Source organism: Crinia signifera, chromosome 6 (assembly GCF_055691185.1).
Source record: "Crinia signifera chromosome 6, ASM5569118v1, whole genome shotgun sequence".
NCBI lineage: Eukaryota > Metazoa > Chordata > Amphibia > Anura > Myobatrachidae > Crinia > Crinia signifera.
The window spans coordinates 44,565,460-44,637,548 of record NC_139222.1 but is presented as its reverse complement, the minus strand read 5'-3'; the positions used below and the strand labels follow the sequence as shown (position 1 = coordinate 44,637,548).

The window sequence follows — 72,089 nt, the reverse complement described above, 5'->3', positions numbered from 1 at the left end:
TGTCGCCTTCACACTTAACTCACAAATTCATATTATGTTACAATGCAACAAACATTTGTGTATATGATATATTAAATATAATTTTTTTTTTCACTTCACCACAGACACAGAACAGCACCAGGATGATGTTGGGCAAATTCTGCGGGAAATCTTCCTGACATTATTTTATTTAAACATTCTTTTTGGCCGACTGGAGGCCCTCCTTTAATTTTTTTTGTCCCCCCTTACTCTGTTTTGTTCAAATAAAAGTTTTTGTAAAGTTAGAAGTTGCCTGTGTTTTTAATCATAAATATGTGAGAGGGTTTGTAAGGGCAGGTACATACAGATGTGTAATGTAAGTTATATTGGTAATTTGAGGTGAGGGGTAACGAATGATGTGTGAATGTGTTTGTTTTTGGGTGAAATAACACAGTGAAAAGGCATGATTTTTTATTGTTGTTAGATTAAAACATCACACATAACATCAGGGTAGGTATACATGTTAAAAAATCAGATCAAACTAATTATTGACATAATTTAGTACATACACAGAAACCCCACCATGACTTTATTTAAAAGTAAAAGCAATGTGGGGACACATAGATAGTGATTAAAATGCAACATTAGAACATAATAAATATACATGTAAGGATGGGTAAAATGTATTTTTATTAGGCTGTTCATTAAGGTAGACAATTGAGGTAATCTAAAACAATAATTGAATAACAATTAGAATTTCATTTAATTGGCTTAATCATAGTTGAAAGGCTAGATTAGCAGGTCTATATATGTGAAGGGTATGCCAGCGTGCACGCACGTACGCTCACTCTTACGATCGGTGACATACGCTGAGTTTTCCATTGAAAACAATCGAGACCCGTCCGTGCACGGTGGCGTACGCTCAGATAGCCGCAAGATGTCGGTGGGTAAACGGACGAGAGACGTCCGTAAATGGTGGCGTACGCTCTGTTGTACGCCAGTTGTCGGAGTCTAAGCGCTGATCGTCCGTGTACGGTGGCGTACGCTCAAGTGTACGCCACTCCCTTTTGTCGGTCTTTGTGGCCATCCGTATGCGGATGTTTTGTGGATGGACTTTCGCTCAACGTCCGCGTACGGTAAACGTACACTGATACGGAACGTACGTACGTTTGGCCGCCGCAACCAGAATAAGGCCCAAAGTCCATTGGTAGCACTGCCATTAAAGTCCAGTGATAGTGCTGTATAATTCCAGTCCAGTAATTGTGCTGAATAATTCCAGTCCTGTGGGAGAGGGGTGCTGCTGTAAATTTTAAATTGTGTTACTGATGAGTGATGACACAGTGGGGCAGATGTATTAAGCCTGGAGAAGAGATAAACTGGAGATAAAGTGGAGATAACTTGGAAGAGTTAACGCACCAGCCAATCAGCTGTGTTTGAAATATGACAGTTGGGATCTGATTGGCTGGTGCGTTATCTCCTTCCACTTTATCTCCAGTTTATCTCTTCACCAGGCTTAATACATCTGCCCCAATGAGAGTTATCCAGGCATGTGGGAGAGGGTGGTGCTGTATTAGATATTAAATTGCATTGAAGAATAGGCACACTGGAGTAAAACAAAGGTAATTTGTGCAAGGCCCAAATTAAATATTGCATCTTTCTCCTACCAATATATTACATGATTTTAAGCTTGCAAGCAGGGCCCTCCTACCTCTATATCGGTCTGTTTCTAGTACTACCCCATTTGTTTTATCACTGTTGCTCCAATTGTAATGCGCAATAGAATATGCTGCAATATATAAGAAAACTGTAAATTATAATAAATGGACTGTCTGACATGCCTACTTGGATACTGTCACTGAAGAAATAAATCTATTCCTCCACCATTCTTTCAATGGAGACAGCATCATGTGTAGTGACAGTAAACATGACAGCATTGTAGTGGTGGTATAGTTTTCTCTGGCAGTTGCCAGAGAAATGAAAGAAGATTTTGCAATGTCACGTTCTGCTTGATCTGACCATTTTCTCATCAACAGCTCTTTGTGCCTCTGCAGGTCATTAGGTCGATACAAGTATTAGGTCGACATGGGCTAAGTCGACAGTCAAAATGTCGACATGGGTTTTTTAGCCGTTTTTTTACCCAAATGTCGACACAGTCAACATGGACACAGTTTAAAGTGCACCACATCCCCTCGCGTCACTCGCTGCGCTCGCAAGGCTTTGGGCACGGTGCCTCGATGCGCTCGGCACACTATTTTATTCTCACACCACACCCTAGTGGATGGTAGGACATGAAATACCACCTGTCGACACATGTCGGCTCAAAAAACAGTGAAAACCCCACCTAATGCTTGTGTCGACCTAGAACCATGTCGACCTAGAACCATTTCGACCTATCTCCATGTCGACCTAATGGTGTCGACCCAATGCTTGTCGACCATCATGCTGTAGACCAAATGACCGTATCCTGGATTAAGGACAGTGGCCAAAATACAGTGATCTGATTTCAACAGGCTGAACACCCTTTTTGGGCCACCGACAGCATCTCCTGCTTGCCCCTGTCTTTTTATGGAATAAAAGTAGCATCCGCTATCAAATAATGGGACTTTTTGTAATTTGCCGTTATTTGTATCACCACATACCTTATCCCTGCATTGAATGTGTTTGCATACAATAATACATGTGGTAAGGTAAAACGGATCATAAGCTGCGCTTTGGGGGGTTTTCTGGTTCATTCGCTGCTTGCGAGTAACCCAGATCCCGCCTTGCGATTGGTGGTACGCCAGCCCAAGATTTGAAAGTCACGTACATTCGCTCTGGCTGTGAATGGATGCATATACGCCAACTGTCAACTGTTCGCAAGCAGGATGTTTAGCACCCACTTTGGTCACCGTGGACGCAGGCACCAAATGCATGCACATGCCCAGAAATGCGCATGTGCAATGCAAAAACATAGAAACATAGAATTTGACGGCAGATAAGAACCACTTGGCCCATCTAGTCTGCCCCTTTTTTTAAACATATTACCTCAAACCATATTTGATCCTTATTTTTTTGTAAGGATATCAATATGCTTATCCCAAGCATGTTTAAATTGTACTACTGTATTTGCGTCTACCACCTCTGTTGGGAGGCTATTCCACTTATCTACTACTCTTTCTGTGAAAAAATTCTTCCTCACATTTCCCCTGAATCTTCCTCCCTTCCCCTGAATCTTCCTCCCTGTATGAATGCACTAGGGCTTGCGAACAGAGCAGAATAAGGCCCTTTGTCCTGTCCACATATGTCCAATGTAACGTATGTAATGCCCCCCCCCCCCCCTTCATCCCTGCTGATGCTGCACTGTAATCCGCAAAAAATTCCTACTGTGCGCAAGCACACATGGCCAATAAAGTTGATTCTATTCTATTCTATTCTATATGGGTGGTTAAGAGGACAGTGGGTGCAACAGCATTTCTGAGTGAGGACACTGATGACACTTTTTTAAAATTTCCCTTGTACAGTCTGGGAATTGCTTGTCTAGTGAAGTGGACACACAGTGGCTGACATTAGGGGGGAAATTTACTAAAGGAAAGTTGTAAAAAAATTGGTGTATTTGTATTTAGAAATACACTTATTTTCAGTGTTGCAAGTAAGGGGGTACGGCGTGGTACGGAGTACCTGTAAGAAATTTGTTGCAGGTACGCAGTACCACTTACCCCCACTGTCAATTCTATTTTTATTTTAAGTCTAAATATAATGCATCCGCAGCCCACCCACCCAGCATTATGATTGGTGCTGTATGCAGCTACCGGCTACTGCTGATTTAGCCTGTCACACTGACAGGCATCAGCGGAGCCAATGGCATGAAGAGCAGGCTCCACAATTGTAAGCACAAGCTGCCCGGCTCTCCCCCAAGCAAGAACCAACCCACCCCCACTCATTCCCTGTTTCTCATTCCCTGTCTCCTGATGCCATTTAGTCACTCTTCTAGCTTTGTGTGACCACGCCCCCTCATGACACATAGCCACGCCCATTTTTGGTGGAGGCTATCAGTACCACCAAGAAAAAAATTCTACTTGCAGCACTGCTTATTTTAGACATTTACTATCCCGAAAATACGGCAATTCGTATTCGTATTGATGTGCTGTCAATACGAATACGAATTGCCGTATTTTCAGGATAGTAAATGTCAAAAATAAGTGTATTTCTAAATACAAATACACCTATTTTTTACAAATTTCCTTTAGTAAATTTCCCCCTAAATGAGATGCGAAAATGTAATTTGTGCGATTTTTTGTAAAAAAACGGCCAAAATCGCACTCTTTCCTGAATTCGCATATTTAATGAGATGCAAAAAACACGTTTTTTTTTGCTGCGGAATCGCACATTCTGAAGGTGTGATTTTTACTAATGTCAGAACTCGCATCCAGATGTTTTCCCATTGAAAAGTATACAAATTGCATATTTAATGTGATGCAAATTTGGGAAAATGTGTCTAAAAATTGCCACACATGCAGACCTGGTTCTCACAGGTGAATTGGCCGGAACCCTGCACAGATCATTGAGATCTGTGCATGGTCCTGTCATAAAAAATGTGTAAAGGTTTTTTTTTAAATGGCGTGGGGATCCCCCTCTTGAGCATAACCAGCCCCGGGCTCATTGAGCTGGACCTGTTACCAAAAATACGGGGGACAAAAAGCGTAGGGTCCCCCCCGTATTTCTAAAACCAACGCCGGACTCTTGGACCGGTCTCCCCCGCATGCTGGGACTTGGCATGCAGGGCATTAATGGGCCTGCTGGGACTTGTAGTCCACCTGTAAAAAGCATACCACATCATGCAATGTAAGGGACAGAGCAGAGCTGCTTCACATGCCTAGTGTACCAGCTTATTCTACCACATTTACTGTACGTGTGGATCTGAGCCCTCAAACATCGCAATGGACCAAAGAGTAGCTGCCAGGAGGAAGAGACAGCAGCTTTACTGTGAAGTGGGACATTGGGAGCTTAGAAAGTGCAGTACTGGTTCTATTATGTTTGTGTATTTATATATTATATGTTTAACCTTTTACTGACCACTTATATTCAAATGTTTGAAACAGCCTATACCAGTGGTTCCCAAACTGTGTGCCGTGGCACCCTGGGGTGCCTTGGAACCCTTGCAGGGGTGCTTCCGGTTGGTGAGCAAAGACCATTTAAAATTAAGTCTGGTAAATATAATAGGCAAAACCAGTACTTAATAATAATCAGAAGCTAATCTTGTCCCGCACTACATAATTAAACCTAAAGATGACTTTTATACACAATTTATTTTAATAATACATTTAAATTTATTTTCTTAATACTGCAATAAAAAACTTTTGGTCTAGGGGTGCCGTGGATAAAATTCTGATATTATAGGGTGCCGTGATTAAACAGGTTTTGGGAACCTCTGGCCTATACTATAGACCATCTGTACTGTTAAATATTAATACTGTATTACATACATTATCCAATGTATAAACAGACCAATTTTCAGGGCTGTTACTGCTCCCCCAGACTTCCGCACTTACTCCAATGCGCTGCAGAGTAGGAGATTTTTGGTTACATTTGAAAACCCCCCTCTAAAAAATCCTGCGTTTGCTACAGGGGTGGGCAGGAGGACCCAAGGCCAATTCCATTGTGCACCTATTTTCTTCGCATTATGGCCCTTATTCTGATCGGTGCGGATATTCCCGCATTCTTACGGTGCGGTCCGCACGCCACGGTGTTTTGCCGCGTGCGGCCATCGTCCGTAGAAACGCCCACGTGTCCTCCGCATTCGGACGGACTCACTCTTTAAGAACAGGGCGTGTTTACGGACGACATACAAACCATGCGTGTGCGGGAGAAACACTCCGATTCTGCACGGTATTACTGAGTATTACAGAGTATGCTCGGAAATACCGCATCCGAACGGGAGCCAAGCGGTGCTACCGCCCGTAAGCGGAGTATTTACGCCAAACAACCCACTATTATGTCAATTCTGCAATACATCACATGACCCACTTATTCAATTACCTATCCTCATAAAAAACAGCTTATTTGGAATTGGAATCAATTAGATGCCAATATATCCTTACAAGCATGCCTAACACATCCATTGCACACATTAACCCTTACAGCAATGTAAGTGCAATGGTTTGTATTACACCCTGTGTAAAAGATTATAAACAATCTACACATATACTGTTTCAAGTGCAAATAAAACCAACAACTGTGAACTTGCATAAAGAATTTATTTTAAATCAACATTAACATAAAAAATAAAATATAAAATATAATAAATCAAAGCAGCAGATCGCGGATGTCCTGCAGGTCTGCTAGAAGGAGCCTTAAATGTTGCTCCGCTCGCAGGACGGCCCCACGCACCCCCTCATCTGCCGGTGTGGTGTCATCTGTGGGCATGTCAAAGGGGCAAAAATTAGTCATGTTATTCATGCATACATTTCACATACTGCGACATAAATTGCACAAATGCTAGGTGACATGTGTGTATATATATATATATATCTATCTATGTAGAGAGATAGAGACACACATAGATAAATAGATATGACACATACATATATACATACATGCTAACTTATTTACTACATACTGTCTTTTTTGGCCTCTACCCTTTACTCTGCAGAAGACATAACAGTCATATTGTTTCTTCTCAGTCACAACCCACCCATGACTAACCAATGACAAGCATGTCATGGCCTCCGTCAATAAGAACTTGTCACAATCTGCTCAGTCTAAGTTCAGTGATGGTTCGTGGCATGGGAGTTATGCAAATGTCAGGAATGCACAGTACACATCCTCAAAATCATAATTCTGTCTAAACCAACCTACAATTCTGTGAGGGCAAAAAAACAATCTGAACTACAGGGGGTGTTTAGGTAGAGGAGGCTCCTGGGACACTGGCAACTTCTGACTCCATTCCAAGGTAGGCCGGCCCATACTCCATTTATAGCATACATCCTATAGTTTAGAAATAACATTCACCAACAATATAGATTCCACTATTTGATGGGTCATAATCAACACTTGCAGCAGGTGAATTTCATCCACAAATGATCCACTCATCCCTTTACTCCAGGATCCTGTTTAACTACTACGGTTATGTGGCAGTCAAAATGGAGCTCCAACCCATCCCACAAACCTGTGTAATTCAGAGGTGTCCTGGATGAAAGGGATGCCTTGGACACCCCATCTAACCCGTACCTGTATCTGTAGCTACCCACTTTGGGGTCTATATGAATAGTATGGGCCAAAAATTTGTTAGCACCAGTGCTACATAACAAATACCAGTACAACTACTTCATTAATGATGCATTATGTTAACATACCGATCTGATGGTACTCCGGGGCCTGGCACGCCTCCTCCCCCTCATCATCAGACTCCTCCGGGGCAACCGTGGCCTCCTCAGCCCCCTCCTCCGCCAGCTCCTCTGCCACAATATCCTCCTCCTCCAACTCCTCCTCCACCTCCTCCTCCTCCACCTCCTCCTCCTCCTCCTCCTCCTCCTCCTCCTCCACCACCACCACCTCCTCCTCCGCCACCAACACCTCCTCCTCCGCAACCAACTCCGCTTCCACATCCTCCTCCACCACCTCCTCACGCACCTCCTCCTCCTCCACCACCATCTCCTCCTCCTCCACTTCCTCCTCACGCACCTCCTCCTCCTCCACCACCATCTCCTCCTCCTCCACTTCCTCCTCCTCCACCCTTGCCGCCACCTCCTCCTCCGGGTCTTGGGCCTCCTCCTGGCCCAGGGCTGCCTCCGCCTCTTCACGGGCCTGTCGGGCTTGGGCTCGTGCTGTGTGGTAGAAAAAAAAATCATGGTCAATGTCGGGTCATTGGGGCACATGTATTAATCCATAACAAGACATACATGGAAGGGTGATAATGATGGCAAACGATGCAGGAAAGTAGCTCCTTACTGTTCATGGATTCCAAATTGTGACATGTAAATTATTATGTGATTGTTAGTAATTTGTTCACACATTACAACCCAGGCATTTATCAATGTGTAACACATATTAGATCTGGCACATTGTATGCATCAGAATCCTCAATGCTATGGCATTACATATAAAAGCCACATGACTGCATGTTAACCAGGAAGAAGCACACATAACAGTCTATGGACTTTTAAACCCATGGACACCCAGTTATCATGAGACACATTTTATTGTTTATATATGCTATGTTGTAAGTGCGAAATTTCATAGCTAAAATACTCACAATCAGCAATTTCGCTCCTGAGTTGCTGGAGCAGCTGGGGCTGGCGCCTGCGGAGGTCCGACCACCGCCTCTCAAGCTGCCCGAGGGACCTCCGCACCCGAGTGCGGGCGTAAATTCGGCGCCCTGCCGCAGCATAGGCCCTCCGCTTATGGCGGTTTGTGATAAACGGCCCCGCACGGCCCAGCCTTGTCTCCATGACGGAGACAAGAACCCTCAGCTCCGCATGTGTGAAGGGTTCTGCCCTTCGTGTCTCCGCCATGTTGACAATGGCATCTATCAACCAATCAGGTGGTGGCATTGGTTGATCACAGTTATTTGTGTTAATAACTTTATTGTTCATCTTTACATGAACAGCGTGTCTGCGCCAACACAAATGGTGACAAATTCGCATGCCTTCAAAACAGTAGTGTTGATGTATGGCAATGAACAAATCTGATATATATAAAACACAGTGTGTATGCACTTAGCAAATCCAATGACGCCTCGCTCCGCCAAGCAACGCGTGCTATAGCTTAGCAACGCCTAGCTGTACTTAGCATTATTTACTCTATGCATCTATGTGTATGCGTACATTTATGTGTAAAAGACACATACACACACTTGCAGGTATCCTGAGACCAGCATTATACACCAGCCCTGCCTGCCTGCCTGCCTGCCTGCCTGCCTGGCTGCCTGCCTGCCTGCCTGCCTGGCTGCCTGCTCCTTGAAATGTTGAAACATGTGAATAAATTCTAATAGCATATATATATATATATATATATATATATATATATATCTGCAAACAAATCAGACATCAACACATGAAAAAATCCCAAACACATTACAGAATAAATCAATGTACTCACCAGTCATCAGGGATAGTATCAACTACAATAATGAAGATATAACAAACACATAAGATCCCTTGAACAAGGTATAATAATTAGCACCTATATTTAACTTCCCCCAAAACTAAGCACATATGATAAATATCTCCTATTTCTTTGCCATTAGGAGGGCAGGCTGGCTAATTTTCGTGTTGTAACACTGACAACTAACACACTGTACTTATTTGAAGGGGTGATTTTTACAATAATTGGTGTGTTCTGTCAACTCAATAACATGTACCTGAAGTATCTTTGCGCCACAGAGTCCCGCAGCTGGTATCCCCTCCGGCATTCAGGGGCGCGGGATGGGCGCATGGGCGGATCTTGCGGCTCAGATGGTACCTCCCACTCATCAAAGGGTATCTCACGCCGCACAGCAATGTTGTGGAAAAATATACACAGGCCCACGATCCTCGACACCATTTCAGGCGCATATTGTAAGTCACCACCAGTGCGGTGGAGCACTCTAAATCGACCTTTTAAAAGGCCAATTGAGCGCTCCACCACTTGCCTGGTGGCAACATGCGCCCGATTGAATGCCTCCTGTGGGCCCGGTGCTGGGTAGCTGTACGGCGTAAGTAGCCAGGGCGTACATGGGTAACCGGAGTCACCCAGAACCCACGCATCACGGCCTTCCAGCTCTTGGAGTCTTTGCCATATCCCGGTTTGTCGGATGACATTAGAGTCATGGGCACTTCCGGGAAACTTCGAGTTGAAGGCGAGAATCTCCATGGATGGGCCACATACCACCATCACGTTCAGTGAGTGGAACAATTTGCGGTTCCTATATATCTTCTCACTTCGAGATGGAGGCACAAATGGTACATGGGTGCCATCCACAGCCCCTATCACATTAGGGAAGCCAGCAATTTGATGGAAGGCCTGCTGGCTTCTGCGCAGGGTCTCGGTGGCAAATGTCATGGCCATGAAGTGCCCCTTGCGCCTGAACATGGCCGACGTCACACGCCTCAGGATTCGGCAGAAGGCCGGCTGAGATATTCCAGCAAGTACTGCCACTACTTGTTGGAATGATCCTGAGGCGCAGAAATGCAACACCGCCAGCAGCTGTGTGTGAGGCGGAATTGCTGTCGTGATCCCGTGTAGAGGTTCCAGATCGCTCTGAATTAAGGTGAGCAGATCCAGAATTACATGTGGCGGTAACCGGTACCTAGTAAGTACCTCATCATCGGGCATAGCAAACAGAGTCACCCGTGTGCGATAGATTCTAGCACGTCCTGGCCTCCTTGGCCGACGAGTGGGGAGAGCCGCAAGTGCCCTTAGCCTCCTCTCCATGTAGCGCATAATAGCTTCAGCAACCTATAAAGAAATGAACATAAATACTGATGCACCTATGCACATAATGGCCATATCCCACTACAAATAGATTTGTAGCCTTCAATACGTACAATAGATGGCCGCCCCGTGAAATCCCGCAGATCCATTTGACTCTCTAATGATGACACAATAATATGAACTCAATACACACCGTCCAAAACACACAGATAAAGGTGTCAGCATTTTTTGCCGACATCATGTACTATGACACATTTCATCTATTGCTGGGACATGTTGTCCTGCAATAGATGAACCCACACAGGTTGAAGACCTGTGAGTGAAATAGTGAACATGTGACATGTTGCAATAATGATACACCACTTTGCTGGCCCAACAATCTGTAGTCAGTGAGGCAATGGTGCATACATTCATACACTTACATTGTTAATGGATATCATATCTACAAGGAGCATGGAAGAGCTTACCTTAGACCCTGACAAGTCCAGATCTGGAGACAAATGATTCTAGCAGGAAGTCACTATTTATAGGGCTCTCACATGTGTGGTCTATAACAGTAGAGATGAGTATTGCATGACTTGTGGGCTGGATTCTCTAAGGGATTGGGCTACTTTTAGCTTGCACTAAAACGCCACAATACCACAGTAGTCATGAATGAAATGTCATGTCATGCTAGCAAATAGCATGTGTATTGTGCAATAGTCACAGGTGTATCAGAAGATTCTATGCAATGTTAGCATTGGTGACCAGTATTTCATGTAGAACTTTCGCCAGGTTTTACACAATGGAATTTCCGCCACCGTATGCGGCGCGAAAAAACAGCGACGTACGCTCACGCACGGAACGCAGCTGCCGCTGATGTCCGCCAAACAGATTACACAAACAGTATATAAAGGTGTATTAGAAGGTGACAATGTTGTTGCTAACATGTCTGGATCCCAACCAGAGGTGGACCCAGTGCTGCAGCAACTATTTGACCAGATGGACTCCAGCACCACCTATGTGCCACTGCACATGCGGCCAGTGGGTAATGAGGAGGCTGCTGCCCCTTCTACAGCAGGGGAACCTGCACCTGACCATTCTACAGCAGGGCAACCTACACCTGGCCCTTCTGCAGCAGGCCAACCTGCAGCTGGCTCATATCCACCATCAGCAGAATTGTTTGGAACACAACAGGGGACTTCACAAGGTAGTACCATGGCCAGCACTTCAAGTGCAGCGACTGGTGCCAGGGGGCGTGGCCAGGGACGTGGCAAGGGGCGAGCCAGTGCAACAGCGGAACCACCCAAAAAAAATTAGGCATATGAAGCACAGGAGCTGGCCATCCTGGTTCCCCGAGCACGTGATTGGATAGAGTGTCCATCCGAGAAGCTGACACACACACGCAGATGGAAGATTTGGGAACAGATAACGGCAGAGATTAATGAAGTAGCGCCACAAGTTCGTGAGACGGACCATGTGAAGAAGAGGCAAGTTGTTTTGTGATACATGTGGCCAGTAATAGCCAAGTAATGATTGAATTGATGCTTAGATGCATTTAGCAAATGGGCCGTGAGGTTGTTACGATACACATACATTATTGCCATGTTATTTCGTTGAGAGTTAGAGTAGGGTGATTGTGAATGTGTATTGTAACGGTTGATATCATAGTTGCATGTAATATTATATATGGGACATTAATCACATGTTGTAATATGTAGCACAGAGCAATGGCTGCAACAGCTAACATTGGGAGTGACATGTATTAATATGTCAACTTACATTGCAGGTGGCAGGACTTCAAAACCAACCTGAAGAGGAAGATGACCAAGCGGTGGGAACACAGCCAGACATCTGGGGCCGGCCCCATGCCATCAGGGCTAGAGCTCACCCCCCTGGAGGTAATGGCCGAGAGCTGTATATCAGTTGAGGAGATCAGGGGGGTGAGCACGATGGATAGCGAGGCCCCAGCTGAAGTGTTTGCGTCTTTTCTGGAAGGTAAATATTGGTCATGCCATAAACTTGTGCAAGTAATTATCGTAGAATGTCTCCTAATTGTGTTTATCTTTTCCCACAGACACCCCACCGCTTGGTGACGACTCTGTTCAGGAGGTGGAGGAGTCCGTGCCACCTGGCCCCAGAGGTAGGCCTGTGCAGCAGCAGGCATCGGGCCAAGCCGATTTGGCCGCCTTGGCCGAGGTGCTTGGGGACATCAACCAGCAGGGAGACTTGGCATCAGAACGGGTGCGTAGGACCGAGGAGATCCTGGCGAGCTTGGTCAGCACCCAGCAGTCCATGGCTGCGAGCATGCAGGCCATGGCTGCAAGTGCTCAGGTGCTGGCCGAGCAAGCCACCCGCCAAAATGATCTCCTCCTCCACCATAATGAGCTTATGGTGGAGCTGGTTACCAGCAACAGGGTCCTAATGGCATCCGTTTCTGGTGCATTACCACCGGCAACACTCCCTGCTGGCAGGAGGGGTAGACCAGCCAACCCCTCCACATCATCTGCTCCACCTGCCCCAGCATCTGGCCGTCCCCGAAGAGCTGCTGCACAGGCCAAGGAGCCTACCAAGGCCAAACGTGGTCGGAAATGAACTTGTGGCTGCATTAATCTCCGCCGTTATGTGTTCCCAAATCTTCCATTGTGCTGTGTGTGTCAGCTTCTTGTGTCCAATCACGTGCTGATGGTAACCAGCTGAGCCCTTGCTTCATATGTCCTTTGTGGTTCCCCTGTTGCCCTCTTTTGCCTGCCATTACTGTCAGCTGTACTTGAAGTGATGGCCATGGTACTATCTTGTGAAGTCCCCGGTTGTGTTCCAAATGATTCTGCTGATGGTGCATATGAGCCAGCTGCAGGTTGGCCTGCTGCAGAAGGGCCAGGTGTAGGGTGCCCTGCTGTTGAATGGTCAGGTGCAGCTTGCCCTGCTGTAGAAGGGCCAGCAGCCTCCTCATTTCCCACTGGCTGCATGTGCAGTGGCACATAGGAGGTGCTGGAGTCCATCTGTGTGCAATTATATTTGTTTTGTATTATTATTTATTTTGCTGCATTCCTGCCATGTTGTTTATTGTTTGTATGTATTATTTTATGGTCATTGCATCACACTGGCATTGACTGTGACATGAATATAAATAAATGTGTTTACTTTACCCAAAATGTGTGGTTTCATGAGTACATGTCAAATACACATGTGTATTGCTAGTATTAATATTCTGTCATGTCCATTGTTAGCAGTTTGAAAGTGTCTGACAAGTACAGCATATGTGGGGGACTAGTAAGGTTTCCTTGAAGCAGCAATGGTTTCAATTAAAGCACTGACAAGCGGCCTATTAGTGAGTAATGAGTAAAGGAGTAGATTCTATTGGGTTCAGGTGTTAATGGTTGTAGTCATTAGGCGTACGTTCGCCTACCGCATGAACGAGTGGTGTCCGCAAAGCAATAGTACACTTGTGGACACCGCACATTTCTGCCCTTTTTGATCGCGTGCATTCGGAGTGGTTTCCGAATGTACGCCCCCCAACATAAGTGTACTCCCCCGTGTCCGCCCATGTTTCCGCCCCGTTTTGCCCACTTTGAAACTACGCCCATGTGTCATTCCGCATGACGCCCATAATACGCCCCTATTTCCCGAATGATAGCGGTGAACAGTTCTGGACGGGATCTGGCCGAACTGGTACCGAGTCAAGGCGTGGCACATGCGCGTTGCGTTCTCCACGCATGCGCAGACGCCGTAAAGACGCGATCCGAAAGTATGCGGTAAAGTCCGCGTCAATCAGAATAAGGGCCTATGTGCTCTTTGGGGCCTAGTTTTTCAGACTGCCATCCTGTCTGCTGCTGCTGCATTGCCACTCCTAGATGGGCCACGTTTTTGTGCCACCCACTTTTGTCACTTAGCATAGTCATCCAGCTACCGCGGGGCAACCTTTTGGCCTAAAAACAACATTGTGAGGTGTGAGGTGTTCAGGATAGACTGGAAATGAGTGGAAATTAATGTTACTGAGGTCAGCTTAGGAGCAAAAAACCCCAAATTCAGCGATATTAGCTGTTTTTATTTTTAAACCCAGATCCAAAATACAAAACATGGCCGGAGAATCAGACCCAAAGCACAAAACACGAAACAATGAAAAGTGGCCGGTGCACACCCCTAGTTGTGTGTATAACACATACACTCTTCTGTTGAAGTACGGTAAGATTCAGGTTGAGCATTGTCCCTGTAGAAGTATCACGAAGAAGAGCCTGTGCCTTACTCAACTGTGCTGTCAGAGAACATCTCTACCATAGCAGCACATTGGCCCCTTGGTGGGATTTTACAGGGGATTGAAGGGTTGGAGATCTAGCATCAGCAAGATTCAGCACTCCTGGGGAGTATCAGAGGCTTGCAGAAATCAAAAGGCTGCCAGCATATCCACTGAGAGCTCCCGGCCTGTGAACACAAGGAAGATTAATCACCAGCTCACCTACTCAGACTAATGACTTCACTTCTGCTCCACACATTGGTAGAGAATTTAACCATTTTACACTGTCCACCTCTCCAGCATGGCACTCAGTGCTGAAGATTAAGTCTATAGACAAATCTTTATTATACTTTGATTTTAAATTTTATTTTAGGAATTAGGTTTTTTAATTGCTTTAATGATATTTAAGGTCCTATGTTAAAATCAATAAAAGTTCTGTTGCATGTAGGTTTTCAGGGGCAAATGCAGGATTTCTAGAGTGGGGTTTATAATGTGTAATTATGGCACAACTATGCACAATTTGCAGTCTGACCCCTCATTATGGGCCTAATTCAGACCTGTTCACTAGGCTGCATTCAATCACCGACCATCAACTGATTTCTCTCCTCTTTGTAGATAAAAGTCAGAACTGACTTTATTTCAGCCATAGATGGATGAAAAGGGAGCTGGCTCAGATGTCATGTGATGTGACCTGCATGCCCCAAGCAGTCATCACTTGTGTTCCCAGGTGAATGCCCAGCATTTTCATACGGATGCCCCAAAAAAACTCCTCCAGCCTGGTGTCTGCCCCCTGCCCACACCCTCTGAAGCAAATGACTCGGCGAGTGTGAAATTCGCTAAAGCCGTTCGCTCCTGGTGTCTGCACATGAGCAAATATGTGCATACCTAGACCCCCCCCATCATCGGAACGGGTCCAAATTTGGCCCCATCTGATAAAATCTGAATCTCCCTCTATATATGACCATTTGGTAGGATCCCCAGACCATCACCCTCTTGGATATTATTTTTCCATGTTTCTCATCAAATTTGTATTTTTTCAATTTTTTTCTCATGGGGCGTGACTCAAATTGTACTGTGGTTATGACAGACAGCTTGATTGCCAATAAAATATTAACAAAATCAGTACGTCACAAGATTGCTATTAATGTTTTCCTACTATCGGCTCTAGTTTTACTCTGACCATTAGACTGAGTAGCTAAAGGGAAATGTTTTGCTATATGATGTCCTGTGGCGGCAGCTGCCCACCGCTGGCACCATCTGTGTTTTCACATAAAAACGGACAGCATATACAAGGGGATGCCTATAAAATGCTGGGTGTTCCCTTGGGGGGCCTCTGTTCCAGCCACCATCCGCCCCATGCCCTCCCCACAATGAATGACTTTGTTATTCACAGGAGCTGTTCATTGCTGGGTTCTGCACATACGCAAATACGTGCTTGCACATGCACAGACCCCTCATCATCAGAATGGTGTCAGCAGCGCTACTGCTGCCGTGCCGTCGCAGCGAAGTGCCGGCGCCCAGAGTCGGGCTGCCCGGACACTTCCACCAGGCGATGCCGGGTCCTGGCACATCACATCTGCCTAGCTGGGGCGCGTCATTTCCACCTGGCCGGGGGATGGTGAATGTATACAGGACACCTCCCAGCATCGCATGACGGTTGCATAGCAACAGGGGGATGCCGTGCGGCGCGCGCTCGGCCACCTGAGACTAATTAGTTCAAAGAGGGCCTGATCTAACGGCGGAGGCTGATTGGCCAAGGCATCCCTTTTAAGGGATCTGGCCTAGCTCAGCCCCACTGGTGATATTGCTTCAGCAAGTCATCCTGGCGTTTCAGTCGCAGTCCTGGTCTGAGCTCCGGTCTGTTTCCAGTCTCATCTGTCGCAGTTTTGGTCTGAGTTCCAGTCTGGTTTCCAGTCTTGTCAGCCGTCTCCAGCCTGCTTCTTCCCATCTTGAGCAGCTGGTTGTCCTGGTGTTCTGCTGTGTCCATAGCAGGTCATGTAAGTGCTCCAGTGGAGCCAGGTGCTATTATTTTCTATTTCAATTCAATACGGGCAAGCTGCCCTATTTCCTTAATTGTGTTATATTCTCTGTAGTTCCTTTGGTCCTGTGCTCCCAGGTGTGGTGACCCTCTTTATTTAATACACTCCCATTTTAGGGTACCGTTATTACTGTGTATTCTCAGTTTAAGTTTACATTGCTTAATTGGAGGCACCCCGGTCCATCTGTATCTTGTGTTTGCGACTGGTTCGAACTCCACGTCCTTGGCCTGGTGCCGCAAGGCAGGGTCTTCCTCTCTGGTAGCGCTGGTTAGTCAGATCTCATCTTGACACTACCTCTGACGTAGCCTTGGCTCTACGTAAGACCTGGTTGCATCAATGTTGGAACGGACTTAACTCGCTCCTTCAAATGAAGTGACTAAAGAAGCCTAGCTACCTGCAGATTACGATTATCTGTCAGAGGAGGTCAATAAAGTTAGTGTATGGTGCCCCATGGCCATCCTAAACAGTGGTCCCAGCAGAGGGCTCTGCCCACCACAACACTCCCGTTGTCTGTTAACATTACAAATACCATTGTCATCTCATCTGCACCCAGGTCATTAGGTTGTCTTCTAGGTCCCCAGAACTGTATGAGTGAAGGCATTCTCTGCAGCAATACAAATTAGCATATTGTAAACTTTAGAGCTACAATGTGGCATATCAACTGGGAGCACTGTGTGGTATAATGTGAAGTAGGGCACTAAACGAAATAACATTAGCTAGGCCACCACTATAATTCATAAAATGAACTAGGACACTACAATGGGGCGTGAAATAAACTGTTGACTAGAGAAGTGTCTCTCTTGGAAAAGGAAAGGGCCCCTTCAAAATGGTGTTAAAGAGACCTCAAAGTTCTGGCTACCCTTGTCCCCTCCTGTTTTTGACTTTAGGCTTTAACATAATAAACACTTTTCCTGTATCATATTGGAAAGTTATTGTAGCTCTGCATTCCATTATTAACCTACAATTAAGTAATTCCAGTGGTATAAGCTTTGATAATTGACTATTTTTTATTTTATTATACAATGGCATGTATTTCCCCTTTACTAAACCAAATGTAGTTCTCATTCAATTTTAGACACTGGGGGAAATGTACGAAGATGGGTATTCTACTTCACATGTGATGTTGCTACGGGCAACCAATCAGCTGTACCCTTTATGACCCTTGTTGATGAAGGGCTTCACACAACATGTGCAGTTGATCCCTGATCAAATTGACTTTACACTCACACCCTGAGTTCAGCCAGGATGGCCATGGAGAATGCATTTGGACCCTTTAAATTACATTGGCGCTCTTTAATGAAGCACAATAATGTGGACATACCGATAATGCCAGATGTTGTAGTGCGTGTTGTATACTGTACAGCATATGTGAGATTCATAATGAGCAATTTCTGCGAGTGGGCTGTACAGGACTCTCCTTTTGAGTACTCTTCATTTGAATCTGCAGACTATGGGGACCATAGTTCTAGTGCAGAACCGATCCAGTCTGCTCTATTGGCCAACTTTTCCTCACTACTGACATAAACAAATGAAAATGTGTTGTTTATGAAAATAAAATATTTGGGTTCAAGCAGTGTACCTGTTGTGACAGAGTCATTGGTATAGTAAAGGAAAGCAGGTATATTTCCCCCAGGTTCATGTCATATGTGTTTTAAAACCCCAGGAGATTTGCTGGGTCTGCTGTGAGCAATTTGGCTTTTTATAAGAACTGGTATTGGGTCCTGGGGTTGGTTGGTTGAAGAGAGGGAAGGTTCACCATCCATTAGGGCCAGTTTGGGTCTTTGGGCTGTTAGCCTCACAGAAAGCTAATCAGTGCCTCCACCTTTGGGAGTTTTGTGAAAAGGGACCTAAACTAAAGATGAGTACACACAGGCATTTATCACTGGCAATATGGTCTCCCACCCAAGTACTAACAAGGCCCAACACTGCTTAGCTGCCAAGATCAGACAAGATTGTGCCTATCCAATGTGGTATGGCTGCAGGTGAGTTTGTCCTCTTATACTTCTATCTACAGGTAAGCTAATAAAAAAGTTTCCAAACTATATTGGTGTAGTGAAAAAAATCACATGTTGGTAATGTAAAAAGACCTACACTACCTGAGATTAGCAGGTGGTCTCAAATTAACCAACTAAAGAGGCAGAACACTGTTTAGCTGACAAAATCAGTTGGAATTGGGCCTAAACAGTGTGGTAAGTCTTTAGGTGATGGCTATTGTGTCTGTTTGACATTTTCCAATTGTCTCTTCTGGTAATTGTTACATGCAGGGGGCGTGTTTCAGCGGGTCCGGGACGGCAGCAACTCCCGGCAGCTCACTCCTCCTGCTCCGGCGTCTCCTGGGCTGGTTGCTCAGCAACCAGGGACGCCAGGGAACATAGCAGCCGGGTGCCGCTTCCGCTGGCTATGGCCATGGTTACTCTGCAACAGGTGACGCCGGGCTTCGTCACTTACCCAGCTCTGCGGTTGCCAGGGCGACGCAGGCACGCTGACCTGCGTGCCCATCCACAGCTGGGGGAGATTATATGGGAGGCTGGGTCGGCACCGGTGATTGGACAGGGTAACCCTCTTAAGGGAGCCTGTTCTTCACTTCCACACCGGTGATTGCTTCTACCTAGTACTATCCCTGCCTGCCCTCTGCTGAGGTTCCTTCTCCTGTCTGCTCCTGGGGACGTTCAATTCAGTGGATCCTTCCTGCTTCCGGCCTGGTCCCTGTGGGGACCCGGTCCTTTCTTTATTGCTTGCTGCCCTCCTGGGTATTGTGTTTGGTTTATCTTCTCTCTTGGGTTACCAGAGGAAATCTATACCGTTTGCTGGTTCCTAAGTTGTTGCCATTTTGGAGTGTTGACCCATCACAGTATTTTTGTGTTATCCGTAGTGTTTGTGCTGTTCGTTGTGTGCTTTTGTGTGGTGTATTAATTCTTGTGTATCTTAGCCACATTAGCTCGTTAACGGCAAGTTGCCTTTTTTTCTTTAACTCTCAGTTAGGCTTTTGTAGTGAGATTACCCTTTTAGCTGTACCCTGATGGGGTCCCCGGTTCCTTGTCCTCCCATAACTCCTGGCTGCACCGGAGCTAGGGTGGGCTTAACTCGCCCTCCCAAACGTGGCTGCTACAGGCGAAGCCTAGTACCTGCAGGAACCGATCACCTTACTTGGGGGTCAACAGAGCTAGTATAGGGTTGGCCGTGGCAGTCCTAAACAGTGGTCCCGGCAGTCTGTTGCACCCAAAATCCATAACATTATCACCGGCAAAAAAAAAAACGTACAGGATTTAGAATTGGGGGATTATTTTTTTTTTTCCTCCCCCCCCCCCCCCCCTGTTTACCTGTGGATTGTTTCCAGTCAGCTGGATTTTGGGTACTTCAGTTGTTGAATCATGAATCCTGCTCCTACCAATCCAGTTCAGGCATTCGCTAACCAGCTCCAGAATCTCACTCAAATGGTTCAGGAGTTATCCCTGCGGGTTAAGTCTCAGGAAGATTCTTCCCGTGGAGCTTCTGTTATGGTTCCCGAACCTAAAATTAATCTTCCTGACTGGTTTTCCGGTAAACGCAAATATTTCTTTAATATCAGGGAGAGTTGTAAATTTATATTTTCGTTTAAGGCCCGGATCTTCAGGGTCAGAAGCCCAACAAGTGGGTTTAATAATCTCCTTACTTCAGGGAGATCCCCAAACATGGGCGTTCAGTTTGAAACCAGATGATTCCGCACTTCGTACTGTTGATGACTTTTTTAAATCATTAGGGTTGTTATATGACGATCCAGACAGAGAAGCATCTGCGGAGAGTCATTTGCGTGCGTTAAAACAAGGAAGAGATCCAGTCGAGGTATACTGCACGGAGTTTCGCCGATGGTCCAATGACTGTGGGTGGAATGATCCGGCCTTACGCAGTCAATTCCGACTGGGGTTGTCAGAGGCCATTACGGATAGTCTTATTCAATATCCGGTGCCTGAAACCCTTGATAAATTGATGGAGTTAGCCATTTCGATTGACCGCTGCCTCCAGGAACGGAGGTCGGAGAGAGTTTCTTCCTTTAGACCTACCACTTGTGTTTACACTCCCCCTGAGGAGGATGATGAACCCATGCAAGTAGGAGTGTTTCGGATCTCTCCCGAGGGCCCGCCGAATTGGTGGGGTTCTCTGCCTCTACTGCAGTGGTAAAGCCCATGTCTTACGCAAGTGTCCTAATCGGTTGGGAAATGCTCGGACCAAGTGAATGATGGGGAGGTTCATTTTGGTCTGCAGCTGATCTCCTCACAGAATGCTTTATTGGTGCCTACTAGAATGCATTATAATGGTACGAAGACTTCAGTTTCAGCTTTTATTGATATCGGGGCTGCAGGGAATTATTTGGACATGTCCTTTGCTAAGGGAATCAGAATTCCCCAAATCTCTCTTGACAAAGTTATAGCATTGCGAGGTCTGGATGGTGGTCCTCTTTCAAGTGGATTGGTAACTCATTGGACCCCACCATTACGTGTACAAATAGGAATTTTTCATTCCGAGGACATCACCTTTTTCCTTACTTGCTGCCCAGCCATTCCCGTAGTTTTGGGGCACCCCTGGCTACTTAACCATAACCCTCTTATTGACTGGCGGTCTGGTGAAATTACTCGCTGGGGTACTCTATGCTCCGGGCGTTGTATAATCCACCCTGTAATTTTAGCAGCCGTTTCTATGGAGGGCATACCATCCATCTATTCAGATTATGCTGATGTGTTTTCTTAAGGCAAGGCCGAAGTATTGCCACCCCATCGTCCTTACAACTGCGCTGTTGAATTAGTTCTGGGTGCGCATCTCCCTAAGGCTAGACTCTACTCCCTCTCTGGTCCTGAGACGAAGGCCATGAATGAGTATGTGGAAGAAAGTCTGACAAAAGGGTTTATTCGACCATCCAAGTCGCCTCTGAGAGCTGTTTTTTTTTTCTTTGTTTCGAAAAAGGATGGGTCACTCAGACCTTGCATTGATTACCGGGCTCTCAACAAGATTACTATAACAAATACCTATCCATTACCACTGATTTCAGTGCTGTTTGATCAGCTCCATTCTGCCAAAATCTTGATCTCAGAGGAGCCTATAACCTAATCCGTATAAGATCTGGAGATGAGTGGAAAACAGCCTTTAGCACTCAAATGGTGCATTATGAATACCTTGTGATGCTGTTTGGTCTGTCTAATGCTCCGGCGGTTTTTCAGGACTTAATTAACGATGTCTTGAGAGATTTCCTTGGGAAATTTGCAGTTGTCTATTTAGATGACATTTTGTTTTTTTTCTGAAAATTTGGAAGACCATCGCATTCAGGTACATCAGATTCTCCAAAAACTCAGCGAAAACCATCTTTTCGCCAAACCTGAGAAATGCGAGTTTGAGGTTTCTAAAGTGTCCTTTTTAGGTTACATAATTTCACCAGAGGGGTTTGGTATGGAACCCAAGAAACTTCAGGGAGTCCTGGATTGGGTGTGCAAGAAAAAGAGAACCAGTAGGTGCCTCCTGTATGCCAATATACAATTTATTACACAAATATTAAATAATACATAACAACAAACATGAAATAATGAATAAAAAGTATTGAATAAATTGCATGCATGCACTATTAAATTAAAAGGCCATATCAATGCGTTAGCATGAAGATAAAAAGTGTAACAAATAGTTACCAAGTCCTAGATTGGATAAATTGGGCAGATGTAGCAGTCACATGAGTATTCCCAAGGTACAGTTTGTGGTAGTCTATATTTTGTAATCCTCCCGGGGAGGGTGAATGATGGAAAAGTGGGATTAATTCCCCTCAGAGATGCAGGTGACTGTTGATATTAAATGGTGCCTTGGTCGCTTCACCAGAAGTTTAACACCGTCTCTCACAGGTCTACAGTGTGTATTGCAGGGTGGATGTACACACTTGGCCGATTGCCTTGCCTTGGTGCGCAATCTCCAGCTACTGCAACGGCCAGCGAGCCGACTGCAGGCTGAAGTGCTCTATCTCCGGCGGGCGCAGGCTCCGAGTAGACTCGCACTGCTGTTTGAAGCAGGCTGGCTGATCACGGTCCTCCGTGTATCAGCGGCGGCAGAGGGAGCACTCTGTGCTGCTTGTAAGTGTCAGTGGTATGGACCAGAGTGTGCTGGGGGGATTTTACCGGGGATATATGCTCCCAGTCTGCCCCTTGTGTCCTCAACTGCCGTACTTGAAGATACTCCTCTCGAAAGACGCATTTCGCCTCGCTCAGGCGGCTTTATCAATTTAGGAATGGGGAGCTTGGTGCTGTGGGTTGGTCTTATACCAATCCAGTAATTTGTCCACAGGTGTATGTTTACTTTGTTAGGCCGATCGTTACCACCATAATGGCTACAGGTGTATATATATATACAACAATGCTTTCTCACTAGTGAGTGAGAAAGAAAGCACTCTCCACAAAAATTATTCAGTTTTCAAGTGAGAAAAAATATAAATGCATAGAAAAAACCTGTTGCTGGTTCAAATATCCTCCTCCAGCGTTTCGGTCACCACTGTGACCTTTGTCAAGGAGTGTGGTAAAGCCAAGTATACAACGTCAACAGAGTTACATCAGTCAGCGGGACAAGATCCACAGAGGGAGAGCCACAACCAGCTTCCCCCCAGTCCCGGCTATTTATACCTCTCAACTGTTTAAAATTCAGCGCCAGAATGCGCTCTGCGTCCAGGACCATGGAACGCATGCTTACGCGGCTTCCGGTCTTTGGAACACACGTGTGACAACTTCCGGTATTTCCGGGAGTTGTGCATCACGTTCTAAGGCAACCAACTAGTTACGTGTGAGGCTAATAGGGCTGGGGGACGGCGCCTGTCATTGGGACCGCCCTCACTGTTGCCGGGGACATCTGTAATGTGAAGGTATCTCGCCGGGACTGGAGACACACCGCTGTGTCACCCGCCAGTACCGTATCACACTCCACTCACTCCCAAAGTTCAAATACACAATGTGAAACAAATAATGTGAAACAAAAAATGTGGAACATACTGAACACAAAACAAGACGCCGCTGTTCCCTTCACAATAGAGGCAGTAACATTCCAGCATTAACACCATGAAGAAGGACATTGCTCTCCAGTGGACTCATATAGTCATAAGAGATCAGTGCCTGTTAATGGAGACATACGTATAGCCGTCACATTAGATTAATTAATGGTTTTCTTATCTTATTATAAAGACCCTGCAGATATCAATGTATATTGCTGCGTGTTTTTTATTTACAAAGCATCTGATTAAGTGTATGAGTTATAGAAAAACATTTGGTTTCTATATTAATGTGGTATATTTATTTGGTTTTTATTTTTATTATTCATTTTTATATATATATATTTTTTTTTACTTTTTTTTTTTTTTTGTTTATGTTCTGTGTTTCTATGTACACGTTTCGTGATAAAGCCACATGACCATGTTCACAAATGACCTCTGTCAAACGGAGATCCATGGGCCCTTAGTGTCAGGGCACACGGCGGGCGCCGCTGCAGAGGCCAGGCGACTCCGAGCGCATCGCCACTAGCAGGCAGCGCCGGAGCCGCTGGACACAGCGGGCGCCGCCATCTTCCGGAAGGGAAGCGTCGGGCGTTGCCTAGCAACGTTCCGAGCTTCCTCCCCTGTGCGGCTCAGCGTCGGGCGTTGCCTAGCAACGTCCCGCGCCTCCTCCCTCGTGCGGCCCGGCGTCAGGAGGTTGCTAGGCAACCTCCCTGAACAGCCGGAAACGTGCGGCGTCAGTGCAGCTGACGTCAGCACAAACAAGGCGGCACTTTTGAATAAATAGCCGGCGTCTGCTGGGAACAGACGCCGGTTATAGCTTTGGATTTCCTCTTTTGAGCGCCTTAGTGTTCCTGGTCCCCAGACGTCACAAGCTGTGCCCTGTGTCGTGATCCTTGTCCTGCTGCAGATAAGTCTCTGCCAGAGCATTTGCCTTTGCTTGTATTATCTTTATATTCCATCTTTAGTGCATTGTTGCCTGTTTTCTATTGTTACCATATTCCACCTTTTGGGCATTGTTGCCATCCTCTTTTTGATAGCTTACCATCTCCTTAGCATTGTTGCTACCATTATTATATATATATATATATTCATACCACCTTCTCGTATTGTTACGTTTAGTTAGATTCCGCTGGATCTATCACGTATTATTGTATTGTTCCTCCGTGGGGATTCCTCACTGGGTATCCGGGGCCTCCTTGCCTTCTGTGGGTTTAGCTAGTTACACCCTTGCTCTCTGCTAGCCTTGGCGGCCGTGTTGTCCTCTCATAAGACCAGGTGGCATCGGGGTCGGAGCCGGAGTAACTGGCTCCTTCGGACGCGGCTATTATTGGTGAAGCCTAGCTCTCTGCACACGCCCGCCAATCCCGGTACGAGGCAACGGAGGTAGGGGTGGCAAGGGGGTCCCCGGACCCTAACATTATAACCGGCCGAAAGTAACACATCCATTTCACATCTAAGGTGGTTGTGTGTTTCTTGTAGCATGGATCCCAATGCGGGGGTTCCGGCTCAGGTTTTTGCTGATCAGATCCACCACCTCACTCAGCAGTTGCAGGATCTCACCATCAGGGTAGAGTCTCAGGAGGAGGTTCGCAGAGCAGTTCCTGCCATGGCTGTGTCTGTGAAGGAACCTAAGATGAATCTTCCCGACCGGTTCTCTGGGGACCGACATCAGTTCTTTAATTTTAGAGAGAGCTGCAAACTATATTTTCGGTTACGGCCCCTCTCCTCCGGGTCTGAACTACAGAGAGTGGGGTTGGTAATTTCACTACTCCAGGGGGACCCACAGACTTGGGCCTTTGGTCTGAAGGCAGACAGTCCGGCTCTTGCCTCTGTGGATGCCTTCTTCCAGGCTATGGGGATTTTGTATGATGACCCAGATAAGGCAGCCGCAGCAGAGGCTCATCTCCGGTCCCTTAGACAGGGTCGCCAGGTGGCAGAGGCATATTGCTCTGAATTCCGGCGATACGCTAATGATTCTGGATGGAATGACCCGGCCTTACGCTCCCAATTTAGGGTTGGGCTGTCCGACCAGATAAAGGATTCCTTGGTCCAGTACCCAGCACCGACTTCCTTGGACGATCTCATGCAGCTGGTTATCAGGGTGGATCGCCGGCTCCGTGAGAGGCGTTCAGAACGAGGTGCAGGTTTGGTGCCATTACCCAGTGTTCCCGAGGATTCCCCAGTCGATCTTGGGGAACCCATGCAGCTGGGCGCAACTCGCTTATCTCCACAGGAGAGGGCAAGACGGCGATCCCAGGGCCTCTGCTTGTACTGCGGGGTTCGGGGACACTTGGTAAACTCCTGTCCTGAGCGTCCGGGAAATGCCAAGGCCTGAGAATGCAGGGAGACATTTTGTCAGGCCTATCTCTTGTATCTCCCGGTAATTCTCTCCTAGTTCCCATAGGTATCTCTTCTAAGGTTCATAGGTGGGAGGGCCAAGCATTTATTGATAGTGGGGCTGCGGGTAATTTTCTTGATTCCCAATTAGCTCAGGAACAGGGGATTTCTCTCATACCCGTGTCACCTGAGATTTCTGTCTATGGCCTAGATGGCAATCGCCTGCCCAGCGGAGTCATCACCCATCGCACCGTCCCTCTACAGGTCCAGGTTGGGGTCACCCATTCCGAGCTCTTATCTTTTTTTATTTTTCGTAGTCCTGTTACACCTGTAGTGCTGGGATTGCCCTGGCTCAGGTTGCACAATCCACGTTTTGATTGGCAATCAGGGGAGCTCTTAAGTTGGGGTGAGCAGTGTACTTATAATTGTCTGGCTCTTCCGGTCCGCATGGTGACTCCCTCAGTTCCTGGGGTACCGGAACCATATACTTCTTTCTCTGATGTGTTTTCCAAGAAAGAGGCAGACGTCTTGCCTCCTCATAGACCTTATGATTGCGCCATTAATCTGATTCCTGAGGCCAAACTTCCCAAAGGGCGACTATACTCCTTGTCTCTTCCAGAGGAGAAGGCGATGGAGGAGTACATTGAGGAGAACCTCAAAAAAGGGTTCATTAGGCCCTCTAAGTCACCCGTCGGAGCCGGGTTCTTTTTCGTGGGAAAGAAAGACGGCTCCTTACGCCCTTGTATTGATTTTAGACAGCTCAATGCCATTACGGTTAAAAATTCGTATCCTCTTCCTCTTATCTCAGTTCTCTTTGATCAGTTACGTAAGGCATCCATTTTTTCTAAGATCGATTTGAGGGGGGCGTACAATTTAATTCGCATAAAAGCAGGTGACGAATGGAAGACGGCGTTCAATACGCATACTGGACATTATGAGTATCTAGTAATGCCGTTCGGCCTCGCCAATGCACCGGCTGTCTTCCAGGATTTTATTAACGACGTCTTAAGGGAGTTTTTGGGAGTTTTTGTCGTAGTGTATTTGGATGATATCCTGATCTTCTCTCCATCTCTGGAGCAACACCGCTTGCATGTGTGCGCAGTTCTCAAAAAGTTGAGGGAGAACAATTTATATGCTAAATTAGAGAAGTGCGAGTTTGAGGTGGAGAGTATTTCTTTTCTGGGGTACATTATTTCTCCCCGGGGTTTTCAAATGGACCCAATAAAACTTCAGGCCATCAAGGATTGGGTACAACCATCAAACCTCAAGTCCACTCAGAGGTTTTTAGGATTTGCTAACTATTATAGGAGATTCATTCCATTTTTTTCCGATATTGTGGCTCCCATAGTTGCATTAACCAAGAAAGGCGCCAATCCTTCGGTCTGGTCCGATGCCGCTGTTAATGCTTTCAAGAGGTTGAAGGCAGCCTTTCTCTCTGCCGGGGTCTTGCGGCATCCCAATCCTGAATTGCCCTTTGTCGTGGAGGTGGACTTTATTCTTTGCCCGATTTAATTTTATTATTACTTACAGGCCAGGGTCAAAAAATGTCGTTGCCGATGCTCTTTCGAGAAGTTTCTCTGCAGTCCAAGACCCTCATTTACAGCTAGAACCTATTATCCCTGCCTCTTGTATCATTGCCGGTTTTACTCACAGCCTTCTGGATCAAGTCATTTTGGCACAAGCTTCCGCTCCCAAGGCTGTTCCAGAGGGTAGACTCTTTGTTCCTTTAGAGCTCCGCAAAAAGATTTGGTACTCTTTACCTAGAACGGCGCCCACGATTGAAATCGCGGGATCGCGGGTAAAATCGCGGCAATCGCGGTAATCGCGGGTAAATCGCGGGTACATCAAAATCGGGTACCCGCGATTACCGCGATTTTCCCATAGGGAACAATGTTAAAAAGTCAGATTGACCGCGATTTTAGCGTTAAATGCCTCAATGCCCGCGATTTTTACATAGGAAACAATGTTAAATGGGCCACAGAGCCCTAATAGTCCCCCTGAATTGTTAAATGGCCCCCACAATTTTTAACGCCACCCCACGATCAACGTGAACCCGAAGCGTGGCGAGCGCAGCGAGCCCGCGAGGGGCGGCGGTACGCGTCCTACGACCTTTTCATGCCCTACTATCCACGTCGGCGTGGAGTTGAGAATAGAATAGTGTGGCGAGCGCAGCGAGCCACCGAGCCCGAAGCGTGGCGAGCGCAGCGAGCCCCGCGAGGGGACGCGGATACCTTCACAGGTAAACGCGTCCCTTCGCGGGCTTCACAGGTGTCCGCGTCGCCACGGACACCTGTGAAGCCCGCGAGGGGACGCGTTTACCTGTGAAGGTATCCGCGTCCCCTCGCGGGGCTCGCTGCGCTCGCCACGCTTCGGGCTCGGTGGCTCGCTGCGCTCGCCACACTATTCTATTCTCAACTCCACGCCGACGTGGATAGTAGGGCATGAAAAGGTCGTAGGACGCGTACCGCCGCCCCTCGCGGGGCTCGCTGCGCTCGCCACGCTTCGGGTTCACGTTGATCGTGGGGTGGCGTTAAAAATTTTGGGGGCCATTTAAGACTTCAGGGGGACTATTTGGGCTCTGTGGCCCATTTAACATTGTTTCCTATGTCAAAATCGCGGTCATTGAGGCATTTAACGGTAAAATCGCGGTCAATCTGCCTTTTAACATTGTTCCCTATGGGAAATCGCGGGCATCGCGTCGCGGGCATCGCGGGTACATTTATGGCCGGCCGCGACGCGACCGACGCGATTTTTCAGGTTTAACATGGTTTTCAATGGGAAAATCGCGGGCATCGCGTCGGTCGCGTCGCGGGTAGCCATAAATGTACCCGCGATGCCCGCGACGGGCGCCGTTCTAGGTAAAGAGTACCAAAGATTTTTTCTGAGTTTCACCATTGTAAATCTGCAGGACATCCTGGCATTGATAAAACTTTATCTTTGTTATCAAGGGCTGTCTGGTGGGCCACCATGAGGAGAGATGTCAAGGAATGGGTGTCTGCTTGCGACGCCTGTGCCAGAAATAAATCTCCCCGTTGTCCTCCTATAGGTCAGTTGATTCCCTTGTCGATACCCAGGAGGCCATGGTCACATATCTCCATGGATTTTATAACCGATCTGCCACAGTCTTTGGGTTTTGACTCCATCTGGGTGGTGGTAGATAGATTCAGTAAAATGGCACATTTTGTTCCCCTGAACGGGTTACCTTCCGCGGAAAGGTTGGCCTCCTTATTTGTGTGCCACATTTTTCGATTGCATGGCCTTCCTTCAGATATTGTTTCAGACAGGGGTGTCCAATTTGTTGCCAAGTTTTGGAAGTCAGTCTGCTCCGCATTACAAATTAAGCTTAGCCCTTCCTCCGCTTATCACCCACAATCCAACGGGCAGACGGAACGGGTTAATCAAACACTCGAGCAGTTCCTGCGATGCTATGTCTCCAAATCCCAACAGAATTGGGTGGAGAACCTACCCTTTGCAGAATTCGCCTATAATAATGGCCGACATTCTGCCACCAAGATGTCTCCCTTCTGGTGTAATTATGGTTTCCATCCTCGGGCAAATTCATTCGATCCTGTTCCCGCCAGAACAGGTAATCCCAGGTGGGTGACCAGTAGGAGAGGTACCTGGGCTATGGTCCGTAGGGCTCTCCTCTCTGCGACCATGGCCGCAAGGCGCTTTTCCGACCGTCACAGGAGACCTTGCTCTTTCAAGGTTGGAGACTGGGTATGGTTATCCTCCCGAAATATCAACATCCATCAAGCTTCGAAGAAATTGGGTCCTCGGTTCATTGGTCCCTATAAGATTGTAAGGAGACTCAATCCTGTGGCCTTCCGTCTCCTGCTTCCACGTTCTTTAAAGGTCAATCCCACATTTCATGCTTCCTTACTCAAACCTGCCTTTCGGCCTTGCGCTTACAGGCCGGCACCGGTCATTCGTCAGGGCCGCAGGGAATTTGTAGTGGATAGTGTTCTTGATTCTAAGATTACCCGAGGTCGTTTGTCCTTTCTTGTTCACTGGAGAGGTTACGGCCCTGAAGAAAGGTCCTGGGTTTTGGATAAGGATCTTCATGCCCCGTCCTTGAAAGAGTTATTTTTCAGGCAAAACCCATTGAAGCCAGGGGCTGGAGGTCGGTTGACCTCTCCTCAAGGGGGGGGTACTGTCAGGGCACACGGCGGGCGCCGCTGCAGAGGCCAGGCGACTCCGAGCGCATCGCCACTAGCAGGCAGCGCCGGAGCCGCTGGACACAGCGGGCGCCGCCATCTTCCGGAAGGGAAGCGTCGGGCGTTGCCTAGCAACGTTCCGAGCTTCCTCCCCTGTGCGGCTCAGCGTCGGGCGTTGCCTAGCAACGTCCCGCGCCTCCTCCCTCGTGCGGCCCGGCGTCAGGAGGTTGCTAGGCAACCTCCCTGAACAGCCGGAAACGTGCGGCGTCAGTGCAGCTGACGTCAGCACAAACAAGGCGGCACTTTTGAATAAATAGCCGGCGTCTGCTGGGAACAGACGCCGGTTATAGCTTTGGATTTCCTCTTTTGAGCGCCTTAGTGTTCCTGGTCCCCAGACGTCACAAGCTGTGCCCTGTGTCGTGATCCTTGTCCTGCTGCAGATAAGTCTCTGCCAGAGCATTTGCCTTTGCTTGTATTATCTTTATATTCCATCTTTAGTGCATTGTTGCCTGTTTTCTATTGTTACCATATTCCACCTTTTGGGCATTGTTGCCATCCTCTTTTTGATAGCTTACCATCTCCTTAGCATTGTTGCTACCATTATTATATATATATATATATTCATACCACCTTCTCGTATTGTTACGTTTAGTTAGATTCCGCTGGATCTATCACGTATTATTGTATTGTTCCTCCGTGGGGATTCCTCACTGGGTATCCGGGGCCTCCTTGCCTTCTGTGGGTTTAGCTAGTTACACCCTTGCTCTCTGCTAGCCTTGGCGGCCGTGTTGTCCTCTCATAAGACCAGGTGGCATCGGGGTCGGAGCCGGAGTAACTGGCTCCTTCGGACGCGGCTATTATTGGTGAAGCCTAGCTCTCTGCACACGCCCGCCAATCCCGGTACGAGGCAACGGAGGTAGGGGTGGCAAGGGGGTCCCCGGACCCTAACATTTAGATAGGACCATTGATCACACAGAGCTGAATCGCCCCGCTTGTTTAGAAAGCATAACCACCAGGTGATCATGCACCACCAGATTCAGAGCGCAGTGTTCCTCTGATCATCAGGTCAGAGATCTTGTTGACAAATCAAGTTCAATTTGCTCATAACTGAGACATACATATGAAACATGCACAATATGAAGGATGTGACATATATAACAACTGTGACATAGAAACATAGAATTTGACGGCAGATAAGAACCACTTGGACCATCTAGTCTGCCCCTTTTTTTAAACATGTTACCTCAAACCATATTTGATCCTTATTTTTTGTAAGGATATCAATATGCTTATCCCAAGCATGTTTAAATTGTACTACTGTATTTGCGTCTACCACCTCTGTTGGGAGGCTATTCCACTTATCTACTATTCTTTCTGTGAAAAAATTCTTCCTCACATTTCCCCTGAATCTTCCTCCCTCTAGTTTCAGTGTTCTGTTGCTCCTCTTCCTGTGAAGAATGTCTCCCACCTGTACCTTGTTAAAGCCCTTAATATATTTGAAAGTTTCTATCATGTCCCCCCTTTCCCTTCTCTGCTCTAAAGTATACATATTAAGATCTTTTAGTCTTTCCTGGTACGTTTTGTGATGTAGGCCATGCACCATTTTAGTTGCTCTTCTTTGTACAGTCTCTAATGTATTTATATCCTTCTGGAGATATGGCCTCCAGAACTGAACACAATACTCTAGGTGAGGTCGTACCAATGACCTATACAGTGGCATTATTACTTCTTTCTTTCTACTGCTGATACCTCTCCCGATGCAACCAAGCATCTGACTTGCCTTCTTCATTGCTTTGTTACATTGCCTACCTGCTTTTAAGTCCCCTGAAATAGTGACACCTAGATCCCTCTCTTCCTCAGTAGTTTCCATTATAGTGCCATTTATACTATATTGAGTCTTTGGATTTATGAGACCCAAGTGCATGATTTTGCATTTTTTGGCATTAAACTGTAGTTGCCATTCTGCCATTGACCATTTCTCTAATCTGCCTAGATCCTCAATCATTTGTTTTACCCCTCCTGGTGTGTCTACCCTGTTGCATACCTTTGTGTCATCTGCAAAAAGGCACATTTTACCCTCAATTCCATTTGCAATATCACCAATAAAGATATTAAAAAGCACCGGTCCAAGTACAGATCCCTGGGGTACTCCACTTGTAACCTTTCCCTCCTTTGACTGTACTCTGTTTACTACAACTCTCTGTTTTCTGTCCTGCAACCACGCTCTTATCCATTCAACTATCTTAGAATCCAATCCCAAGCTTTCAAGTTTATTTAACAGTCTGCAATCTGGGACAGTGTCAAAAGCTTTACTAAAGTCTAGATAAGCTACATCTACAGCCCCACCTTGATCTATTACTTTAGTCACCCAGTCAAAAAAGTCAATAAGATTTGTTTGACATGATCTTCTCTCAGTAAACCCATGCTGTTTTGGATCCTGTAAATTGCTGGTTTTGAGATATTCTACAACTCTTTGTTTTAAGAGTGTTTCCATCAATTTCCCTACTACTGATGTAAGGCTCACTGGTCGATAGTTGCTTACCTCTTGCTTGCTTCACTTTTGTGCAGTGGGACTACATTCGCTGTTTTCCAGTCCTCTGGGATTACTCCAGTAGCTAGTGACTGGTTGAATAATTCTGTTATTGGTTTTAACAGCTCCCCTTTAAGCTCTTTTAGTATCCTTGGATGTATCCCATCTGGCCCCATTGATTTATCCACTTTCAGTTTTGAGAGTTCTGTGAGGACTTTCTCCTCTGTAAATGTACTTGTCTCTCCCTCAGTTTTCTGACTATACTTGCAACTTAACTGTGGCCCCTTCCCCTCTTTTTCAGCAGTGAATACTAAGCAGAAATAATTATTAATATTACATAATATTACATATTAATATTACATACCCCCATCGGTCAACATTGGGTGACCCCCAAACAACGGGGAATGTTCCCTGCAACCTTTCTGAGACCTGTCCCGGGACATGGGCTAAACCACAAGAAAAAAAGAAAGAAAAAGAAAAACAAGAGAGAAAAAAATGAGAAAAACCAGCCAGTGTGTGCTGCTTGTGGTGCTGGTTGATGGTTTTAAACTGTTAGGTTGGTTGTAGTCAATGCAAAAATAGCGAGAAAGAGTTAGTTTCGTTGAGACCTAGGGGTGCTACGGTGCCCAAATTGTAAATCCATCGAGCTTCTACTTTTTTTCAGGAGCAGGCCTCTGTCTCCACCCCGCTTGGGAGGTGGGACCCAGTCAATCAGTCGGCATCTTAGGGAGGGTATCTGATGTCCATGTTGGAGGGAATGACGAGGGACTGGTTGGTCTGCTTTGCCATTGTCGAGGGCAACTCTGATGCTTCTTCTGTGGTAGCCATCCTTTCACGGAAACATTTGCTGGTCAATCCGATGTAGGCCAATCCACAGGGACAAGTTAGCATGTAGATCACATGGTCCATGCGACAGTGGAGGTGATACTTGATGGTGACCTGCTTGCCAGTCTGGAGGTGTGGGAAAGAAGGACCCGTGAGCATCGCGCTGCAGGTTGTACATCCACTGCAACGGTAGCAACCTGGTTTTTGGCTATGTAGCCATGTGGTCGAGATCTTAGGTTCAGGGCTTACTGTTGGGCGCATGAGCATTTGTTTTAAATTAGGGCCTCGTCTGAAGGCCATCATGGGAGGACCATAATTTTGTAATTTAAGTGCTCTGTCGGTCGCCACTATAGGCCAATGGTGTCTGAGACTCTTTTGGATATTCTGGGATTTGTGGTCATAGGTGTTAGTGAATATCATCCGCTTGTGTTCTTTGGTGCGGATATGGTGGATTGGGCCACATTGCGTTTGGCTTTTGCTAGACAACCATCGACGATTGATTTTGAGTATCCTCTTTCGATGAATTTCATCAAAATTTCGGTTAGTTGGACCTGTAGAGTGATGTCATCAGTATTGTTCCTCATGACCCACATGAATTGTGACACAGGTAAGTTGTTTTTAAGCACAGGTGGGTGCTGACTGGTGGCTGCCAAAAGTGTGTTCCGGTCAGTTTCTTTCCTGAACAGACACGTGTGCAGGTGGCCATTAATGAACGAAATCTTGATGTCCAAAAAATTTATGGATTCCGGTTCAAGCTGGTACGTGAATTGTAGTGTGGGGTTTTAAATAAAGGCTCCCTTGACCTCATGTTGTTGGTGGTCGAAAAAGTGCGAACCGATATTGACAACTTCGGGACAGCACACCTAGTAACACTGAAAAGTGACAGATCTAATAATTTCGTTGATAAACTGGTCACACAAGTTGATTCCTACAGATGTGATTTAATCACATTCAAGCGAAGCAAACTGGCCACGGTCACAGCAGATTATCAGAATCACACGGTCTATCGGTGGCTTACCGGAGACTCAGGTACTAACAGATCTGCTAGAGCCAATAGAACTAGGTGGCAACAAAGAAGACAGGTGCGGTTTGAGACCAGCTCCTCAACATCAGCCTCCGACACGGAGCAATCAGACCCATGCCCAACCCAGGGTGATTTTTTAGGGCAAGACCCCGTAAACACCTTGGTCCGCCAAAGACAAAGAGGCGTAGACCCCACCCGAGGAAGGGGAGGTACATGGCGCCAAGGCAGAGGGCGGTATCAGACTTAGTGTTCAACTTGTCTGATACACCTCTTGATGAAGCCACCACCCAATTACTCTCACATAGATTATCCTTTGTCCCTACGGGACCACATAGTGCATTTGACACAGCAATTGATATCTACAGGTTTGGCCGTAAACTTAGGCTTCGTGAACACTTCGGTGACACAGACACTTCTGAACCACAAAGTGGTTTCAGGAATCCCTCAACTTTTGACCCCACCTCTTCCAACCCCAGTATCCGCACATTCTCAAGAATGGTAGAACTAGAAATAGGTGTGGGAAACCGCCAGTTCAAATATGACAACTTGTCCAGAGTGGAACGTGCCGCACTCAAAATCCTGAAAGCCAACCCAAATTTAGTGGTACGGGCAGCAGACAAGGGAGGGGCCATTGTCATTCAAAATTGGGATTACTATAACTCCGAGATCCTACGCCAATTGGCAGATGGTGACACTTACCAGAAACAGAACTCAAACCCGATCCCGACATTTAAAAAGGTAGATGAGGTGCTGACAGTGGCCCTGACATCTGGACATATAGACAAACACACGTTCGAATTCTTGACAGTAGAACACCCCGTATGTCCAATCATTTATACCATCCCTAAGATCCACAAGTCTGTAACTGAACCGCCTGGGAGACCAATCATCTCCGCCAGGAATTCACTACTTCAACCATTGGCCATCTACACCGATAAATTTGTACAACCCTTAATAAATTCAAGTCAGAGCTATATAAGGGACACAAGTGATTTTTTGGCGAAACTCAAAGAAATAGACCTCAGAGCTGAACCCCTGTTCTTGGTGACCATGGACGTTCACTCGCTCTATACTGTGATACCTCACATCGAAGGGCTGAGAGCATTACGAGACTTGTTGGACACTAGGACCTCACTGGTCCCTCCGACTGATTTTTTGATTGAGTTGGCCAGACTTGTGCTGACTTGTAATCATTTTATGTATGGTGACTCTTATTTTGTACAAACATCGGGAACTGCAATGGGGTCTAACCTGGCCCCATCATATGCAGGATCGTTCATGATCAACTATGAACAAACAACCATCTTCCCAAGATTCAACCAATTCATCAGATTCTATAAACGCTTCATCGATGATGTGTTCCTCTTGTGGAGGGGGACACAATCAGAGTTTTTACAGATGATGGGATCCCTAAATGATGGCATACACCCGATACAATTCACGTACCAGCTTGAACCGGAATCCATAAATTTTTTGGACATCAAGATTTCGTTCATAAATGGCCACCTGCACACGTGTCTGTTCAGGAAAGAAACTGACCGGAACACACTTTTGGCAGCCACCAGTGAGCACCCACCTGCGCTTAAAAACAACTTACCTGTGTCACAATTCATGCGGGTCTTGAGGAACAATACTGATGACATCACTCTACAGGTCCAACTGACCGAAATGTCTATGAAATTCACCGAAAGAGGATACTCAAAATCAATCGTCGATGATTGTCTAGCAAAAGCCAAACGCAATGTGGCCCAATCCACCATATCCACACCCAAAGAACACAAGCGGATGATATTCACTAACACCTATGACCACAAATCCCAGAATATCCAAAAGAGTCTCAGACACCATTGGCCTTTAGTGGCGACCGACAGAGCACTTAAATTACAAAATTATGGTCCTCCCATGATGGCCTTCAGACGAGGCCCTAATTTAAAACAAATGCTCATGCGCCCAACAGTAAGCCCTGAACCTAAGATCTCGACAACATGGCTACATAGCCAAAAACCAGGTTGCTACCATTGCAATGGATTTACAACCTGCAGCGCGATGCTCACGGGTCCTTCTTTCCCACACCCCCAGACTGGCAAGCAGGTCACCATCAAGTATCACCTCCACTGTTGCATGGACCATGTGATCTACATGCTAACTTGTCCCTGTGGATTGGCCTACATCGGATTGACCAGCAGATGTTTCCGTGAAAGGATGGCCAACCACAGAAGAAGCATCAGAGTTGCCCTCGACAGTGGCAAAGCAGACCAACCAGTCCCTCGTCATTTCCTCCAACATGGACATCAGATACCCTCCCTAAGATGCCGACTGATTGACTGGGTCCCACATCCCAAGCGGGGTGGAGACAGAGGCCTGCTCCTGAAAAAAGTAGAGCTCGATGGATTTACAATTTGGGCACCGTAGCACTCCGGGGTCTCAACGAAACTAACTCTTTCTCGCTATTTTTGCATTGACTACAACCAACCTATCAGTTTAAGACCATCAACCAGCACCACAAGCAGCACACACTGGCTGGTTTTTCTCAGTTTTTTTCTCTCTTGTTTTTCTTTTTCTTTCTTTTTTTGTTGTGGTTTAGCCCATGTCCCGGGACAGGTCTCAGAAAGGTTGCGGGGAACATTCCCTGTTGTTTGGCGGTCACCCAATGTTGACCGATGGGGGTATGTCACAGTTGTTATATATGCCACATCCTTCATATTGTGCATGTTTCATATGTATGTCTCAGTTATGAGCAAATTGAACTTGATTTGTGTCATGAACCTCGGTTCTCGCACCCCTCGCATGCGCCCCTTACCGGCACGCTGGGGTAGTGTCCTCCGTAGATCAGCCGCCGGCACAGTCGGCAATCCCTGGTGTCATGTCTTTTGCTTCCAAGTCGCCCCTGCGTCACTATGAGCTCCAGGTGTATTCCCTAATCAGACTGTGGGTCACATGATCCAGGTAAGCTCCAACTTACTTCCTGGTCTGTGTGCTGCTGCTGCGGCTAATCCCATCACCTGCGTCTGATTCCCTAATCACCTGGAGGGATAAAAGCCTAGCTCACAGTCTCCTCCTTGTCTTGGACAACTCGTCAGTTTACCTGTGAGTTCTCCAGCGTTAAACTCCTGTCAAGACTCCCCACTTGTTACAGAGATCCGGTTACCTGAGTCCGCTGTCACCTGTGCTACTCTCAGCGTCCTGGTTATTCCACTCCTGCCAGAAGTCTCCACGTGTTCCATCTGCCGTGTGATCCTGTCTTCCAGTGCAGTCCAGGTTATCTGCTCAGCGTCCGGATATCAGTGGGTTCCGTGCCAGTCTCCCCTCGGCTCTCAGGCCACTCCAGCGATCCCCAGTGATCTCCAGTATCGGCTCCCTAGCCGCTCCAGCGATCCCCAGTGATCTCCAGTATCGGCTCCCTAGCCGCCCCAGCGATCCCCAGTGATCACCAGTATCGGCTCCCTAGCCGCTCCAGTGATCCTCAGTGTCTCCTGCGTCTCCCTGTGCTACCCTTGTGTCATCCCCGGCTTCCAGGCCGCATCTCTCATTTCTCAAGTACCCTCCGTGTTGCTGTATAGCATTCAGTGCCATCGATCACCATCGATGGTTTAAGTACCCCTCTAAAGACTCTTGTTATCCAAACCCTGCCAAAGCCACAGGGGAACCTGGGCAGAGGGCCGCGACCTGGTCGGCAGTTGCAGCGAAGTCCATATCCCCTTGCGGGGGTCCCTGGTGAATACCACTGTCGGCTTAGACCCCGCGCCTCTGCTTTAGGTCTCAGCCAATCCTCTGTGTCCCCCGCAGGTCATCTCCCTCCAGCCTCCGTGCATGAGCTCCAGCTACCTCAAGCCTCCTCGCTTCCAGTTCCCTGCGCCCTCCACTGGCGCACCCAGGTCAGTGCCGGGAACACAGACAGTCCAGGCCGTGACAATTTGTCAACAAGATCTCTGACCTGATGATCAGAGGAACACTGCGCTCTGAATCTGGTGGTGCATGATCACCTGGTGGTTATGCTTTCTAAACAAGCGGGGCGATTCAGCTCTGTGTGATCAATGGTCCTATCTAAGGGCCCCAGGATCTCCATTTGACAGAGGTCATTTGTGCACTTGGTCATGTGGCTTTATCACGAAATGTGTACATAATAAAATAAAATAAAAATAAAAATAAAATTAATAATAAAAATAAAAAATAATCAATAAAAAACAAATAAATATACCACATTAATATAGAAACCAAATGTTTTTCTATAACTCATATACTTAATTGGATGCTTTGTAAATAAAAAACACGCAGCAATATACATTGATATCTGCAGGGTCTTTATAATAAGATAAGAAAACCATTAATTAATCTAATGTGACGGCTATACGTATGTCTCCATTAACTGATCTCTTATGACTATATGAGTCCACTGGAGAGCAATGTCCTTCTTCATGGTGTTAATGCTGGAATGTTACTGCCTCTATTGCGAAGGGAACAACCGCGTCTTGTTTTGTGTTCAGTATGTTCCACATTTTTTGTTTCACATTATTTGTTTCACATTGTGTATTTGAACTTTGGGAGTGAGTGGAGTGTGATACGGTACTGGCGGGTGACACAGCGGTGTGTCTCCAGTCCCGGCGAGATACCTTCACATTACAGATGTCCCCGGCAACAGTGAGGGCGGTCCCAATGACGGGCGCCGTCCCCCAGCCCTATTAGCCTCACACGTAACTAGTTGGTTGCCTTAGGAACATGATGCACAACTCCCGGAAATACCGGAAGTTGTCACACGTGCGTTCCAAGGACCGGAAGCCGCGTAAGCGTGCGTTCCATGGTCCTGGATGCAGAGCGCATTCTGGCTCTGAATTTTAAACAGTTGAGAGGTATAAATAGCAGGGACTGGGGTAAAGCTGGTTGTGGCTCTCCCTCTGTGGATCTGGTCCCGCTGACTGATGTAACTCTGTTGGCGTTGTATACTTGGCTTTACCACACTCCTTGACAAAGGTCACAGTGGTGACCGAAATGTTGGAGGAGAATATCTGAACCAGCAACAGGTTTTTTCTATGCATTTATATTTTTTCTCATTTGAAAACTGAATAATTTTTGTGGAGAGTGCTTTCTTTCTCACTCACTAGTGAGAAAGCATTGTTGTTTTTACATGGACACAGGTATACCTGTGCTCCATTAAGGCACCCTACCCCACGCAATTAGCCGAAGGTGTGAGTGCAGGCTTTGTGGATCTATATATATATATATATATATATATATATATATATATATAAACAACATTCTTCTATCCAAAAAATAAAATAAAATAAGTATATACACAATTCACAGTTATCTAAATGTTTCTACATATTTTTAGACATATTACACTGACAGACAATAGAAATTCTGTTTATTTGACAGACAATAGAAATTCTGTTTATTTGTATCACCACAGGTCAGGTGCATTGCCTTTGCTAGGCACATTGCTTTTCTAAGCATTGATTATACGGACACACTTTAAAGCTGCTGTGCAGCAGCATATTATCGCTAAAGGCATCATACGCCAGCTAAATCTTCAAAGGACATATATTTCCTCATAAATACCAGCATAAACGCGGAGGGAGAGGTACTTGATGTATGCAGATCCATTTTAAGTGTCGGCTCTCTTGAGTCGACTCTTATTTGTAAATTACTAGTACTTATATATCCCTCCGTAAATTTAGAGGGAAAGTCTAATGTGGTACATAAATGTAATCAATGTGTGTGCAGAGAAATATACACACACATAAATCGGGAGAGCAGGGAGGGATCAAGAGCAGAGGTATATAGATAAACAAAGTGGGAGCATCCATATATGTAGAAAGAAAAAATGAATAATGAATATAAAAAATAAATTAAAATAAAGAAACACAGAGAACACATATATGTTTTTCTTTCTTAGATCGTGACAGCATAGAGCACCATGCTTTAATCAGTGTTCGTTTATTTAGAGCCCCACTTTACGTGTCGACTCCCCTCAGTCGACTCTTATCGGCATGTTCCTTGAGTTGATATATTCAACTACACATTGAGATGCACGTTTATGTGCACATTCAGAGACATATTTAAAGAGGGATTATAGCGGGAGAAATACTATAATCAATGTAATACTATACCAGGCAATAGAATACCTGAAAAAACATGAAAAAACTTTGTGTTTGTATTAACTTAAATAAACTAAACTAAGTTAAGCAGAGAGAGCGCATGGTGCTGATACATAGGGATACTATAGGGAGTAGAGAACACTCGAAGAGAAAGAGTTTTGATGCCAGTCTTAATCCCAAAGGCATCAACTCTATCTCACTAGTTACAATTCGCGCATGTCGATAACCTGGTTTTTATATAGAGGAACTATACAAATAATTATAATCTGTCCTACCATTCTACACAGACTATATATGGGGCATTGCACATAGGGTTAGAAATGGATTCATAATTACCATAATTTGAAGTGCAAAGACATATTCAATGCATTTATTTAGAGGGAAAACCTACCACATATATGTATCGATAAATATACATATGTATACACTCCACACACATATGTAGAGAGAGAGAGGAGGAGATCTTTAGAATACCACTGGCTTCCTAAAAGAGACACTAGGTCACAACAAAGGACACCTGATGAGTACGGGATTAAATAAACTCAAGATCTATGGTTTTAATGTCTGGAGTTTCAGTATCCAAGATGCCTCCTGCCGGCACAAGTTCTTGAATCTATCTCCTCCATGACATGTTGAGGGTAGATGCTCCAGGCCCACCACTATTAAACCCACAGGATCGCTTTCATGGGCCTCTGCAAAGTGGCGGGGAACACTGTGATTTGTGCATTTCTTTATGGATTGGGTGTGACCCACGAATCTGAAAGTCATTCAGAGGTGCTTGTGCTTTGCTAATTACTATAGACGCTTCATTCGTTCCTTTTCTGACATCACTAAAAAGGGGGCTGACCCCTCCAGTTGGTCACCTCAAGCAGAACAGGCATTCGTGACCCTTAAACAAGCCTTTGTTTCCGCTCCCATTCTGAGACATCCCGATCCTGAGCTGTCCTTCATGTAGAGGTAGACGCCTCGGAAGTAGGGGCAGGGGCAGTATTGTCTCAGAAAGACCCTGTTTCCCTGTATTTATTCCCCTGTGCTTACATGTCCAGGAAATTTTAATCAGCAGAGATGAATTATGATGTTGGCAACCGAGAGCTGCTTGCCATCAAGTGGGCCTTCGAGGAATGGAGGCATTGGCTAGAGGGCGGCCGCCATCAGGTGTTGGTGGTAACTAACCACAAAAATCTTCAACATATTGAATCAGCCAAGCGCCTGAATGCTCGACAGGCACGCTGGACTCTATTCTTTACACTTTCAATTTCCTTATTTCCTTCAGACCGGGCTCAAAAAACATCAGAGCAGATGCTCTTTCCCGCAGCTTCCTTCCTAGGCCCTTATTCTGATTGACGCGGACTTTACCGCATTCTTACGGATCGCGTCTTTTCGGCGTCTGCGCATGCGTGGAGAACGCAACGCGCATGTGCCACGCCTTGACTCCGTACCAGTTCGGCCAAATCCCGTACAAAACTGTTCCCCGCAATCAGTCGGGAAATATGGGCGTATTATGGGCGTCATGCGGAATGACACATGGGCGTAGTTTCAAAGTGGGCAAAACGGGGCGGAAACATGGGCGGACACGGGGGAGTACACTTATGTTGGGGGGCGTACATTCGGATAGCACGCCGAATGCACGCGATCAAAAGGGGAAGAAATGTGCGGTGTCCACAAGTGTACTATTGCTTTGCGGACACCACTCGTTCATGCGGTAGGCGAACGTACGCCTAATGACTACAAGCATTAACACCTGAACCCAATAGAATCGACTCCTTTACTCATTACTCACTAATAGGCCGCTTGTCAGTGCTTTAATTGAAACCATTGCTGCTTCAAGGAACCCTTCCTAAACACCCACATATCCTGTACTTGTCAGACACTTTAAAACTGCTAACAATGGACATGACAGAATATTAATACTAGCAATACACATGTGTATTCGACATGTACTCATGAAACCACACATTTTTGGGTAAAGTAAAAAAATTTATTTATATACATGTCACAGTCAATGCCACTGTGATGCAATGACCAAAAAATACAAAATCAAAAAAATAAACAACATGGCAGGAATGTAGCAAAATAAATAATTTTTATGAGGATAGGTAATTGAATAAGTGGGTCATGTGATGTCTTGCAGAAGATACTTAATAGTGGGTTGTTTGGCGTAAATACTCCGCTTACGTGCGGTAGCACCGCTTGGCTCCCGTTCGGATGCGGTATTCCCGAGCATACTCTGTAATACTCTGTAATACCGTGCAGAATCTGAGTGTTTCTCCCGCACACGCATGGTTTGTATGTCGTCCGTAAACACGCCCTGTTCTTAAAGAGTGAGTCCGTCCGAATGCGGAGGACCCGTGGGCGTTTCTACGGACGATGGCCGCACACGGCAGAACACCGTGGCGTGCGGACCGCACCGTAAGAATGCGGGAATATCCGCACAGATCAGAATAAGGGCCCTAAACAGGAAGGGAAGTTATCCTCTGTACCCATTCTTCCTGCCTCATTTATACATTCTGCCCTCACTCAAACCTTGGAAGAACTTTTTCGTCATGTATAGGATCAGGCTCCCAGTCAAACGCCTGCAGGTCGTCTCTTTGTTCCGCAGTCCTTAAGAAGAAAGGTGTTTTCAGAATTCCATGATAGCAGGATCGCAGGGCATCCTGGAATGGAAAAGACATTGGAACTTCTTTCCCGTAGCGTCTGGAGGCCTGATATCACTAAGGACATTAGGGAGTTTGTTCTCTCATGCCCAGACTGTGCTAGACACTATGTTCCAAGTTCCTTGCCTACAGGTCAACTTGTGCCACTCGCCATTCCGTCCAGGCCATGATTCCATATTGCCATGGACTTTGTGGTCGACCTGCCAGTGTCCTCAGGCTTTCAGGTCATTTGGGTCATTATTGACAGCTTCAGTAGGATAGCTCATTTTGTTCCCTTGTCACAGCTGCCGTCAGCTAAGCAGCTGGCCACATTTTTTCTTCATCATATCTTTAGACTTCATAGGTTGCCTTAAGATATTGTGTCCGACCGGGGTCCCCAGTTTGAGGTACAGTTTTGGAGGCTCTTTTGTGCCATCTTGGAGATTAAGCTCAGTTTGACCTCTGCTTATCATCCCCAGTAAAATGGTCAAACAGAACGGCTTAACCAATCCCTAAAGCAATACTTGCGCCTTTTTGTTTCTAAGGCACAGAATGACTGGGCGGATTTCTTGCCCATTGCTGAATTTGCCTATAACAAGGCTTACGATTCGTCCACCAAGGTGTCACCCTTCTTTGCCGTCTATGGGTTTCATCCCAAAGCCAGTGCACTCGGTCCTGAAGGGCCAATGTTTGCATCCTCGGCAACCTACCGCCTTAGAGTCATCTGGAGGGAGGGGCATTTAGCCCTTAAAAAGGCTGCGTTTTGTGAAAAGGTTTTTTCGGACCAGTCAAGGAGGCCTTGTAATTTCAAGGTTGGCAAAAGAGTCTGATTGTCGACTCATAACATCAAGCTTCGATAACCATCAGCAAAATTTGGTCCTAAATTTATTGGCCCATTTCTAATCATTAAAAAGGTTAACTCGGTAGCCTTTCGGTTACAAATTCCCAGGTCCCTCAAGATTGCCAATACCTTTCATTCCTCTCTACTTAAACCAGTTTTTGTCTCAAGGAAATTCACTCGAAAGGTGGTTTGGGGCAAAAATCCAGTAGAAGTCCACAGTCAACTGGAGTTTGTAGTAGAAAAGATCCTGGATTCCAGGGTTTTCTGTGGTTTGCTCCGTTTTCTAGTCAGTTGGAAAGGCTATGGGCCAGAGGAAAGGTCCTGGGTCTCTAACAAGGATTTACATGCCCCGAGACTTAAGGCAGAATTCTCTCGGGATTTCTCTCACAAGCCCAGGGGTAGGGGTTTGTTCACCCCTCCTCAAGGGGGGGGGGGGGTACTGTTACATGCAGGGGGGGTGTTTCAGCAACTCCCGGCTGCTCACTCCTCCTGCTTCGGTGTCTCCTGGGCTGGTAGCTCAGCAACCAGGGACGTCAGGAAACATAGCAGCCGGGTGCCGCTTCCGCTGGCTACGGCCATGGTTATTCGGCAATGGGTGATGCCGGGCTATGTCATTTCCCCAGCTCTGGGGTTGTCAAGGCGACTCAGGCACGCTGACCTGTGCACCCATCCACAGCTGGGGGAGATTATATGGGAGGCTGGGTAGGCATTGGCACTGGTGATTGGACAGGGTAACCCTCTTAAGGGCTCCTGTCCTTCACTTCCACGCCGGTGATAGCTTCTGCCTTGTGCTATCCCTGCCTGCCCTCTGCTGAGGTTCCTTCTCCTGTCTGCTCCTGGGGACGTTCGATTCAGTTGATCCTTCCTGATTCCCGGCCTGGTCCCTGGCTCCCTAAGTTCCCCTTGTGGGGACGCTTGCTGCCCTCCTGGGCATTGCTTTGGTGTATCTTCTCTCTTGGGTTACCAGAGGAAATGTATACCGTTTTCTGGTTCCAAAGTTGTTGCCATTTTGGGGTGTTGACCCATCGTTATTATTATTATTATAATTTTATTTAAAAGGCGCCACAAGTGTTTCGCAGTGCCATACAAAGGAACAATACAAGGAGACAAAGCTTGGCATAACATTGAATAAATAACAAGAATACAGTACAAATAAAGAGCGCCACAGTTCAATACACATTACAGCTTGGATATAAGTAGTGAGGACTCAATCAACATACAACTAGAGGCTAGATGCCAATGATGGAGATGAGTATGCGGACAAAGATGGTCACTGAGTGTTGGAGTATAGGAGAGCTGTGAGTGACATGTGAAGAGATGAGGGCTTTGACAACAGGAGGGAAGAGGGCCCTGCTCAGAGGAGCTTACAATCTAGTAGGAAGGGGAGACAGACAGATTACAAGAGGTGCAAGCAAGTGGGTGGTGGTTAGATAGCAGGATGTAAACAGACAAGGGGTCGGAGAACCATCTGGTTTATGCAGTGGAAGGGTACGCTTTGATGAATAGGTGAGTTTTCAGTGCCCGTTTGAAGCTTTGCAAGGTCGGGGAGAGTCTAATGGAGCGAGGGAGTGCGTTCCACTGAAGGGGTGCAGCACGGGCAAAGTCCTGTACTCTAGCATGGGAAGCATTGATCAGGGTGGAGGAGAGACCACAGTCGTCAGCCGACCATAGAGGGCGGGAGGGTGTATGAATGGAGATGATGTTAGAGATATATGGAGCAATGGAATTAGAGATGGCCCTGTATGTGAGTGTGAGGTGTTTGAAGAGGATTCTGTAGGGGAATGGAAGCCAGAGCAGATTTTGTTGAAGGGGAGTGGCAGAATTAGAGCGGCGGGAGAGGAAGATAAGCCTGGCTGCAGCATTGAGGACAGATTGGAGAGGAGCAAGTTGGGATTGAGCGAGGCCGGTGAGGAGAACATTGCAGTAGTCGAGTCGTGAGATGACCAATGAGTGGATGATCAGCTTAGTTGCACTCTGTGAGAGAAAGGGCCTGATGCGAGCAATGTTGCGTAACTGGAACCGGCAAGAATGGGCCAGGGCTTGGATGTGGGGTGCAAAGGAGAGGGAGGAGTCAAGAGTGACACCCAGGCAGCGGAGTTGGGGAACGGGGGAGATGATGGTGTTGTTAACAGTGATAGAGATATTAGTAGGGGGCATAGCTCTGGGTGGGGGAAAGATAATGAGTTCGGTTTTGTCCATATTCAGCTTCAGAAATCGCTCAGACATCCAGGTGGAGATGGCAGAGAGGCAGTTGGAAACCTGAGAGAAAACAGTGGGGGACAGATCAGGAGAGGAGAGGTAGATTTGGGTGTCATCCGCATAGAGGTGATATTGGAGGCCAAAAGAGTTAATGAGTGCACCCAGAGAGGAGTTGTACAGAGAGAACAGAAGGGGGCCAAGGACGGAACCCTGAGGGACCCCGACAGGAAGGATAGAAGGTGGTGAGGTAGAGCCAGAGGCAGAGACTGAGAAGGAACGGTTGGAGAGGTAAGAGGAAAACCAGTTGAAGACTGTGCCAGAGAGGCCAATGTTTTGGAGTGTGTGGAGGAGGAGAGGGTGATCCACAGTGTCAAAGGCAGCAGATAGGTCCAAAAGGATAAGCAGGGAGAAGTGACCCTTGGATTTGGCTGACAGCAGGTCATTGGTGACTTTCACTAGGGCAGTCTCAGTGGAATGAAGTGGGCGAAAGCCAGATTGAAGGGGATCAAGGATGGAGTGGTCAGACAAGTAGCTGGTGAGACGCCTGTAAACCAGCCGTTCTAGTATTTTAGAGGCAAATGGGAGAAGAGAGATAGGGCGGAAGCTTGTGGGAGATGGTATCATGGTATTTTTGTGTTATCCGTAGTGTTTGTGCTTTTGTGTGGTGTATCAGTTCTTGTGTATACAACGCGGTCACTGGTGGTTCGCGACTAGGTCGCTGGCGCTCTTAGCCATGTTAGCTAGTTATGGCAAGTTGCATTTCTTCTTTAACTCTCAGTTAGGCTTTCATGGTGAGATTACCCTTTTGGCTGTACCCTGAGGGGGTCCCCAGTTCCTTGTCCTCCCATAACTCCTGGCTGCACTGGAGCTAGGGCGGGCTTAACTCGCCTTTCAAATGTGGCAGCTACAGGCAAAGCCTAGTACCTGCAGGAACTGGTCACCTTACTTGGGGGGGGTCAACAGAGCTAGTGTAGGGTTGGCTGTGGCCATCCTAAACCGTGGTCCCGGCGGTCTGTTGCACCCAAAATCCATAACAGTAATGCAAAGAAATAGTTTCCAATTTTGAATAGCTAGAGAATAAAAACAATTTGCCACTAATGTAAAAAAACTTACAGCACCTGTTGTTTCCATGTGGTCTCCCACCCAAGTACTAACCAGGCCCAACACTGCTTAGCTGCCAAGATCAAATGAGATTGGAACGATGCAATGTGGTATGGCTGTAGTTGAGATACAATCACTTGGTTTGCCCTCTTCTACTTCTATCACCAGGTAAGCTAATAAAAAAGTTTCCTAACTGTATTGGCTTACTGGAAAAAATCATGTGTTGGTAATGTAAAAAGACCTACAGGACATGATATTAGAAGGTGGTCTCAGATTAAACTACTAAAGAGGCTCAACACTGTTTAGCTGCCAAAAACAGTTGTAATTGGGCCTAAACAGTGTGGTAAGTCTTTAGGTGATGGCTATTGTGTCTGCTTGATCTCTTGCAATTGTCTCTACTGGTAATAAAGATAAATAGTTTCCAATTTGAATAGCTAGAGAAAAAAAAAATTGCCAGTAATGTGAAAAACCTACAGCACCTGGTGTTCCCATGTGGTCTCCCACCCAAATACTAACCAGGTCCAACACTGCTTAGCTGCAGAGATAAGACGAGATTGGGCCTATCCAATGTGGTATGGCTGTAGTTTAGATACAATCACTTTGTTTGCCCTCTTCTACTTCTATCACCAGGTAAGCTAATAAAAAAATTTCCAAACTGTATTGGCTTACTGAAAAAAAGCATGTGTTGGTAATGTAAAAAGTCCTAAAGGACCTGATATTAGCTGGAGGTCTCATATTAAACTACTAAAGAGGCTCAACACTGTTTAGCTGCCAAAAGCAGTTGAAATTGGGCCTAAACAGTGTGGTAGGTCTTAGGTAATGGCTATTGTGTCTGTTTGACCTCTTCCAATTGTCTCTACTGGCAATAAAAAGAAAAAGTTTCCTATTTTAATAGCTAGAGAATAAAAATAATTTGCCAGTAATGTGAAAACCCACCAGCACCTGGTGTTCCCATGTGGTCTCCCACCCAATTACTAACCAGGCCCAACACTGCTTAGCTTCCAAGATCAGATGAGATTGGGCCTATCCAATGTTGTATGGCTGTAGGTGAGATACAGGCACTTTTTTGCCCTCTTCTACGTCTATCACCAGGTAAGCTAATAAAAAAGTTTCCTAACTGTATTGACTTACTGAAAAAAATCATGTGTTGGTAATGTAAAAAGACCTACAGGACAGGATATTAGCCGGGGGTCTCAAATTAAACTACTAATAAAGGGCTCAATATTGTTTAGCTGCCAAAAGCAGTTGGAATTGGGCCTAAACAGTGTGGTAAGTCTTTAGGTGATGGCTATTGTGTCTGTTTGACCTCTTCCAAATGTCTGTACTGGCAATAAAAAGAAAAAGTTTCCAATTTAAATAGCTAGAAAATAAAAACAATTTGCCAGTAATGTGAAAAAACCTACAGCACCTGGTGTTCCCATGTGGTTTCCCACCCAAGTACTAACCAGGGCCAACACTGCTTAGATTCCAAGACGACGAGATTGGGCCTATCCAATGTGGTATGGCTGTAGGTGAGATACAGGCACTTTTTTGCCCTCTTCTACTTCTATCACCAGGTAAGCTAATAAAAAAGTTTCCTAACTGAATTGGCTTACTGAAAAAAATCATGTGTTGGTAATGTAAAAAGACCTACAGGACATGATATTAGCAGGGGGTCTCAAATTAAACTACTAAAGAGGCTCAACACTGTTTAGCTGCCAAAAGCAGTTGGAATTGGGCCTAAACAGTGGGGTAAGTTTTAGGTGATGGCTATTGTGTCTGTTTGACCTCTTCCAAATGTCTGTACTGGCAATAAAAAGAAAAAGTTTCCAATTTAAATAGCTAAAAAATAAAAACAATTTGCCAGTAATGTGAAAAAACCTACAGCACCTGGTGTTCCCATGTGGTTTCCCACCCAAGTACTAACCAGGGCCAACACTGCTTAGATTCCAAGACCAGACGAGATTAGGCCTATCCAATGTGGTATGGCTGTAGGTGAGATACAGGCACTTTTTTGCCCTCTTCTACTTCTATCACCAGGTAAGCTAATAAAAAAGTTTCCTAACTGAATTGGCTTACTGAAAAAAATCATGTGTTGGTAATGTAAAAAGACCTACAGGACATGATATTAGCAGGGGGTCTCAAATTAAACTACTAAAGAGGCTCAACACTGTTTAGCTGCCAAAAGCAGTTGGAATTGGGCCTAAACAGTGGGGTAAGTTTTAGGTGATGGCTATTGTGTCTGTTTGACCTCTTCCAAATGTCTGTACTGGCAATAAAAAGAAAAAGTTTCCAATTTAAATAGCTAAAAAATAAAAACAATTTGCCAGTAATGTGAAAAAACCTACAGCACCTGGTGTTTCCATGTGGTTTCCAACCCAAGTACTAACCAGGGCCAACACTGCTTAGATTCCAAGACCAGACGAGATTGGGCCTATCCAATGTGGTATGGCTGTAGGTGAGATACAGGCACTTTTTTGCCCTCTTCTACTTCTATCACCAGGTAAGCTAATAAAAAAGTTTCCTAACTGAATTGGCTTACTGAAAAAAATCATGTGTTGGTAATGTAAAAAGACCTACAGGACATGATATTAGCAGGTGGTCTCAAATTAAACTACTAAAGAGGCTCAACACTGTTTAGCTGCCAAAAGCAGTTGGAATTGGGACTAAACAGTGGGGTAAATCTGTTAGGTGATGGCTATTGTGTCTGTTTGACCTCTTTCAAATGTCTGTTCTGGCAATAAAAAGAAAAAGTTTCCAATTTAAATAGCTAGAGAATAAAAACAATTTGCCAGTAATGTGAAAAAACCTACAGCACCTGGTGTTCCCATGTGGTCTCCCACCCAAGTACTAACCAGGCCCAACACTGCTTAGCTTCCAAGATCAGACGAGATTGGACCTATCCAATGTGGTATGGCTGTAGGTGACATATAGGCACTTTTTTGCCCTCTTCTACTTCTATCACCAGGTAAGCTAATAAAAAAGTTTCCTAACTGTATTGGCTTACTGAAAAAAATCATGTGTTGGTAATGTAAAAAGACCTACAGGACATGATATTAGCAGGGGGTATTAAATTAAACTACTAAAGAGGCTCAACACTGTTTAGCTGCCAAAAGCAGTTGGAATTGGGCCTAAACAGTGTGGTAAGTCTTTAGGTGATGGCTATTGTGTCTGTTTGACCTCTTCCAAATGTCTGTGCTGGCAATAAAAAGAAAAACTTTCCAATTTAAATAGCTAGAGAATAAAAACAATTTGCAAGTAATGTGAAAATACCTACAGCACCTGGTGTTTCCATGTGGTCTCCCACCCAAGTACTAACCAGGGCCAACACTGCTTAGCTTCCATGAGTTAGCAGGTTATTGGGGAAGTAAGTCCTGATATTTATGGAGGTTGCAGGGGCCACTACACCATTCAAAATAGGCAGGCTTTAGCATATGCAGTTAGGCCCTGTAGGTTGATTTTAGCTAAAAAGTGCACCAAACACTCAAACAGGCTTGTATCTGGGAAGGGAAAATATGGCAAACATGACTTAGACACCAAATAAAGCACTGTATGCCATCTTTCCAAATTTTTATGCACAGTGGTTACAGCATGAAGCGAATGCATATGAATAAACAAAAGTACATTGCATTAAACAAGTCTAATGAGCGTCCCAAAATGGCCGGCCTGCCTGCTTTCATCCATCAATTGTTCTAAATTTTTCATTACCCAATGAGCTGAGGTGGAGTCTTAGCCAGTGGTACCATCAGGGAGGTGTGTAAAGCACTTTAGGCTAGACAGCCAATCAGCTGCCAGCTTCCATCTGTCAATCAAATACAGAAGCCAATCAGAAAGCTGCCAATTGATCAGCAGGCCCTTTATGACATCACAGACAGACCCTCAGAACTATCTGTGCATGTCTAATGGCTGGCTTTCAGTTGGGCAGGTGGCAGGGGCGGGCTGGGCCGGGGGGCAGGGTGCCATGTGCCCCCCGGGCCGCTCAATCTAATGTGTGCGGGCCGCCTGTTTGTTTCTGAGGCTGCTGCTGCAGCCACGGCTAACCAGTCTCCGACTGGTCTTCGGAAACATGGCCGCCGGCCTCCTGCACTGAGGACGTCTAGTGCAGGAGGTCGCTACAGAGAGTGTCTGTGGACTCTCTGAGGAGCTCAGACCTCTGTGGCTGCCAGCAGCTGCTGCGCCTGTATCACACTGCATTACAGGCAGCAGCGTGGACAGCACAGAGGATCCCTCCCTGCTCCTGGTCAGCGTCCCTGTAGAGATCGGAAAAGGGGCGGAGCTAATGTCCGGAGGGGGCGGAGCTACATGACTGTGAAGGAGATGATGAGCTGCCAGCCTGAAGTGCCCTGAACCAGGTATGTAAAATGTGAGTGTACTTTAACTGGTGTGGGCATGTGTACAAGCAGCGCTACTAGTGTCGGCAAGTGGTGTGGGCATGTGTACAAGCAGCGATACTAGTGTCGGCAACTGGTGTGGACATATGTACAGGCGCGTTACTAGTGTCGGCAACTGGTGTGAGCATATGTATAATCAGCGCTACTAGTGTCGGCAATTGGTGTGGACATATGTACAGGCAGCGTTACTAGTGTCGGCAACTGGTGTGAGCATATGTATAATCAGCGCTACTAGTGTCGGCAACTGGTGTGAGCATATGTATAATCAGCGCTACTAGTGTCGGCAACTGGTGTGGGCATGTGTACATGCAGCGCTACTAGCGACGGCAACTGGTGTGGCATATGTATAATCAGCGCTACTAGTGTCGGCAACTGGTGTGGACATATGTACAGGCAGCGTTACTAGTGTCGGCAACTGGTGTGGGCATTTGTGCAAGCAGCGCTACTAGTGTCGGCAACTGGTGTGGGCATTTGTACAGGCAGTGTTACTAGTGTCGGCAACTGGTGTGGACATATGTACAAACAGCTTTACTAGTGTCGGCAACTGGTGTGGACATATGTACAGGCAGCGTTACTAGTGTCGGCAACTGGTGTCGACATATGTACAAGCAGTGCTACTAGTGTCGGCAACTGGTGTGGGCATATGTACAAGCAGCGCTACTAGTGTCGGCAACTGCTGTGGGCATATGTATAATCAGCGCCTTCTAGTGTCGGCAACTGGTGTGGGCATGTGTACATGCAGCGCTACTAGTGTCGGCAACTGGTGTGGACATATGTTCAGGCAGCGCTACTAGTGTCGGCAACTGGTGTGGGCATATGTATAATCAGCGCTACTATTGTCGGCAACTGGTGTGGGCATATGTACAGGCAGCGCTACTAGTGTCGGCAATTGGTGTGGACATATGTATAATCAGCGCTACTAGTGTCGGCAACTGGTGTGGACATATGTACAAGCAGCGCTACTAGCGTCGTCAACTGGTGTGGGCATATGTACAGGCAGCGCTACTAGCGTCGGCAACTGGTGTGGGCATATGTATAATCAGCGCTACTTGTGTCGTCAACTGGTGTGGGCATATGTACAGGCAGCTTTACTATTGTCGGCAACTGGTGTGGGCATATGTATAATCAGTGCTACTAGTGTCGGCAACTGGTGTGGACATATGTACAGGCAGCGTTACTAGTGTTGGCAACTGGTGGGGGCAAATGTATAGGCAGCACTACTGCTGTTGCGTCTGGTGTCGGTGTGGGTGTTACGTATAAGCAGCACTACTACTGTCAGAAACTGGTGCGGTTGTTATGTATAGGCAACGCTACTATTGTCGGCAACTGGTGTGGGTGTTACGTATAAGCAGTGCTACTACTGTCAGCAACTGGTGTGGGCATTATGTATAAGTTGTGATACTACTACTGTCGGCAACTGATGTGGACGTTATGTACAATATAAGTTGCGCTGCTACTGTCGGTAACTGTGTGCGATATATATATATATATATATATATATATATATATATATATACAGTGCTACTACTGTCGGTAACCCTGGGCCATTATGTAGTCATATGCAGGTGTACTCGGGGCATTGCGTGGAGCATAATGTGTTTCATAATATCATATGGGCATTATGGTGTGCGGCATATTGTGTAAGGGGCATTACGCTGTGTGGCATAATACATAATGGGCATTACTTTGTGTGATATAATGTGTTATGGGCATTACGATGTTATTAGTGCTTTTATAGGGCCACGCCTCTTCCCCATGAAGTATCGCTCCTACATTTTGCCGCGCGCCTTCGGCGCGCACTCTCCTATTTTTAGTGTGGTGGTGGGGCAAGCACCAATTTCCTTTCTGCCACAGGGTACCAAAGTGGCTAGTAATGCCACTGGTTCTGGCATAACTAGCCAGGGGGAGCATCCTGTGGTGTCCTATTATTTTTTTTTGTTTTTTATTAATACATATACGAAAAACCTCCATTTAACGATACGCTGTTACTTATGGGCCGGTGCTCTGGACTTGCCCCCCAGGCTAAAAGTTGCCAGCCAGCCCCTGGCGGGTGGGTGGCAGAGGGAGGGGATGTCTGTCTCGTTTCTCCTGAAAATTGCGGTTTTTCTGCGTTTACGGGAAAAGTTGAGGTCCGACGCGCTAAAGTGGGGTATCGTAGAAATCACCTTTTAAAGACGCACATTTCTGGCTCCCCAAAAATGGGCATTTCAAATGAGAAATGAGTCCAATGAACAAAATAGGGTGAATAAGTATGTATTTCAGGGGTGAGTTAGCAGGTAATTGGGGAAGTAAGTCCTGATATTTTTGGAGGTTGCAGGGGCCACTACACCATTCAAAATATGCAGGCTTTAGCATATGCAGTTAGGCCCTGTAGGATGATTTTAGCTAAAAAGTGCCCCAAACACTCAAACGGGCTTGTATCTGGGAAGGGAAAATATGGGAAACATGACTTAGACACCAAATGATACACTGTATGCCATGTTTCCAAATTTTTATGCACAGTGGTTACAGCATAAAGCGAATGCATGTGAATATACAAAGGTGCATTGCATTAAACAAGTCCACTGAGCGTCCCAAAATGGCCGGCCTGCCTGCTTTCATCCATCAATTGTTCTAAATTTTTCATTACCCAATGAGCTGAGGTGGAGTCTTAGCCAGTGGTATCATCAGGGAGGTGTGTAAAGCACTTTAGTCTAGACAGCCAATCAGCTGCCAGCTTCCATCTGTCAATCAAATACAGCAGCCAATTTGAAAGCTGCCCATTGATCAGCAGGCCCTTTATGACATCACAGACAGACCCTCAGAACTATCTGTGCATGTCTAATGGCTGGCTGTCAGTTGGGCGGGTGGGTGGCAGAGGGAGGGGATGTCTGTCTCGTTTCTCCTGAAAATTGCGGTTTTTCTGCGTTTACGGGAAAAGTTGAGGTCCGACGCGCTAAAGTGGGGTATCGTAGAAATCACCTTTTAAAGACGCACATTTCTGGCTCCCCAAAAATGGGCATTTCAAATGAGAAATGAGTCCAATGAACAAAATAGAGTGAATAAGTATGTATTTCAGGGGTGAGTTAGCAGGTTATTGGGGAAGTAAGTTCTGATATTTTTGGAGGTTGCAGGGGCCACTACACCATTCAAAATAGGCAGGCTTTAGCATATGCAGTTAGGCCCTGTAGGATGATTTTAGCTAAAAAGTGCCCCAAACACTCAAACGGGCTTGTATCTGGGAAGGGAAAATATGGGAAACATGACTTAGACACCAAATGATACACTGTATGCCATGTTTCCAAATTTTTATGCACAGTGGTTACAGCATAAAGCGAATGCATGTGAATATACAAAGGTGCATTGCATTAAACAAGTCCACTGAGCGTCCCAAAATGGCCGGCCTGCCTGCTTTCATCCATCAGTTGTTCTAAATTTTTCATTACCCAATGAGCTGAGGTGGAGTCTTAGCCAGTGGTATCATCAGGGAGGTGTGTAAAGCACTTTAGTCTAGACAGCCAATCAGCTGCCAGCTTCCATCTGTCAATCAAATACAGCAGCCAATTTGAAAGCTGCCCATTGATCAGCAGGCCCTTTATGACATCACAGACAGACCCTCAGAACTATCTGTGCATGTCTAATGGCTGGCTGTCAGTTGGGCGGGTGGGTGGCAGAGGGAGGGGATGTCTGTCTCGTTTCTCCTGAAAATTGCGTTTTTTTCTGCGTTTACGGGAAAAGTTGAGGTCCGACGCGCAAAAGTGGGGTATCGTAGAAATCACCTTTTAAAGACGCACATTTCTGGCCCCCCAAAAATGGGCATTTCAAATGAGAAATGAGTCCAATGAACAAAATAGGGTGAATAAGTATGTATTTCAGGGGTGAGTTAGCAGGTAATTGGGGAAGTAAGTCCTGATATTTTTGGAGGTTGCAGGGGCCACTACACCATTCAAAATATGCAGGCTTTAGCATATGCAGTTAGGCCCTGTAGGATGATTTTAGCTAAAAAGTGCCCCAAACACTCAAACGGGCTTGTATCTGGGAAGGGAAAATATGGGAAACATGACTTAGACACCAAATGATACACTGTATGCCATGTTTCCAAATTTTTATGCACAGTGGTTACAGCATAAAGCGAATGCATGTGAATATACAAAGGTGCATTGCATTAAACAAGTCCACTGAGCGTCCCAAAATGGCCGGCCTGCCTGCTTTCATCCATCAATTGTTCAAAATTTTTCATTACCCAATGAGCTGAGGTGGAGTCTTAGCCAGTGGTATCATCAGGGAGGTGTGTAAAGCACTTTAGGCTAGACAGCCAATCAGCTGCCAGCTTCCATCTGTCAATCAAATACAGCAGCCAATTTGAAAGCTGCCCATTGATCAGCAGGCCCTTTATGACATCACAGACAGACCCTCAGAACTATCTGTGCATGTCTAATGGCTGGCTGTCAGTTGGGCGGGTGGGTGGCAGAGGGAGGGGATGTCTGTCTCGTTTCTCCTGAAAATTGCGGTTTTTCTGCGTTTACGGGAAAAGTTGAGGTCCGACGCGCAAACGTGGGGTATCGTAGAAATCACCTTTTAAAGACGCACATTTCTGGCCCCCCAAAAATGGGCATTTCAATTGAGAAATGAGTCCAATGAACAAAATAGGGTGAATAAGTATGTATTTCAGGGGTGAGTTAGCAGGTTATTGGGGAAGTAAGTCCTGATATTTTTGGAGGTTGCAGTGGCCACTACACCATTCAAAATAGACAGGCTTTAGCATATGCAGTTAGGCCCCGTAGGATGATTTTAGCTAAAAAGTGCCCCAAACACTCAAACGGGCTAGTATCTGGGAAGGGAAAATATGGGAAACATGACTTAGACACCAAATGATACACTGTATGCCATGTTTCCAAATTTTTATGCACAGTGGTTACAGCATGAAGCGAATGCATGTGAATATACAAAGGTGCATTGCATTAAACAAGTCCAATGAGCGTCCCAAAATGGCCGGCCTGCCTGCTTTCATCCATCAATTGTTCTAAATTTTTCATTACCCAATGAGCTGAGGTGGAGTCTTAGCCAGTGGTACCATCAGGGAGGTGTGTAAAGCACTTTAGGCTAGACAGCCAATCAGCTGCCAGCTTCCATCTGTCAATCAAATACAGCAGCCAATCAGAAAGCTGCCCATTGATCAGCAGGCCCTTTATGACATCACAGACAGACCCTCAGAACTATCTGTGCATGTCTAATGGCTGGCTGTCAGTTGGGCGGGTGGGTGGCAGAGGGAGGGGATGTCTTTCTCGTTTCTCCTGAAAATTGCGTTTTTTCTGCGTTTACGGGAAAAGTTGAGGTCCGACGCACAAAAGTGGGGTATCGTAGAAACCACCTTTTAAAGACGCACATTTCTGGCCCCCCAAAAATGGGCATTTCAAATGAGAAATGAGTCCAATTAACAAAATAGGGTGAATAAGTATGTATTTCAGGGGTGAGTTAGCAGGTTATTGGGGAAGTAAGTCCTGATATTTTTGGAGGTTGCAGGGGCCACTAGACCATTCAAAATAGGCAGGCTTTACCATATGCAGTTAGGCCCCGTGGGATGATTTTAGCTAAAAAGTGCCCCAAACACTCAAACGGGCTAGTATCTGGGAAGGAAAAACATGGGAAACATGACTTAGACACCAAATGATACACTGTATGCCATGTTTCCAAATTTTTATGTACAGTGGTTACAGCATGAAGCGAATGCATGTGAAAATACAAAGGTGCATTGCATTAAACAAGTCCAATGAGCGTCCCAAAATGGCCGGCCTGCCTGCTTTCATCCATCAATTGTTCTAAATTTTTCATTACCCAATGAGCTGAGGTGGAGTCTTAGCCAGTGGTACCATCAGGGAGGTGTGTAAAGCACTTTAGGCTAGACAGCCAATCAGCTGCCAGCTTCTATCTGTCAATCAAATACAGCAGCCAATCAGAAAGCTGCCCATTGATCAGCAGGCCCTTTATGACATCACAGACAGACCCTCAGAACTATCTGTGCATGTCTAATGGCTGGCTGTCAGTTGGGCGGGTGGGTGGCAGAGGGAAGGGATGTCTGTCTCGTTTCTCCTGAAAATTGCGGTTTTTCTGCGTTTACGGGAAAAGTTGAGGTCCGACGCGCAAAAGTGGGGTATCGTAGAAATCACCTTTTAAAGTCGCACATTTCTGGCCCCCCAAAAATGGGCATTTCAAATGAGAAATTAGTCCAATGAACAAAATAGGGTGAATAAGTATGTATTTCAGGGGTGAGTTAGCAGGTTATTGGGGAAGTAAGTCTTGAAATTTTTGGAGGTTGCAGGGGCCACTACACCATTCAAAATAGGCAGGCTTTACCATATGCAGTTAGGCCCCGTAGGATGATTTTAGCTAAAAAGTGCCCCAATCACTCAAACGGGCTTGTATCTGGAAAGGGAAAATATGGGAAACATGACTTAGACACCAAATGATACACTGTATGCCATGTTTCCAAATTTTTATGCACAGTGGTTACAGCATTAAGCGAATGCATGTGAATATACAAAGGTGCATTGCATTAAACAAGTCCAATGAGCGTCCCAAAATGGCCGGCCTGCCTGCTTTCATCCATCAATTGTTCTAAATTTTTCATTACCCAATGAGCTGAGGTGGAGTCTTAGATAGTGGTACCATCAGGGAGGTGTGTAAAGCACTTTAGGCTAGACAGCCAATCAGCTGCCAGCTTCCATCTGTCAATCAAATACAGCAGCCAAACAGAAAGCTGCCCATTGATCAGCAGGCCCTTTATGACATCACAGACAGACCCTCAGAACTATCTGTGCAGGTCTAATGGCTGGCTGTCAGTTGGGCGGGTGGGTGGCAGAGGGAGGGGATGTCTGTCTCGTTTCTCCTGAAAATTGCGGTTTTTCTGCGTTTACGGGAAAAGTTGAGGTCCGACGCGCAAAAGTGGGGTATCGTAGAAATCACCTTTTAAAGACACACATTTCTGGCCCCCCAAAAACTGGCATTTTAAATGAGAAATGAGTCCAATTAACAAAATAGGGTGAATAAGTATGTATTTCAGGGGTGAGTTAGCAGGTTATTGGGGAAGTAAGTCCTGATATTTTTGGAGGTTGCAGGGGCCAATAGACCATTCAAAATAGGCAGGCTTTAGCATATGCAGTTAGGCCCCGTAGGATGATTTTAGCTAAAAAGTGCCCCAAACAATCAAATGGCTAGTATCTGGGAAGGAAAAATATGGGAAACATGACTTAGACACCAAATGATACACTGTATGCCATGTTTCCAAATTTTTATGCACAGTGGTTACAGCATGAAGCGAATGCATGTGAAAATACAAAGGTGCATTGCATTAAACAAGTCCAATGAGCGTCCCAAAATGGCCGGCCTGCCTGCTTTCATCCATCAATTGTTCTAAATTTTTCATTACCCAATGAGCTGAGGTGGAGTCTTAGCCAGTGGTACCATCAGGGAGGTGTGTAAAGCACTTTAGGCTAGACAGCCAATCAGCTGCCAGCTTCTATCTGTCAATCAAATACAGCGGCCAATTAGAAAGCTGCCCATTGATCAGCAGGCCCTTTATGACATCACAGACAGACCCTCAGAACAATCTGTGCATGTCTAATGGCTGGCTGTCAGTTGGGCGGGTGGGTGGCAGAGGGAAGGGATGTCTGTCTCGTTTCTCCTGAAAATTGCGTTTTTTCTGCGTTTACGGGAAAAGTTGAGGTCCGACGCGCAAAAGTGGGGTATCGTAGAAATCACCTTTTAAAGACGCACATTTCTGGCCCCCCAAAAATGGGCATTTCAAATGACAAATTAGTCCAATGAACAAAATAGGGTGAATAAGTATGTATTTCAGGGGTGAGTTAGCAGGTTATTGGGGAAGTAAGTCCTGAAATTTTTGGAGGTTGCAGGGGCCACTACACCATTCAAAATAGGCAGGCTTTACCATATGCAGTTAGGCCCCGTAGGATGATTTTAGCTAAAAAGTGCCCCAAACACTCCAACGGGCTTGTATCTGGAAAGGGAAAATATGGGAAACATGACTTAGACACCAAATAATACACTGTATGCCATGTTTCCAAATTTTTATGCACAGTGGTTACAGCATTAAGCGAATGCATGTGAATATACAAAGGTGCATTGCATTAAACAAGTCCAATGAGCGTCCCAAAATGGCCGGCCTGCCTGCTTTCATCCATCAATTGTTCTAAATTTTTCATTACCCAATGAGCTGAGGTGGAGTCTTAGCCAGTGGTACCATCAGGGAGGTGTGTAAAGCACTTTAGGCTAGACAGCCAATCAGCTGCCAGCTTCCATCTGTCAATCAAATACAGCAGCCAATCAGAAAGCTGCCCATTGATCAGCAGGCCCTTTATGACATCACAGACAGACCCTCAGAACTATCTGTGCATGTCTAATGGCTGGCTTTCAGTTGGGCGGGTGGGTGGCAGAGGGAAGGGATGTCTGTCTCGTTTCTCCTGAAAATTGCGGCTTTTCTGCGTTTACGGGAAAAGTTGAGATCCGACGCGCAAAAGTGGGGTATCGTAGAAATCACCTTTTAAAGACGCACATTTCTGGCTCCCCAAAAATGGGCATTTCAAATGAGAAATTAGTCCAATGAACAAAATAGGGTGAATAAGTATGTATTTCAGGGGTGAGTTAGCAGGTTATTGGGGAAGTAAGTCCTGATATTTTTGGAGGTTGCAGGGGCCACTACACCATTCAAAATAGGCAGGCTTTAGCATATGCAGTTAGGCCCTGTAGGATGATTTTAGCTAAAAAGTGTCCCAAACGGGCTTGTATCTGGGAAGGGAAAATATGGGAAACATGACTTAGACACCAAATGATACACTGTATGCCATGTTTCCAAATTTTTATGCACAGTGGTTACAGCATGAAGCGAATGCATGTGAATATACAAAGGTGCATTGCATTAAACAAGTCCACTGAGCGTCCCAAAATGGCCGGCCTGCTCGCTTTCATCCATCAATTGTTCTAAATTTTTCATTACCCAATGAGCTGAGGTGGAGTCTTAGCCAGTGGTACCATCAGGGAGGTGTGTAAAGCACTTTAGGCTAGACAGCCAATCAGATGCCAGCTTCCATCTGTCAATCAAATACAGCCGCCAATCAGAAAGCTGCCCATTGATCAGCAGGCCCTTTATGACATCACAGACAGACCCTCAGAACTATCTGTGCATGTCTAATGGCTGGCTGTCACTTGGGCGGGTGGGTGACAGAGGGAGGGGATGTCTGTCTCGTTTCTCCTGAAAATTGCGGTTTTTCTGCGTTTACGGGAAAAGTTGAGGTCTGATGTGCAAAAGTGGGGTATCGTAGAAATCACCTTTTAAAGACGCGCATTTCTGACCCCCCAAAAATGGGCATTTCAAATGAGAAATGAGTCCAATGAACAAAATAGGGTGAATAAGTATGTATTTCAGGGGTGAGTTAGCAGGTTATTGGGGAAGTAAGTCCTGATATTTTTGGAGGTTGCAGGGGCCACTACACCATTCAAAATAGGCAGGCTTTAGCATATGCAGTTAGGCCCTGTAGGATGATTTTAGCTAAAAAGTGTCCCAAACACTCAAACGGGCTTGTATCTGGGAAGGGAAAATATGGGAAACATGACTTAGACACCAAATGATACACTGTATGCCATGTTTCCAAATTTTTATGCACAGTGGTTACAGCATGAAGCGAATGCATGTGAAAATACAAAGGTGCATTGCATTAAACAAGTCCAATGAGCGTCCCAAAATGGCCGGCCTGCCTGCTTTCATCCATCAATTGTTCTAAATTTTTCATTACCCAATGAGCTGAGGTGGAGTCTTAGCCAGTGGTACCATCAGGGAGGTGTGTAAAGCACTTTAGGCTAGACAGCCAATCAGCTGCCAGCTTCTATCTGTCAATCAAATACAGCAGCCAATTTAGAAAGCTGCCCATTGATCAGCAGGCCCTTTATGACATCACAGACAGACCCTCAGAACAATCTGTGCATGTCTAATGGCTGGCTGTCAGTTGGGCGGGTGGGTGGCAGAGGGAAGGGATGTCTGTCTCGTTTTCCTGAAAATTGCGGTTTTTCTGCGTTTAGGGGAAAAGTTGAGGTCCGACGCGCAAAAGTGGGATATCGTAGAAATCACCTTTTAAAGACGCAAATTTCTGGCCCCCCAAAAATGGGCATTTCAAATGAGAAATTAGTCCAATGAACAAAATAGGGTGAATAAGTATGTATTTCAGGGGTGAGTTAGCAGGTTATTGGGGAAGTAAGTCCTGAAATTTTTGGAGGTTGCAGGGGCCACTACACCATTCAAAATAGGCAGGCTTTACCATATGCAGTTAGGCCCCGTAGGATGATTTTAGCTAAAAAGTGCCCCAAACACTCCAACGGGCTTGTATCTGGAAAGGGAAAATATGGGAAACATGACTTAGACACCAAATGATACACTGTATGCCATGTTTCCAAATTTTTATGCACAGTAGTTACAGCATTAAGCGAATGCATGTGAATATACAAAGGTGCATTGCATTAAACAAGTCCAATGAGCGTCCCAAAATGGCCGGCCTGCCTGCTTTCATCCATCAATTGTTCTAAATTTTTCATTACCCAATGAGCTGAGGTGGAGTCTTAGCCAGTGGTACCATCAGGGAGGTGTGTAAAGCACTTTAGGCTAGACAGCCAATCAGCTGCCAGCTTCCATCTGTCAATCAAATACAGCAGCCAAACAGAAAGCTGCCCATTGATCAGCAGGCCCTTTATGACATCACAGACAGACCCTCAGAACTATCTGTGCATGTCTAATGGCTGGCTGTCAGTTGGGCGGGTGGGTGGCAGAGGGAGGGGAGGACTGTCTCGTTTCTCCTGAAAATTGCGGTTTTTCTGCGTTTACGGGAAAAGTTGAGGTCCGACGCGCAAAAGTGGGGTATCGTAGAAATCACCTTTTAAAGACGCACATTTCTGGCCCCCCAAAAACTGGCATTTTAAATGAGAAATGAGTCCAATTAACAAAATAGGGTGAATAAGTATGTATTTCAGGGGTGAGTTAGCAGGTTATTGGGGAAGTAAGTCCTGATATTTTTGGAGGTTGCAGGGGCCACTAGACCATTCAAAATAGGCAGGCTTTAGCATATGCAGTTAGGCCCCGTAGGATGATTTTAGCTAAAAAGTGCCCCAAACACTCAAATGGCTAGTATCTGGGAAGGAATAACATGGGAAATGACTTAGACACCAAATGATACACTGTATGCCATGTTTCCAAATTTTTATGCACAGTGGTTACAGCATGAAGTGAATGCATGTGAATATACAAAGGTGCATTGCATTAAACAAGTCCACTGAGCGTCCCAAAATGGCCTGCCTGCCTGCTTTCATCCATCAATTGTTCTAAATTTTTCATTACCCAATGAGCTGAGGTGGAGTCTTAGCCAGTGGTACCATCAGGGAGGTGTGCAAAGCACATTAGGCTAGACAGCCAATCAGCTGCCAGCTTCCATCTTTCAATCAAATACAGCAGCCAATCAGAAAGCTGCCCAATGATCATCAGGCCCTTTATGACATCCCAGACAGACCCTTAGAACTATCTGTGCATGTCTAATGGCTGGCTTTCAGTTGGGCGGGTGGGTGGCAGAGGGAGGGGATGTCTGTCTCGTTTCTCCTGAAAATTGCGGTTTTTCTGCGTTTACGGGAAAAGTTGAGGTCCGACGCGCAAAAGTGGGGTATCGTAGAAATCACCTTTTAAAGACGCACATTTCTGACCCCCCAAAAATGGGCATTTCAAATGAGAAATGAGTCCAATGAACAAAATAGGGTGAATAAGTATGTATTTCAGGGGTGAGTTAGCAGGTTATTGGGGAAGTAAGTCCTGATATTTTTGGAGGTTGCAGGGGCCACTAGACCATTCAAAATAGGCAGGCTTTAGCATATGCAGTTAGGCCCCGTAGGATGATTTTAGCTAAAAAGTGCCCCAAACACTCAAACGGGCTAGTATCTGGGAAGGAAAAACATGGGAAACATGACTTAGACACCAAATGATACACTGTATGCCATGTTTCCAAATTTTTATGCACAGTGGTTACAGCATGAAGCAAATGCATGTGAAAATACAAAGGTTCATTGCATTAAACAAGTCCAATGAGCGTCCCAAAATGGCCGGCCTGCCTGCTTTCATCCATCAATTGTTCTAAATTTTTCATTACCCAATGAGCTGAGGTGGAGTCTTAGCCAGTGGTACCATCAGGGAGGTGTGCAAAGCACATTAGGCTAGACAGCCAATCAGCTGCCAGCTTCCATCTGTCAATCAAATACAGCAGCCAATCAGAAAGCTGCCCAATGATCAGCAGGCCCTTTATGACATCACAGACAGACCCTCAGAACTATCTGTGCATGTCTAATGGCTGGCTTTCAGTTGGGCGGGTGGGTGGCAGAGGGAGGGGATGTCTGTCTCGTTTCTCCTGAAAATTGCGGTTTTTCTGCGTTTACGGGAAAAGTTGAGGTCCGACGCGCAAAAGTGGGGTATCGTAGAAATCACCTTTTAAAGACGCACATTTCTGGCTCCCCAAAAATGGGCATTTCAAATGAGAAATGAGTCCAATGAACAAAATAGGGTGAATAAGTATTTATTTCAGGGGTGAGTTAGCAGGTTATTGGGGAAGTAAGTCCTGATATTTTTGGAGGTTGCAGGGGCCACTACACCATTCAAAATAGGCAGGCTTTAGCATATGCAGTTAGGCCCTGTAGGATTATTTTAGCTAAAAAGTGCCCCAAACACTCAAACGGGCTTGTATCTGGGAAGGGAAAATATGGGAAACATGACTTAGACACCAAATGATACACTGTATGCCATGTTTCCAAATTTTTATGCACAGTGGTTACAGCATGAAGTGAATGCATGTGAATATACAAAGGTGCATTGCATTAAACAAGTCCACTGAGCGTCCCAAAATGGCCTGCCTGCCTGCTTTCATCCATCAATTGTTCTAAATTTTTCATTACCCAATGAGCTGAGGTGGAGTCTTAGCCAGTGGTACCATCAGGGAGGTGTGTAAAGCACTTTAGGCTAGACAGCCAATCAGCTGCCAGCTTCTATCTGTCAATCAAATACAGCAGCCAATTTAGAAAGCTGCCCATTGATCAGCAGGCCCTTTATGACATCACAGACAGACCCTCAGAACAATCTGTGCATGTCTAATGGCTGGCTGTCAGTTGGGCGGGTGGGTGGCAGAGGGAAGGGATGTCTGTCTCGTTTCTCCTGAAAATTGCGGTTTTTCTGCGTTTACGGGAAAAGTTGAGGTCCGACGCGCAAAAGTGGGATATCGTAGAAATCACCTTTTAAAGACGCACATTTCTGGCCCCCCAAAAATGGGCATTTCAAATGAGAAATGAGTCCAATGAACAAAATAGGGTAAATAAGTATTTATTTCAGGGGTGAGTTAGCAGGTTATTGGGGAAGTAAGTCCTGATATTTTTGGAGGTTGCAGGGGCCACTACACCATTCAAAATAGGCAGGCTTTACCATATGCAGTTAGGCCCTGTAGGATTATTTTAGCTAAAAAGTGCCCCAAACACTCATACGGGCTTGTATCTGGGAAGGGAAAATATGGGAAACATGACTTAGACACCAAATGATACACTGTATGCCATGTTTCCAAATTTTTATGCACAGTGGTTACAGCATGAAGCGAATGCATGTGAATATACAAAGGTGCATTGCATTAAACAAGTCCACTGAGCGTCCCAAAATGGCCGGCCTGCCTGCTTTCATCCATCAATTGTTCTAAATTTTTCATTACCCAATGAGCTGAGGTGGAGTCTTAGCCAGTGGTATGATCAGGGAGGTGTGTAAAGCACTTTAGGCTAGACAGCCAATCAGCTGCCAGCTTCCATCTGTCAATCAAATACAGCAGCCAATCAGAAAGCTGCCCAATGATCAGCAGGTCCTTTATGACATCACAGACAGACCCTCAGAACTATCTGTGCATGTCTAATGGCTGGCTTTCAGTTGGGCGGGTGGGTGGCAGAGGGAGGGGATGTCTGTCTCGTTTCTCCTGAAAATTGCGGTTTTTCTGCGTTTACGGGAAAAGTTGAGGTCCGACGCGCAAAAGTGGGGTATCGTAGAAATCACCTTTTAAAGACGCACATTTCTGGCCCCCCAAAAATGGGCATTTCAAATGAGAAATGAGTCCAATGAACAAAATAGGGTGAATAAGTATTTATTTCAGGGGTGAGTTAGCAGGTTATTGGGGAAGTAAGTCCTGATATTTTTGGAGGTTGCAGGGGCCACTACACCATTCAAAATAGGCAGGCTTTAGCATATGCAGTTAGGCCCTGTAGGATTATTTTAGCTAAAAAGTGCCCCAAACACTCAAACGGGCTTGTATCTGGGAAGGGAAAATATGGGAAACATGACTTAGACACCAAATGATACACTGTATGCCATGTTTCCAAATTTTTATGCACAGTGGTTACAGCATGAAGTGAATGCATGTGAATATACAAAGGTGCATTGCATTAAACAAGTCCACTGAGCGTCCCAAAATGGCCTGCCTGCCTGCTTTCATCCATCAATTGTTCTAAATTTTTCATTACCCAATGAGCTGAGGTGGAGTCTTAGCCAGTGGTACCATCAGGGAGGTGTGCAAAGCACATTAGGCTAGACAGCCAATCAGCTGCCAGCTTCCATCTTTCAATCAAATACAGCAGCCAATCAGAAAGCTGCCCAATGATCATCAGGCCCTTTATGACATCACAGACAGACCCTCAGAACAATCTGTGCATGTCTAATGGCTGGCTGTCAGTTGGGCGGGTGGGTGGCAGAGGGAAGGGATGTCTGTCTCGTTTCTCCTGAAAATTGCGGTTTTTCTGCGTTTACGGGAAAAGTTGAGGTCCGACGCGCAAAAGTGGGATATCGTAGAAATCACCTTTTAAAGAGGCACATTCCTGACCCCCCAAAAATGGGCATTTCAAATGAGAAATGAGTCCAATGAACAAAATAGGGTAAATAAGTATTTATTTCAGGGGTGAGTTAGCAGGTTATTGGGGAAGTAAGTCCTGATATTTTTGGAGGTTGCAGGGGCCACTACACCATTCAAAATAGGCAGGCTTTACCATATGCAGTTAGGCCCTGTAGGATTATTTTAGCTAAAAAGTGCCCCAAACACTCATACGGGCTTGTATCTGGGAAGGGAAAATATGGGAAACATGACTTAGACACCAAATGATACACTGTATGCCATGTTTCCAAATTTTTATGCACAGTGGTTACAGCATGAAGCGAATGCATGTGAATATACAAAGGTGCATTGCATTAAACAAGTCCACTGAGCGTCCCAAAATGGCCGGCCTGCCTGCTTTCATCCATCAATTGTTCTAAATTTTTCATTACCCAATGAGCTGAGGTGGAGTCTTAGCCAGTGGTATGATCAGGGAGGTGTGTAAAGCACTTTAGGCTAGACAGCCAATCAGCTGCCAGCTTCCATCTGTCAATCAAATACAGCAGCCAATCAGAAAGCTGCCCAATGATCAGCAGGTCCTTTATGACATCACAGACAGACCCTCAGAACTATCTGTGCATGTCTAATGGCTGGCTTTCAGTTGGGCGGGTGGGTGGCAGAGGGAGGGGATGTCTGTCTCGTTTCTCCTGAAAATTGCGGTTTTTCTGCGTTTACGGGAAAAGTTGAGGTCCGACGCGCAAAAGTGGGGTATCGTAGAAATCACCTTTTAAAGACGCACATTTCTGGCCCCCCAAAAATGGGAATTTCAAATGAGAAATGAGTCCAATGAACAAAATAGGGTGAATAAGTATTTATTTCAGGGGTGAGTTAGCAGGTTATTGGGGAAGTAAGTCCTGATATTTTTGGAGGTTGCAGGGGCCACTACACCATTCAAAATAGGCAGGCTTTAGCATATGCAGTTAGGCCCTGTAGGATTATTTTAGCTAAAAAGTGCCCCAAACACTCAAACGGGCTTGTATCTGGGAAGGGAAAATATGGGAAACATGACTTAGACACCAAATGATACACTGTATGCCATGTTTCAAAATTTTTATGCACAGTGGTTACAGCATGAAGTGAATGCATGTGAATATACAAAGGTGCATTGCATTAAACAAGTCCACTGAGCGTCCCAAAATGGCCTGCCTGCCTGCTTTCATCCATCAATTGTTCTAAATTTTTCATTACCCAATGAGCTGAGGTGGAGTCTTAGCCAGTGGCATCATCAGGGAGGTGTGTAAAGCACTTTAGGCTAGACAGCCAATCAGCTGCCAGCTTCCATCTGTCAATCAAATACAGCAGCCAATCAGAAAGCTGCCCATTGATCAGCAGGCCCTTTATGACATCACAGAAAGACCCTCAGAACTATCTGTGCATGTCTAATGGCTGGCTGTCAGTTGGGCGGGTGGGTGGCAGAGGGAGGGGATGTCTGTCTCGTTTCTCCTGAAAATTGCGGTTTTTCTGCGTTTACGGGAAAAGTTGAGGTCCGACGCGCAAAAGTGGGGTATCGTAGAAATCACCTATTAAATACGCACATTTCTGGCTCCCCAAAAATGGGCATTTCAAATGAGAAATGAGTCCAATTAACAAAATAGGGTGAATAAGTATGTATTTCAGTGGTGAGTTAGCGTGTTATTGGGGAAGTAAATCCTGATATTTTTGGAGGTTGCAGGGGCAACTACACCATTCAAAATAGGCAGGCTTTAGCATATGCAGTTAGGCCCTGTAGGATGATTTTAGCTAAAAAGTGCCCCAAACACTCAAACGGGCTTGTATCTGGGAAGGGAAAATATGGGAAACATGACTTAGACACCAAATGATACACTGTATGCCATGTTTCCAAATTTTTATGCACAGTGGTTACAGCATGAAGTGAATGCATGTGAATATACAAAGGTGCATTGCATTAAACAAGTCCACTGAGCGTCCCAAAATGGCCTGCCTGCCTGCTTTCATCCATCAATTGTTCTAAATTTTTCATTACCCAATGAGCTGAGGTGGAGTCTTAGCCAGTGGCATCATCAGGGAGGTGTGTAAAGCACTTTAGGCTAGACAGCCAATCAGCTGCCAGCTTCCATCTGTCAATCAAATACAGCAGCCAATCAGAAAGCTGCCCATTGATCAGCAGGCCCTTTATGACATCACAGACAGACCCTCAGAACTATCTGTGCATGTCTAATGGCTGGCTTTCAGTTGGGCGGGTGGGTGGCAGAGGGAAGGGATGTCTGTCTCGTTTCTCCTGAAAATTGCGGCTTTTCTGCGTTTACGGGAAAAGTTGAGATCCGACGCGCAAAAGTGGGGTATCGTAGAAATCACCTTTTAAAGACGCACATTTCTGGCTCCCCAAAAATGGGCATTTCAAATGAGAAATTAGTCCAATGAACAAAATAGGGTGAATAAGTATGTATTTCAGGGGTGAGTTAGCAGGTTATTGGGGAAGTAAGTCCTGATATTTTTGGAGGTTGCAGGGGCCACTACACCATTCAAAATAGGCAGGCTTTAGCATATGCAGTTAGGCCCTGTAGGATGATTTTAGCTAAAAAGTGTCCCAAACGGGCTTGTATCTGGGAAGGGAAAATATGGGAAACATGACTTAGACACCAAATGATACACTGTATGCCATGTTTCCAAATTTTTATGCACAGTGGTTACAGCATGAAGCGAATGCATGTGAATATACAAAGGTGCATTGCATTAAACAAGTCCACTGAGCGTCCCAAAATGGCCGGCCTGCTCGCTTTCATCCATCAATTGTTCTAAATTTTTCATTACCCAATGAGCTGAGGTGGAGTCTTAGCCAGTGGTACCATCAGGGAGGTGTGTAAAGCACTTTAGGCTAGACAGCCAATCAGATGCCAGCTTCCATCTGTCAATCAAATACAGCCGCCAATCAGAAAGCTGCCCATTGATCAGCAGGCCCTTTATGACATCACAGACAGACCCTCAGAACTATCTGTGCATGTCTAATGGCTGGCTGTCACTTGGGCGGGTGGGTGACAGAGGGAGGGGATGTCTGTCTCGTTTCTCCTGAAAATTGCGGTTTTTCTGCGTTTACGGGAAAAGTTGAGGTCTGATGTGCAAAAGTGGGGTATCGTAGAAATCACCTTTTAAAGACGCACATTTCTGACCCCCCAAAAATGGGCATTTCAAATGAGAAATGAGTCCAATGAACAAAATAGGGTGAATAAGTATGTATTTCAGGGGTGAGTTAGCAGGTTATTGGGGAAGTAAGTCCTGATATTTTTGGAGGTTGCAGGGGCCACTAGACCATTCAAAATAGGCAGGCTTTAGCATATGCAGTTAGGCCCCGTAGGATGATTTTAGCTAAAAAGTGCCCCAAACACTCAAACGGGCTAGTATCTGGGAAGGAAAAACATGGGAAACATGACTTAGACACCAAATGATACACTGTATGCCATGTTTCCAAATTTTTATGCACAGTGGTTACAGCATGAAGCAAATGCATGTGAAAATACAAAGGTTCATTGCATTAAACAAGTCCAATGAGCGTCCCAAAATGGCCGGCCTGCCTGCTTTCATCCATCAATTGTTCTAAATTTTTCATTACCCAATGAGCTGAGGTGGAGTCTTAGCCAGTGGTACCATCAGGGAGGTGTGCAAAGCACATTAGGCTAGACAGCCAATCAGCTGCCAGCTTCCATCTGTCAATCAAATACAGCAGCCAATCAGAAAGCTGCCCAATGATCAGCAGGCCCTTTATGACATCACAGACAGACCCTCAGAACTATCTGTGCATGTCTAATGGCTGGCTTTCAGTTGGGCGGGTGGGTGGCAGAGGGAGGGGATGTCTGTCTCGTTTCTCCTGAAAATTGCGGTTTTTCTGCGTTAACGGGAAAAGTTGAGGTCCGACGCGCAAAAGTGGGGTATCGTAGAAATCACCTTTTAAAGACGCACATTTCTGGCTCCCCAAAAATGGGCATTTCAAATGAGAAATGAGTCCAATGAACAAAATAGGGTGAATAAGTATTTATTTCAGGGGTGAGTTAGCAGGTTATTGGGGAAGTAAGTCCTGATATTTTTGGAGGTTGCAGGGGCCACTACACCATTCAAAATAGGCAGGCTTTAGCATATGCAGTTAGGCCCTGTAGGATTATTTTAGCTAAAAAGTGCCCCAAACACTCAAACGGGCTTGTATCTGGGAAGGGAAAATATGGGAAACATGACTTAGACACCAAATGATACACTGTATGCCATGTTTCCAAATTTTTATGCACAGTGGTTACAGCATGAAGTGAATGCATGTGAATATACAAAGGTGCATTGCATTAAACAAGTCCACTGAGCGTCCCAAAATGGCCTGCCTGCCTGCTTTCATCCATCAATTGTTCTAAATTTTTCATTACCCAATGAGCTGAGGTGGAGTCTTAGCCAGTGGTACCATCAGGGAGGTGTGCAAAGCACATTAGGCTAGACAGCCAATCAGCTGCCAGCTTCCATCTTTCAATCAAATACAGCAGCCAATCAGAAAGCTGCCCAATGATCAGCAGGCCCTTTATGACATCACAGACAGACCCTTAGAACTATCTGTGCATGTCTAATGGCTGGCTTTCAGTTGGGCAGGTGGGTGGCAGAGGGAGGGGATGTCTGTCTCGTTTCTCCTGAAAATTGCGGTTTTTCTGCGTTTACGGGAAAAGTTGAGGTCCGACGCGCAAAAGTGGAGTATCGTAGAAATCACCTTTTAAAGACGCACATTTCTGACCCCCCAAAAATGGGCATTTCAAATGAGAAATGAGTCCAATGAACAAAATAGGGTGAATAAGTATGTATTTCAGGGGTGAGTTAGCAGGTTATTGGGGAAGTAAGTCCTGATATTTTTGGAGGTTGCAGGGGCCACTAGACCATTCAAAATAGGCAGGCTTTAGCATATGCAGTTAGGCCCCGTAGGATGATTTTAGCTAAAAAGTGCCCCAAACACTCAAACGGGCTAGTATCTGGGAAGGAAAAACATGGGAAACATGACTTAGACACCAAATGATACACTGTATGCCATGTTTCCAAATTTTTATGCACAGTGATTACAGCATGAAGCAAATGCATGTGAAAATACAAAGGTGCATTGCATTAAACAAGTCCAATGAGCGTCCCAAAATGGCCGGCCTGCCTGCTTTCATCCATCAATTGTTCTAAATTTTTCATTACCCAATGAGCTGAGGTGGAGTCTTAGCCAGTGGTACCATCAGGGAGGTGTGCAAAGCACATTAGGCTAGACAGCCAATCAGCTGCCAGCTTCCATCTGTCAATCAAATACAGCAGCCAATCAGAAAGCTGCCCAATGATCAGCAGGCCCTTTATGACATCACAGACAGACCCTCAGAACTATCTGTGCATGTCTAATGGCTGGCTTTCAGTTGGGCGGGTGGGTGGCAGAGGGAGGGGATGTCTGTCTCGTTTCTCCTGAAAATTGCG

At 45.9% G+C, this 72,089-nt stretch overlaps 1 non-coding gene and 6 pseudogenes across 1 annotated transcript; all 7 read right to left on the bottom strand.

The window, feature by feature from the left end:
• Positions 1–47,334: 47,334 nt before the first annotated feature.
• LOC146011528 (5S ribosomal RNA) lies at positions 47,335–47,453 on the bottom strand (annotated as a pseudogene).
• Positions 47,454–47,796: 343 nt separating this feature from the next.
• LOC146011652 (5S ribosomal RNA) lies at positions 47,797–47,915 on the bottom strand (annotated as a pseudogene).
• A 343-nt stretch (positions 47,916–48,258) lies between these two features.
• LOC146011475 (5S ribosomal RNA) lies at positions 48,259–48,378 on the bottom strand (annotated as a pseudogene).
• Positions 48,379–48,725: 347 nt separating this feature from the next.
• Positions 48,726–48,842, bottom strand: LOC146011502 (5S ribosomal RNA; annotated as a pseudogene).
• A 344-nt stretch (positions 48,843–49,186) lies between these two features.
• On the bottom strand, positions 49,187–49,305 carry LOC146010879 (5S ribosomal RNA; annotated as a pseudogene).
• A 344-nt stretch (positions 49,306–49,649) lies between these two features.
• On the bottom strand, positions 49,650–49,768 carry LOC146011439 (5S ribosomal RNA; annotated as a pseudogene).
• A 346-nt stretch (positions 49,769–50,114) lies between these two features.
• On the bottom strand, positions 50,115–50,233 carry LOC146015435 (5S ribosomal RNA). Its single transcript, XR_014448356.1, has one exon. It is a non-coding gene; the product is annotated as a 5S ribosomal RNA (ribosomal RNA).
• Positions 50,234–72,089: the final 21,856 nt, after the last annotated feature.